The 72,089-nt window shown below is 35.1% G+C and overlaps 3 protein-coding genes across 3 annotated transcripts in view; 2 read left to right on the forward strand and 1 right to left on the reverse strand.

The window, feature by feature from the left end:
• Positions 1-19,614: 19,614 nt before the first annotated feature.
• On the forward strand, positions 19,615-21,407 carry LOC145596836 (uncharacterized). Its single transcript, XM_081653028.1, is given in 1 exon segment — positions 19,615-21,407. A coding segment is annotated over 1 exon segment (1,395 nt). The 3' UTR covers positions 21,010-21,407.
• An 11,920-nt stretch (positions 21,408-33,327) lies between these two features.
• Positions 33,328-52,052, forward strand: LOC145596662 (exocyst complex component SEC3A). Its single transcript, XM_081652880.1, has 25 exons — positions 33,328-33,697; positions 35,908-35,978; positions 36,321-36,401; positions 36,500-36,567; positions 36,685-36,787; positions 37,195-37,346; positions 40,267-40,384; positions 41,133-41,237; positions 41,690-41,791; positions 41,865-42,002; positions 42,928-43,056; positions 43,139-43,219; positions 43,295-43,369; positions 44,466-44,639; positions 44,716-44,866; positions 44,970-45,034; positions 46,111-46,281; positions 46,437-46,516; positions 47,581-47,662; positions 48,700-48,797; positions 48,882-48,990; positions 49,130-49,198; positions 51,307-51,372; positions 51,501-51,590; positions 51,717-52,052. The coding sequence occupies exons 1-25, from the start codon at positions 33,523-33,525 to the stop codon at positions 51,825-51,827; spliced, it is 2,664 nt and encodes an 887-aa protein (XP_081509006.1). The 5' UTR covers positions 33,328-33,522; the 3' UTR covers positions 51,828-52,052.
• A 9,779-nt stretch (positions 52,053-61,831) lies between these two features.
• LOC145598083 (replication factor C subunit 3-like) overlaps positions 61,832-72,089 on the reverse strand; it is a 12,175-nt gene continuing 1,917 nt past the window's right edge. The window contains exons 4-11 of the mRNA XM_081654383.1: positions 70,512-70,680; positions 68,524-68,705; positions 67,935-68,071; positions 67,726-67,824; positions 66,266-66,335; positions 66,108-66,182; positions 64,430-64,475; positions 61,832-62,236 (exon numbers count right to left, since the gene is read on the reverse strand). Coding sequence (XP_081510509.1) covers positions 62,178-62,236; positions 64,430-64,475; positions 66,108-66,182; positions 66,266-66,335; positions 67,726-67,824; positions 67,935-68,071; positions 68,524-68,705; positions 70,512-70,680 — 837 coding nt within the window. The 3' untranslated portion in view covers positions 61,832-62,177. The remainder of the gene's footprint in view (positions 62,237-64,429; positions 64,476-66,107; positions 66,183-66,265; positions 66,336-67,725; positions 67,825-67,934; positions 68,072-68,523; positions 68,706-70,511; positions 70,681-72,089) is intronic.

Below are 72,089 nucleotides of genomic sequence, written 5' to 3' on the forward strand. Positions count from 1 at the left end.
GGAATGGTGTACCTAGTCGGAAGGATTGACTTACCTATCCGGCTGAGAGACAAAGGGGAATGGCGGCACCTGGTCGTCAAGTTCTTGATCGTTAAAGAGTTGACCGCCTATAACATCATCTTAGGCTGCCCAACTTTGAACGAATCCAAGGCGGTGATTATCCCTTCCAACATGCTACTGAAGTGCGAAAAGGATGATGGCTCTATTGGCTCCCTCAACGGGGATCAGAAGATGGGTCGAGAGTGCTATATCTCAGACGTTGAGCCCACTATGGCCCCAGCCGGCCAACATGAAGAGCCGATAGACATTGACAATGTCAAGGATTCCAACCCCGCCCCACCAGCAGCTGGAAAGAAAAGAAAATCTAACCAGTTGATGGAGGTGAAGAGGGAAAAGAAATAGCAATCACTGATAGGGGAGCGGTCAGAGGAGCTCCGTTCCCAGCCAGCTGGCGAACATATTGATCGTGCTTTGGATGACAGCCGTCCAGAGCGTACTGTTAAGGTGGGGACGGCTGCCTTTGCTAAGTTAGGTGCAGAGTTGCACCTTCTACTGAAAGAATTCAAAGACATCTTTTCCTTTGAAGTGGAAGAGATCCAGGCATCAGCTCGGATCTCGCTGACCACAAGCTCGCCATGGATCCTAAAAGGAAGCCCATCCGGTAAAAGAAAAGAAATCACGGCGAGGAAAGAAGTCAGGTGGCAGCCGCTGAGGTTAAAAAGCTTTTAGACGCTGGGTTCATTCAACCATGTAACTTCCCGGATTGGTTTGCAAACGTTGTGCTTGTGAAGAAGTCGAATGGTACCTGGCGCATGTGCGTTGACTACACTGACTTGAACAAGTCATGTCCAAAGGACAGTTACCCGATTCTAAAGATCGACAGTCTGGTCGACTCTACAGCCGGGCATGCCTTGATGAGTTTCATGGACGCTTACTCAGGCTTCCATCAGATTCTTTGTGGAAAAAAGATCAAGAAAAGACGACATTCGTCACTGATCAGGGGTTATTCTGTTACATTGTGATGCCGTTTGGCTTGAAGAATGCGTTTGCTACTTTCTGAAGGATGATTAATACAGTCTTCATTAATCAAATTGGGTGGAATGTAGAGGCGTACATTGATGACATGATAGTCAAATCCAAGCTACATACGGATCACCTTCCTGATCTCCAAGAAACCTTCACCACACTCAAGTGGCATAAGGTCGTGTTAAATCCCAAGAAATGCGTCTTTGGTGTTGAGTCCGGGAAGTTTCTCGAAAACCTGGTTGATCAAAGGGGATAGAGGCTAACCCTGAGAAGATACAGGCGGTTATTGACATGAAGTTACCCCCCACTGTCAAGGAAGTTTAAAAATTAATCGGTTGCCTGGCGGCATTGGGAAGATTCCTCAGCCGGTCAGGTAACAAATGCCTTTACTTCTTCCAAGCAATTAGGAAGAAGACTAGATTTGAATAGGGGTGATGCTGAGGCGTCCTTTTAAAAATTGAAAGAACACTTGCACTCTTTGCCAAGGCTTGTTAGCCCTCTGCATAAAGAGACGTTATACATGTATGATGTATCTAGCCGTTTCATATCATGCTCTCAGTGCTGTTCTCCTTGCTGAGAGAGATGACATACAGCTCCCGGTCTATTTCTTTAGCTATGTGCTCAGAAATGCTGAACTACGGTACCCCATGGTTGAAAAATTTGGCCTTGCTCTTTATATGGCTGTCAAGAAGTTGAAACCTTACTTCTTGGCACATCCAGTTGTGATTTATACAGATCAACCCCTCAAGCGGCCAATGGCTACCTTGGAGTCATCCGGTAGGATGCTTAAATGGCTATTGAAATGCAAAGTCTTGAAATCACTTTCGAACCAAGAAAGTAGGGGTGTTCAAAAATACCCGACCCGTTTGACCCGACCTGTTGACCCGCTGACCCGCAAAGTACCCGCCGGGTAATTTTGATTTTTTTCCCAATTTTGCGGGTCAGGTCTAAAACATCAGATTTGCGGGTCGGGTAATGGGCCGACCTTTGAGTGTTGCGGGTACCCGTTAAATACCCAATTTTTTTATTTTTTATTTTTTATTTTCTTGGCTCGAACTCAAATTAGGGTTACTCATCTCTCTCCTCAGACAATCAGTAGCCGCATCTCAATTCTCAAGCTTACTCCTCTTCTCTCTCCTCTTTCCTCGCTCACTCTCAATTCTCAAACACACAATCTCAAGCGACCCTCCTTCCTTCCTCTCAGGCGACCGACGTCCTCCCTCTTAGGCGAACCTCCGTCGACTGTCAGTCCCTCACCGACCACCGTCAGCCGCGTAAGGTTGGTGTTTTTCTCGAATTGTTTTGGTTAATTTTTCTTTGCTTATGTTAAATTATAGTCAAGTTGTTTTCAATTACTTTTTTTCAGGGTTTTTTATCGAATTTTTTAGGTTAATTTCTTTGCTTATGTTTGATTATACTCAAGTTGTTTTCAATTACATTTTTTAGGGGTTTTTGTCGAATTTTCTTGAGTAAATTTCGTTTCTTATGTTTGATTATACTCAAGTTATTTTCAATTACATTTTTAGGGTATTTTTTTGAATTTTTTTGGCTTAATTTGCTGATTATGTGTGATTATACTCAAGTTATTTTCAATTACATTTTTTAGGGTTTTTATTTGAATTTGGGGTTAATTTGCTGATTAAGTGTGATTATGTTTGATAAGTTATTTTCATGTTTTCTTGCATTTTGTACCATTTCGTTGCTTATGTTTGATAAGTTATTTTCATGTTTGCTTGTTAATTCTTTGTGATATTCTACAATTGATATATGTTTTTTTTTTTTGGAATGATTTATATTGTGCAGGGGTTAAGACTTGGTTTCGGAGCAACCAACGATTATCATTAATGAGGCAATTGAAGCTTCAGATGTCACAAGCGACTGAAATGATCCTCTCTCCCATTTAGTTTGATTTGTGGCATTGAAATATTATTTGGACTTTGTAATTTATTTAGTTGTTTTGTCGTTTTAATTTGATGTAAACTCCTTAAACTCTCTGAACTCTCTTTAGCTGGACACCTTGAACTTTGAACTTTAACAGCAGGTTTACAAGTCCATATTAACAGTATGTGTGTGTGTGTGTGTGTTTTTTTTAAAAAAAAAGCATACATATTAAAATTTCGGGTACCCGAGGAGGGTACCCGGTAAAAGCGGGTACCCGTTTTTATCGGGTCGGGTAATGGGCCGTCCAAATTACTACACGCACTTCCGGGTACCCGATATCCCGGGTACCCGGTTATGAATACCCTTGCAAGAAAGGGAGTGAGGGTCAGGCGTTTGCCGACTTCATTATCGAAATGACAAGGCCGATTCCACCGGATAATCCGATCCTAATCAGGTTTAGAAAGTGTATGTAGACGGGAGCTCTACTATGAACGGCTGTGGTGCGGGCATTATCTATGAGTCTCATGAGGGGGACAAATTCGAGTATGCACTACGGTTCAAGTTCTAAGCCTCAATGAGGCAGAATATGAAGCCCTACTAACCGATATCCGCATGTGTAAAGCGGTAGGGGCATCTAAAATAGACGCCTACTTTGGGCAAATAAGGGGAAATGGAGGGAAAAAAGGGAAAAAAAATAAGAGGGAGGGTAATTTTTAAGTCACGTGAGAGTCACATGACTAGTCAACGCCGGAGTAAAAAAGTCAAACGTCGGAATCCGGCGTCAAGGTCCCTCTAGACAACAAAACAAACTTATAAGGTCCTTTTAGACCACTTTAAACATATAAGGTCCTTCCAGACAAAATAGTGAATATATAAGTCCCTCCTAGACAAATTTTCCTTATTTTATCAATTTAAGTATTGCAAATTTGTTACATATAAAACAAAAGAATTTAATATCAAAATTTTCCTTATTACAAAAATCTTGATATTTACCGTTTAAATCCTTGAATTACCTTTTATTTATTTTATTTACTTACAAATTAATCCCTTTATTTTCCTATAAATACCCCCCCTAATTTTCTCATTTTAAAACACCTAAAATCCTACTAATTCTCTCTCTAAAAAATCTCTCTAAAATTCTCCTCTAATCTCTTGCTTTAGTTAAAATCTCCCTAATTTAGCTTTATTTTTAATTTATTATCTTATAAAAAGTATCATCTAGTTTAACTATTACTTCTAATTTTATTTAAGTATTGTTAATATCTTTAATTCCTATAAAAAAACCACAAAAAAATATTTCAAGTTCAAGTATTATTTTTCTTTATTATCCTTGTTAAAAAAAATTAGTATAATTTTTTAAGCGTTCCTAATCTATATTAAAACCAAAAAGAAAGTTTATTTCTCAAGATTTAGTTTTATTTTTCAAGTTTATTTTATTTAATAAAAAATTAAAAAAAATAAGGTTCATTAGCTTTATTTTGCACCAACTTCATTTAATATCTCTATTCAAAAAAATTTCATTTAATATCTCAAAAATTCCAAAAAATATCACTAAGTCTCTCTTATTTCACATAATTAAGGAGCTATCATCTTTTAACCCTTGATAAGCAAAAGGGATTATCCAAAAAATAGCTACATCTAGCTCAAGGTATATTATCCTTATTCCTTTCATAATTTCCTTAGTTATTATTATTATGCTAACTAATGTGTTTGTTTCCATGTGATGTTACGAATAGGAGTAATGACGATATTAGGTGCTAAATTAGCCCTAAATATTTCATTACTCCACATTAGAAAGCCAAGCCTACTAGTGAGGTGATAGGTTATAAAAGAGGGGCGTTAGTTGCATGTTGCATTTCATCTTTTTCTAATGCATTAAAAATATAGAGGGTTAATACATTCATGCGTTTGTCTAAGATATAAGTTATGAATAATTTCCTTCTTAAAGTGAGCTTAAAGATCAAAGAAAGTAAGAGTTTATGTAAAGGATGTTCAATGATAAAGAGTAACTTACCACCTCCAAAGATAGCCTATGCAACAGCCCTTACTTTCAAAAACAGTTCCATTTCTTTAGCTCAAGTGATAGAATTTTTCAAGAGCTTTCCAACCGTATCTCACAATAATTTTTTGATTTTTCTATGATTTTTAATGATTTTTTTGTTCAAGCTATCAAAATGAAGAAAAAGGCACGTTTTTTTTTTCTCTTAATTGCTTTTTAAAATTGTATTAATTTATTTTTAAGAAACTAATGGTGTTATGAAATCTATATTACACCATGTTATGTAATTTTAACTTATGGAGCTTTATTTAAGATATCTTAATCTTATTCTAAAGATGACTTTCGAAATAAATTATGTAAGAAACTTAAACTGTATTTTAAGATGACTTTTGAATTAAAAATTTTATAATTTTGTAAACTTTTTAATTCAAAACCTTTTGTAACACATGAATGAATATAACTTTGCATACTTGTTTTAATAATATTTAATATAAGATTATGGCCTCATTTCCAAACAAGAGGTTAAGATTATTTATTTAGTTGTATAAGGTCGTAACAATTATCCATCTCCATAAAAATAAGCTTATATCCCATCATAATTATCCGATGGATTAATTGACAATCGGATATGATTAAATAGTTTATTGTTCCCTTTTATTTGGAAGTAAGGCCTTGACAGATGTCGTAGTGTTTTATTTGGCCAATTCCATTAAGCCTAAACACATAACCCTTAAAACCTTACAAAAACTACCCTTGAGTGATTTTAAACCTAAAGTGAGTTTACATAGAGAACTCTTACAGTTTCACTCCAAAAAATACCTTGACCCACTAAAAAGTCGTCAATAGGAACACATTTGTTGTATTGTCTTGTTCAAAAGGCATTTTTGGTGATTGCTAATCGGGGTGATTTTCCTCAGCCAAGGTGGTTCATTTTACTTTTATGAGTGAATCCGTCAAAGATCACTAAAATCCCACTTACAAAAATGACGTTTACGTCAACTACCCAAATTTTAAACCCAATAGTATTGATTACTTCAAACATGGCATTTGTCCAACCTACGAAGGTTTTGATCCGTGAGTGAATACAAATTCCCACTATGGTTGGTACATAGTGCAACTTTGGTGCTCTAACCTACCTTATATTAATTATTATATCATTTTATGTGATTAACATGCCTTAAAACTTAACTTTAAACAACGCAATATAAGAGCTCGTTCGTTAGAATGGAAGAGAAGACGAGTTCCTGACATTTGATTCTCTTAACCTAAATAATCCCGAACCCAAGACTGTGTCTTATTTTATTTTTATGGAGTAAATAGTTGATTTTTAGTTTTATTTCTTAAAATTGACTATTTTAAAATCCGTTCTTAATCGGAAAAAAATAAGGTTGCGACTCTAAGTTTTTAATTATAAGTCTTATCAGACACTTAAGTGGAACCTTTATAGACTACTTTGTCCGCTAAAAACCAGGTACCACAGTACTCAACCCAAATGATACAATTAAAGAACACGTAGAAAGTATTGTGTAATATATTTTTAATGGGTAAGTCTTGTATGTGGCTAGTCACATGGTGTGGCCATATTGGTTTCTAAGATTCATGAGTAACCCCATTTAATCATAAGAGTAACCCCCATTTTGTCCATAAAAGTAACACAAATTCATTAAATGAGTTAAATCAAGTAATTTAGAAATGAGTAGCCCATTTGTTCATTTGAGTAACCCCTATTATTTAGAAAGTGCCTGTAACACCCTAGAAATTACTTTCCTTTAAAATACCTGTTTTGCACTTTAATTTTAAAACTCAAAATAGGAAAAATCTAAGATATTACCGCCACTGTGAAAACGGCTAAGGCAATTATCAAAGACACACAGCGGAAGACTATCTTTAAAAACATTCAAGACAAGTCAACTATAAAGTCAACCAAAACGAAAGTAAAAGGTCAAACCAAAGTCAAACAAAGTCAACCTACAACTTGGAACCATTGTAGGCCCTAATTAAAACCAAAAAAACTTAAAAACCTTTGTGTTAGTCTCACAAGCATAATATAAAATAACTAAAGCGATAAATCACATCGTTATCTTATGGAAACTAAGCATGATTCGCACTTCACTCATGCCCATTATGTACATGCTTCATCACCTGAAAAGCTCCTCTCTACTTGTCCCCACTACTTGCCATTAGAAAAGCTCTTGTACCCCCAGTAGAAGTTATGGTCAAATATAAAGTCGCATAACTCCCCCCATACGTTCATACTCAAGGTATATACGATCTAAGAGTTTTGGTGCATAATCTCTTTCACTTTACATTGTTTACATATTATTAGACTTGATGATGACTCTCAAACAATAACACAAACAATCATTATAATTATTCAAATAATCAAACATACCAATTCAGTTCTTGAATAGTTAGTGACCACATAATATTTAATGTTGAACCCTTTTTAACACTACGGTGTCAAAGACACCTTAAACGCATAATGCGCCACAATTCCTATCCCTTAATGTTAGAAACACCTTAAGTGCACGAAGGCACCAAAAATATAATTTATTCCTCATGTACAAAGACACTTAAATAGCTCTTTCCTCATGCTTCAAGCATCAATAAAAATTATTATGAACCTGTAGACACCCATTTGTGTCTCCCCAAAACCAAACCCAGTGATGAATACCTGTCACGTCGAAACATAATCGAATGAGGTGAAAGTGTGAAAAGTCAAGTGTTGCGGTTAGTTTTTATTAAAAATTTTTCTTTCTGTTTTCGAAAACCCACTCTATTTTATAAAAACGTCCAATCCAGTTTATTTTGGTCCATGATAAGGGTCCGATAATGATGTAGTTGGATGGGGCTTAAAAAGACCTTTCCAACGATATATTATAAGCTCAATTCCGATGAATAATGAGGAAGTTATGGCCAAAATACTAAACTAGGCCCAAACCGGATTTTACCAACGACCCAATGATCATGTGGAGGGTCCAAAGGTTTAATGCTATTCCTAAACTAATTAGGATTGATTAGAATATTCTATAAGTTTCTAAAATATCTTAATTACCCTTTTTTGAAAAGATAAGATTAAGGAATTTGATTTAAATATAAACTTTCCTTCTTTAAAAACTTTCCTAATTCTATTCGGATTTTAAACATTTCCAAAGACAGTCAGATATTATTTTCGTGCCTTATATTTTTATCCAAATATTATATGGTTGGATAGATCTTGAAATTATCTTTCCAATGATATATTATAATATTAAATCCGAGCTATAACGAAAAGATATGAAAGGAAAACGAAACTCTATCTAAAACTGACACCCTTTCACTATTTCGGCCATATCTTTTTATCTACAAAAGATTTTAATCTGATTCTAATTGCATTGGAAATTAGACTTCAAGAGCTTTCCAACGACATATTATATGACTTATTTGGAATTCTGGATCAAAAGATATGATAAAATTATACTTTAGTGTATGATTACAGTGGGGTTCAAGCTTGGGGTTACAATGCTTGAAATATTCCCTACAGTTTTTTGGCGACTCCATTGGGGAGGATTTCTATGTTAATTCCTGAAATTTATTTTGGCAATGATTTAGAATGAGCGGATGAGACTCGAAAAATTATAAGTATTTCATGTGCGTAATTTTGATTAAAATTATTGTCAGATGCATAAAAAAGGTCCTCATTGGATAGACCATCCGAAATGAGTCAAAAACATAGGATTTTACACGTAGGAAATTTGAGAAATATCTTTCACAACTAGAATCGAAATAATACTGCGAAATCTGGAAAATTCTAAGAACACAGATACCTGCTGAGGCATGTAGGAACTAGCGTCTAGAAAATAGAGACCGTCGCCTGTAAAGAGCTTCTGTCGCCTGGCGATAGTTCTGTCGCTTGGCGACAGAGGTTCTTTTATGGCGACAGTTCTTGTAGTCTGGCGCCAAGTTCTTCCAATACCGAGCCAGAACTCTGCCTTCTTGTTTTGACCATTTCTAGTACTGTTGGCTCGATTCTACTTCCAGATTGAGTTGTTCTCACTTTTCTGAAACCCATATGTGTTCTACATATGGCCATAACCCTCTGGGGGTTCACGCTTCATCTACCCAATCGAACGCTCCTGGCAACGACGGGTACATGCAAGTTAGTGAATCCACCAAACCGTGGAAGCAAGTTTTTTTTAACTTGCGGGGTCCCATCCATACGCGCCAACCCTTCGAGGTTAGGCTTTCGCGCGATGCATCCGGACTCATAACCATGGACCCTTTTTGACTTAACCCATATCCTTGAACTTTAGAGAACTAGAGCCATGGTTAGGTTGCAAACTCATTGCATCATATTGTGACTATATGAACTACTTGTGCATCCTTGCTTGTGCATACTTTATATGTGCTAACCGTTTGGTTTGACTTGTGTTTGTAAATAAGTTTTAATAAACTAACCAATGACTAAAGGACTTTGTTTAATTAATTAATTAATTAATTTGAACTAATAAATTCCCTTAAGTCGAGTCATAGTTCCTTTAAGTCAACCCGGATTTTTATTCCCGTATACTGCACATGCGTCAACTTGTTTTGGTCATAGCCGGAGTTCTAGGAAGAACTACGAGTCGTATAACCTATGGATCTGTAGCCCCGAGTTTTATCTTTAATTTGGCGTTGGTTTCGTCCCAATCAAAGTCACAGATCACAAATTATGACTAAAATACTACAGCCTGTCCAGTTTAATGCATATACGCGAAGTCTTAATTTAGTCTTTGCTTAAGTCTAGTCACATAGTCTAGCCACATGGTCATGACACAAGTCTTAACATGTCACCTACACTCACTTATAAAGCACACACTTGACACGTTAGTCGCACCATAGCCATGTCTTAGGTTCATGCATGAGTTGTTTTTCCGTCCTTTGAGTTGGGGGTCCATTCTATTCCTAATTCTTCAATATTTCCCCATCTCCATCATCTTCCCACTCACTACATTCTTTCCCCATGCATATCATTATTATCATTCTTCCATGATCTTTTTCCCATATATTGCATGTTGAATAAAGCTTGAGTCAAAATAATTAGTATAAAACTTATCCCTAATTTCCCTTTCTACAGTACTTGGTCAAGGAGAGAAGGGCGATTAATCAAGGACAACACTTTCATTCAAGTAGCACTTTTTGACAAGCCAATTGGTAGGAAAAGGAAGGCTAAGAAGATAATGGCAAGTCGAGAAGAACTAAATGAAGTTAGGGGAGAGGTAGCTAACTTGGCTGAGATATTGAAGGGTTTAACTCTTAAAGTTAATGACCCTGCGAAACAACAACAAATGAACTTCATCCAGGAAAGGTTGAGCAAACTATCTAATGACTATAGGTTCCAGGGCATTAGTTCACAAGGGGTCTCGGTGGATAAGGATCTTCTTCCGCAGAAGTTCAATGCCAATGACATCCCTAAATTCAAGCCTATGGACAACCCTTATTTTCATTTAAGAGCTTTTGAAACCATAATGAATATTAAGGGAATAGATAAGAAGGCATTTCATTATGTATTCTCTTTATCATTAGAAACTGTGTGTCAACAATGGTACTTTTCTCTTGACAAAGAGAAGACCTCCAATTGGGAAGAAATAAAAAACGCTTTCATCGATAGATATAAATGTAACATTCAAGTTGAAACTGACCATAAACAGCTTGAGATGCTAAGACAAAAAGAAAACGAAGGTTTCACTTCCTTCTTCAACAAGTGGAGGGAAACTTCCGCTAATATGATTGAAGTCCCTACTGAGAAGGAGTCTGTGAGGTTGTTTATCAAGAATTTACAAGAGAAGTATTCGAAGCATTTGAGATATCAACACAACTTGAACACTTTTAAGGCAGTCTACGACATAGGCATAAAGATTGAAGATGACCTTGCAAAGCAAAAAGCTACTAACAATAGTAACCACAGTGGCTGGAAAGGAAAGAAGAACGACAATCCTTCTTCTTCTGAAAACACCCACTCTAGTAACAATGTTAGTACCTTTGACCTCAATGAAGTCTTAGCCATGAATAACCAAGAATCTAAGAAAGAATTAAGGAAAGAATTCACCCCTATTGGGATGAGCTATGATGTTGCCTTCGATCGACTCCATACTAAGGGGCTCATTACTCCCATTGGACCTATTCAAGATCCCGCACCTGAAAAGAGATTGCCTAGTTGGAATCCAGATGCACATTGCAAGTACCATCAAGGTAGGGGTCATACTACTGAGAGTTGTTGGAAGCTAAAGGAGGCCATCCAATATTTGATCGACAATAACAAGCTTCCTATACCTCCAGTCGGCAAGAAGACCGAGTGATGATAAGGCACAAGACGAGAGGCGAGCTTCAACGACAAGATTTCGTGACCTCTTTTTTCTATTTCTTTTTTATTCTTTTCCCTAATAAGTCTAGCATAGGCACCTTTCGTTTTCCCCTAGCTTTTACTTTGTAGGACTTTCATTTACTTTTTCCTTTTAATAAAATGAGCATTTTATTTCCTTACATATGATCATTGCATTGCAAAAAAAAAAAAAAAAAAAAAAAAAAAAAAAAAAAAAAAAAAATTAAATAAATAAATAAATAAAAATCGCCGAATTAAGCACAAGGTATACCTATGATTTGAGGCACCCTTTGTAGCCATATCATACCTCTCACCCTTCAAATATATAATCCTTTTTTGATAAAACACTTTGAGCCTCGTCGAACGATAGACCTTTCATTTTTCTTCAATCCACATCTACTTAACCTTGGGATGGGATAGTGTGTAACTTATGCAAGTTCCAAATATGAAAGCTTGAGTGATCTCAAAAGAATAAAATAAAAATAAGCAAATGAATAAAAGTGTACAAAAGGGCAAGTGTTCCAATATCTTCGATATGAAAATGTCTTTGATAAGAACACGTCTCGGATTGCGTCTCTTATCGAGTGCTCGGTACCGTGCCTGAGAAACATGAATGCCAAGTGAGTGATAGACTGCATGATCGGGATTGCCCACACCTATAAAAAAAATGCGAATATGAAAAAATGCAAAAGCAAAAGAAGAGCAAAAAATAGAGAAAATAAAAAAAAATAAAAAAAAAAGAGCTAAAAAATGAGAAACCTCAAGCATAAAAAATACAAAAGATTCAAAAGCAAGGTTGCATACCTTGGGGGCTTATCTAGGGTCTTAAGCCTTTATCCCCTTCTTCTTCAACCTTTAGCCTAACCACGTTACAACCCTTAAAAAGACCTTTTTGAGGTATACACACACTTGTGCGAGGTTCGGCTAGAGCTACATTTGGCCTGATTCCTAACGGATACGTAGGCAACCTCACATTGGGGTGCGGCCGTAATAAAATGCATTCATTTTCACATTCACACACTTACACCATGATCATATCAAGGGATCTCCAATGCTCATCCCTATTCACTTAGAGCTAGACTTGGGGGCTTGATCCTTACATCATTAGCCTACCTAGCCTAAGAGTCATCATTATTTGACTCTTATAAATAATACTTTTCCATACACTTAGCCTTTGCAGCCTAACTTTAGTGTCACTTTCACACACATCACAGATACATGACCAAATAGTCCTTCCCATTAAGAACCCTTTGTCATGAAGTCTTAACATAACGTTGAAGCATGCTTTGTCATATCACATCACTCATCACTCATAATCATTATTATATCAGGAAGTATGAAGTGCTTAGCCTCTGCGCCTAAATACTTTCATAATCGAGTCAACTAAGATAGCTTAGGAGAAATTAATCCTTGCACCTTGAGAGATAGCATCAAATGCATATACTTGATTAAGTTCATTCAACATGCACCATCAAACACTTCGATTCTTTTTTTTTTTGCGTTTTTCTTTTTCGGGAGAAAGTCGGTACCTTCCACAAAAATGACGGAAAATTTTTGCTTTTTTGCATTTTCGAGTCGCACATCACACACGAGCATGTACATTGAGTCATGTTGTGTCATATCACATCGAGTTGAGTCTAACACATGCGTCAAATGCTTTGAGTCGAGTCATGTCAAATCAATGAGTCAAGCAACACTAAGCCTTAGGTCAACCCTAAGATAATAAAAGATGAGCAAAGTCCTATAGTCCGAAATATAGACGCAGGTACATTCCAGTAAGCAAGAACATTCCCGAAAAAACCGCGAATATAGATATATGAGATTCTTCCAAGATGAGAGGAGTTTGAGCGAAAATTATATGGATCAGTAAATCATAGATGAAAAGCTTTAATTTGCAAAAAGATTTGAGCAGATTTGGTTGTAAGGAAACGACCACACTGAAAGTTCAGAGTGAAACCAGGCAATGAACAGCAGCAGCAAAATTGAAAAGGAAATCTGTCGCCAAACGACAAGGTTGTCGCCTGGCGACAGAGCGATATCGCGGCGACAAGCACTTTTGGCTTGCGCTGGTGCGGCGACAGGTCACGTGGCTTTCATATAGACCTCGTTCAGCAATTTCGGGTTCCTTGGTACGCCAGTTAGCCCCTCTAAGCAATTTGATATGATTAAGTAGTCGGCTCGATTACAATCGCAATGAGTGATCGACTTGACAAAAGATCGTCTCACTTAGCTTAAAGCGCCTAAGCATTGGCTCATCGCAAGCATCGAAGTAACGGTTCACAACGATTTCCTAGGATGGAAGAAGATTTGAAGATTCAAGAAGACGAAGCTTTCAACAGGGGGGGCTTTAAAATTTAAAGTATCTCACTTGGATTTGAGAAGGACGGTTTGAGATGAAGCGACCTTCAATAGCTTTCACTATGATTGGGGAGGTTATTATTAGATTAGAGAAGAACGGTTCAAGATGAAGCGGTCTTTGATAGCTTTCGCTAAGATTGTGAAGGTTATCACAAGATATCACAAGATTTGAGAAGATGGCACGAGATGAGCCGTCTTCGACAACGTTCGCTAAGATTGTGGAGGTTGTCATTCAGATTTGAGAAGATAGCACGAGGTGGGCGGTCTTCGACGACATTCGCTAAGATTGTGGAAGTTGTCACCTATATTTGAGAAGAGCGGTTCGTGATGAGGCGGTCTTCGACGACATTCACTAAGATTGTGGAAGTTGTCACTTATATTTGAGAAGAGCGGTTCGTGATGAGGCGGTCTTCGACGACATTCGCTATGATTGGGAAGGTTGTCAAAATGATTCAAGGAAAAGCTCGAGATGTAGCAGCAATGATAGACAGTGTTCCCTAGCTTGTGGAAAGTTGTCACAACAACAAAAAGCTACAACAAATCGGTTACCCCAGAGACGTGTGCTCGACGGTGCAAGATACGTGTTTCTTAACTATTTTATCTGTTTAACTAACATTATTTTACTGGTATCGGCGTTATAAGAATGGTTTAGGATCACAGAACGTTCTGAATCATTCTCCGTCCCTATCGATACTTTGACTTTTGTTTTCGAAACCTAAGTTACTCCAAACTCAGTCAAAGTGGGGGCTTCTGTAGACACCCATTTGTGTCTCCCCAAAACCAAACCCGGTGATGAATACCTGTCACGTCGAAACATAATCGAATGAGGTGAAAGTGTGAAAAGTCAAGTGTTGCGGTTAGTTTTTATTAAAAATCTTTCTTTCTGTTTTCGAAAACACACTCTATTTTATAAAAACGTCCAATCCAGTTTAGTTTGGTCCATGATAAGGGTCCGATAATGGTGTAGTTGGATGGGACTTAGAAAAGACCTTTCCAACGATATATTATACGCTCAATTCCGATGAATAATGAGGAAGTTATGGCCAAAATACTAAACTGGGTCCAAAACGGATTTTACCAACGACCCAATGATCATGTGGAGGGTCCAAAGGTTTAATCCTATTCCTAAACTAATTAGGATTGATTAGAATCTTCTATAAGTTTCTAAAATATCTTAATTATCCTTTTTTGAAAAGATAAGATTAAGGAATTTGATTTAAATATAAACTTTCCTTCTTTAAAAACTTTCCTAATTCTATGCGGATTTTAAACATGTCCAAAGACAGTCAGATATTATTTTCGTGCCTCATATTTTTTATCCAAATTATATATGGTTGGATGTATCTTGAAATTATCTTTCCAATGATATATTATAATATTAAATCCGAGCTATAACGAAAAAGATATGAAAGGAATACGAAACTCTATCCAAAACTGACACCCTTTCACTATTTCGGCCATATCTTTTTATATACAAAATATTTTAATCTGATTCTAATTGCATTGGAAAGTAGACTTCAAGAGCTTTCCAACGACATATTATATGACTTATTTGGACTTCTGGATCAAAAGATATGATAAAAACAAAATCCGCAAAAACTGTCTTTGTCGCCAAACGACAAGTCTGTCGCCTGGCGACATACCCTGTTGCCTGGCGACAAGATGAATTTCTGGCGACAAGGTCGGTTTGTTGGCGACAGCGTGGAGTTTTATTCCTTATCAAATTCTATGCTTTTTCGGATTGTTTTCTTATAAATAGGGTCGTAAACCTCCGTTTTTATTCATCAACTCTCATTAAGAATTACTTAATTCTTGATTTCTCTCTCTCTTTCTAAACCAACCTTTTAAACACAATTCCGCATTCACAAGATCTTGAAAGACCTAGCCAAGTTCGAAATTGCCTTCGCCCTAGACGTGAAAGGTTTATACTTTTCTGAGGGTTTGTCCCAAATCTAGTCTAAACTTTTTAACTCTTTATTTTCAATTTATTTAATTTAATTTTTATTTAATTATTCTTTATTATTTTCATTGAAGTTTACTAACATGTGTATTTTGTTATTAGAAAGAGGTACGAGGCATCAAAGTATCTAATCTTATTGCTCTATTCTTGTAGAAAGCATGTTTATTATTTATTAATTCATAGTATCATGTTAGGATATTATTTATTGCTTTCTAGTATCATGTTTAGGGTGCCTCTTATTATTTCTAACATCATGATAGCATGTTAGTGCCATGTTAGGGTTAAAGCTTTGATCTTTATTGTTTAGTGACATGCTAGGATTTGTTATTAATCTTGTTAGTATCATGCCTAGGATCTTGCTATTATTAAGCTTTATTATTAATATGATTTTGATTATTATTATGTTGCTTATTATTATGTTGCTTGAGATTATGATATTTTTATTGTTATTGCTTGATCACGCCTTTATGCATGTTTAAAGGGAATTTGTATTTGAAATCACGCTTAATAAGATAATTAATAATTTGGTTTAGGCTAATATGATTTTAATTCAAGTGATCGCCAATAATAGAATTATTTGTGCATTAATATTCAACCAACATAGATAAACAGGTTTAGGGGTAATATAATGTTTGCATGTTAATCAGAAAGCGCACATGAATACGAGCAGAACAAAGTAGAGGCCTATTTTATAGGGCGGGTCCTTTCTTTTGTAGATTGGATTCGTACCCTCATCCCCGAACCCTATTTGGTTCCTGACCTTATGGAGTTGACGATCTCCTGGATCGTTTTGGGTTTACAAGTTCCTAAAACTTGTTGGCGACTCTTTTGCTCTCTTTTCTTTCCCTTTGGAACGCCGCCATACTTTAGTGTATGATCACAGTGGGGTTCAAGCTTGGGGTTATAGTGCTTGAATTATTCCCTACAGAACCATAATAAAATTCCTTCTCAATTTAATTAGACATGCTTTCTATCATGCCATAAATAAAAGTGTGGTTCATATACAACATGTTGAACAATGATTTCCAATCATCAATCCATCACAAATAATTCATTCTTCATAATTCAATCACCAATACCAATCAAACCACAAATTTCAATCATAATCTAGCATGATACTTCTTGGAATTAATTAATCAAAGCTTAGCATGCTCCTACATAATCAATTATACGCCAAGTACTCGAACGTACCTCAATTAAGCCTTTAAAGTGGCCAAAAATACTACAACACTTCCCAAACCAAGTCTCTTACATAAAGGGACAAAAATACTATATTAATTACCCTTGTATACACAATTTTCAGCAACTTAAACTCACTTTAACAGCTTACAATAATATGAAAATTATAGTAAAACCCTTAATTAATCTCTTCTTTAATGGGTAGTTAAACCCTTTTCATAAAACCATCAAAAGTAATACTTTAGGCAAAATTCCAGCATTATAATTTAATTAAAAACCCATTAAAACTTTATTAAACATCACTTTTATGCTTAATTAATTCATAGAATCACTAGATATATAAAAGCCCCAAATCAATTTATATAAGGCCTTTAAAAATCCCATCTTTCATAAATTAAAACCCTAGGTTTATAAATTACAAAATCTGAAAACACAATTATAATCTGAAATCATAAGTTTAAACTATCAAAATCATAAATTTGATACTAATAAACATAAACTTTATACTATAAAATCAAAACCCAAAACTAATACATTAACATTTATACAAGGTAAATAAAACAAGGGGGAAAGAAGAAGAGGTAGGCCACATGGGCTAGTGGTGGGCTGGCAGATGTGTGCGCCGAAGGTGGCTGGGCGGCAGTGAGCTTTGCTCATGTAGGGAGGAGGAAAAAGGAAAAAAAAAGAAAGAAAGAAAGAAATAAAAAGAAACAAAAAGGAAAAAGAAAAGAAAAATAATGGGAAAATAAAAGAAATAAATAAAGATAAGAGAATTCACTAACCTTCTTGTGTGGGAAAATTTTGGAGATTGAATGAGTATTTATACTGTAGGGTTGTTTAGGGTATGTTTGAGCTTTATAACCCTCTCCAATGGTGAGACTCATGTGAGTATTTTTAGGAGAGAGAGGGTATTTTTTGCAAAGAATACCAATAAGTTGGTATCTAAACTTAGTAACTCTAAAAGAAAGTTGCTAAGTTTAGATACTCAACTTTGAGTCTCATTTGACAAAAAGTGTGGGCCCATGTTAATATTCTAATATATTTTGTAATTTATTTATCTTTTAGCTTTTTTGTTGTTGTTGTTGTTGTTGTTTAATCCTACAATATCTGACATCTCCAACGTCTACTACAACCAACGGCTATTTTCTATTTTTTCAGTTTAAATCTATTTAGTGAACCATTTTCTTCCAAAACAATGAACTCTCAAGCAATTCTGTGTTCCAATGTCTAATAATGAATATTTGGTTCAATCTTTTTTACAGCTCTTACGTACCAACAACCCAGAAATAATCAATTTGTTAAACAACCCAAAAATAATTAATTCACAAATTGAATCTCAGAGCCCTCAAATGGTAGAATCATCAATTCAACATCCTGAAACTCCAATTGAGCATCAAAACCCCCAATTCTCAATCAACACCCTGAAACTCCAATTGAGCATCAAAACCCCCAATTCTCAAATCAACACCCTGAAACTCCAATTGAGGATCAAAACCCCTAATTTAATACTCAATCATATGATGATGAGGAATTAACAGAGGGAAATGATGATGGATGATATCGTTGTTGGCTAACCGAGGAAGATGAAAAGCTTATTAGTGCTTGGTTATTCTCATCAAAAGACAAGGACAAAGGTGCAAATAAGAAGTCGGATGATTTTTGGACACAAATAGCAGCTGAATATAAAGAAAGCATGAAAGGAAGATGTCGTAGAGATATGGCCCAGTTGAAGCAACGATGGTTTAGGACTATGCCATATGTAAACAAGTTTGTAGGTTGCTATGCTCGAACTAAGAAACTCAACCCAAGTGGTATGACCGAGGCCAATCTCACCACTGAGGCACTTAAGCTTTATGAGAACGAAAATGGAAAAAAGAAGTTCCAATATTTACATTGGTGGAATGCATTGAAGAATCAAGCAAAGTGGATTTAATATAGTGAAGACATGGCAAAGAAAGCTCGCCCAACTAGACAAAGTGGTTTAAACAAAAGGTTAAAGGTGTCCGATTCTGGTATTGATACAACAACCTCGTCTAATGTTGAAGCCTCACCAAGTACACCAAATGAAGTTGTAGATTCAACATCACCAACTGAAGTTCATCCATTGGGAAGAAGGGCTGCAAAAGGGAAAGGTAAGTTACAAGTGTTTCAACCTAGCCCTGTAGTTAAAGAATTAGCTAATGACTTGAAGCAAATGGAGATGAAAAAATTGGATCTTTTAGAGACCATTGCAAACTCAAAGAAGATGGAGGCAGAAAATGAGCAAAGGAAGCTTGATTATGAAGTATTGTTGAAGGATACAAGTGGGTTTCCTAGTGAGCAGAAGCTCCACCATGGGTCTTTATGTGACATGATTAAGAGAAAATATGGGATTTAGAAAAATTTAAGTAGTTATGATCTTGTGTGCAAAATGATGATCAATTAAACTATGTGATATTTGATCTTTATTTTTATTTCGATTGAGATTCCAATTTTTATATAAAGGCTTGCTCAAATAAGTAGTATATGTCTAGCTAGTAGTGTTACTATAGTTAGGATAAAAATAGTGTACCTAGTAGCTTAGTTATTCTATTGCCTTTTGGGCTTTGTAGGACTTATTTTCGGACTAAGTTAATGTAGAATTTGTATTGCATTTTGGCTTCATATTAATTTGTGAGTAGTTGTGCCATCAAGTAGTAATTGTGAGTAGTTGGACCTCAGTCCTCAGTGTAATAAAATTAGCAGAGCAATGTAGTAAATTCAAGCATAGTAATGGTGATGCATTAAATTCTCCACCTACACTCACTCTATCTTTGTATTTGTATTCAGATTCACACGTTTACCCTCACTACTTTGCTGCATTCCATCTCCATTAACCCATAACTTCTCAAAATGAACAATGATACACATTTAGATTCTAGTGAAACTGATATTCCTAACACAAACCCAAACTTAGAAGATAGTCAAAATCCATATTTAGCCTGGAGTCTCGATGACATGATCATTGACTTGATGGATAATGATAATTCAACGCAAAGGCTTCAAGAAATTGTTGAGTTGGATATTGCAAAACAACAAAATGCAAGCTCATCAAGTAGGCGGCACCATAGAAAGAAAAGGGATTACGTTTTTAGAAAACGTGAAGAAGCACATAAGCTACTTGTCCAAGACTACTTTGCCGAGAATCTGGTGTATAATGAACAACATTTTCGTAGGAGATTTCGCATGAGAAAACATGTATTTCTACGCATTGTTACCGCCCTTGAAAATCATGATCCTTTCTTCCAGCTGAAACGTGATGCAACTAGTCGAGTCAGGTTATCACCACTCCAAAAATGTACATCAGCCATTCGTATGTTGGCTTATGGAGTTGTTGCTGATGAGTTAGATGAGTACTTAAAAGTTGCAGAGTCAACAACCATGGAGTGCTTAATGAGGTTCGTCACTAGAGCGAATGAGTTATTTGAGGAAGAATACTTGAGGAAACCCAACTCCAATGATATTCGCTACCTCCTACAAATCGGTGAAGCGAGAGGTTTCCTGGGAATGCTAGGAAGCATAGATTGTATGCATTGGGAGTGGAAGAATTGTCCCACTGAATGGCAGGGTCAATTTAAAAGAGGTGATAATCGCAAGCCAACTATTATGCTTAAGGCTGTGGTATCACGAGATTTATGGTTTTGGCATGCTTTCTTTGGTACACCAGGGTCTTGCAATGATGTAAATGTACTTCAACGATGACCGATACTCAATGAATGATTATCAGGTAGAGCTCCCGAGGTCCAATATAGTGTTAATGGTACCAAACACATTATGGGTTACTACTTTACTGATGGTATTTATCCCGAGTGGTCAGTGTTCGTGAAAACTATTCCTTGTCCTCAAGGGCCAAAGAGAAAATTGTTTGCAAAAGCACGAGAAGGAGCTAGAAAAGATGTAGAACGGGGGTTTGGTGTACTTCAAGCTCGATTTGAAATTGTGCGTAATCCTGCTCGTATTTGGGATAGGAACAAGATTTGGGAAATAATGAGAGCATGTGTCATACTACTACATAACATGATAGTTGAGGATGAGAGGGATACTTATACAATTAATTACAATAGCTTCCATGAAGAACTAAATGATGAAGCAGCTCCGGTAACATATTATGTGTCCGAACCTCCTGCTCATTATGAAAGCTACTATGAAAGAAACGATAGGGTTCAGGTTAGAGACACACATCAAGCATTACAAGCCGACTTAGTTGAGCATATTTGGAATAAATCCGAGGGGAAACTATTGACTTAAATACTTGATGTTTTAATCAAGAAATGTCCCACTTAATGTTTTATTTTATGAGGATTAATGTTTTATTTTATGAGGATTAATGATTTGTTATTTTATGATAGTATTGTACCTGTGTGTTTCAATTTCTAATCTTAAATGCAACGCCTTGTAAAATGACCAATTTTTTTTATTTTTTAATTTTTTTTATGTATTTTTTTAATGATACAAGTATATAATTTCCAAGCCTATGATGCTAATTTTGTTTAGGATTGATTGCTAATTTAAACAATTCCTCACAAAAGAAAAAGAAAAATAGATCTGGTTGGCCATAAATTGAAAGTGACATTTGTATACTTTAGAGAGTCTCACCATTGGGAATTTAGACATCACACGAGTTGCTAAATTGAGAAGTAGGTATAGTCTCACCATTGGAGGTAAAAAACAACTCATTTTGTATTTCAATACTCAAAGTTGAGTCTCACCAATGGAGGTCGTCTAAAAATTGTGGACTTGAATAATATAATAGGTAGCCCAAATGTACAGATAGAATGATTGGGTTTATTATGAAAATGGACTATATTCGGATTGAATACTTACTAACTCAAAAATTAAACCTTGTACTATTTAAATCCCATAATAGAAATAAATTGACCCAAAAATATAGTTTATAAATAAATAATTTATAAAATACATTAAAAATACGGGGTATTACAGTGTCGTGCCCCATAGCTGTGTTGTACTTGTCGTATAAATAGGCTAATAAAGCCTCATCAACACATTTCTTTGGAAGTGGTTTTTTCCCCTTTGGAAATGGAAAAAGATAAGTTATACATCCACAATTAGAACTCAAAAATATAATAACATGGTTAAAAGTAACTTAAATTCACCTTCTTAATTATGCTCATAATAGGTTGCTATATCTTTGCCCGCCTCCTTTACTTGTCCTCCCACACTTTTCGAATTATCCTATCACAATAAACAAAAGTTTCGAAAGAAGAGTCAACGGATGTCAGATATAAATCCAAAGCCTTTCACTATTAATATAAACCTCATGGCAGAAATTTTTACCTCAGATATTAACATACCCGGATTTAGCAAATTAATTACTTGCAAAAGAAACCTTTGCAAAAGAAAAAAAATAAAACAAACAAAAACATCCTCCTACACATATGGCATGACACATTCGTACATCCATGTACCACAACTCATGCATCCATGTACCAAATTCTACAAACCACCCTTTGCATAACTCATGCATTCATCACAATAACCCTACCAAAAGAAATAGTATTCCAAAATTCTGAAAGAAATATACAAGGAAAATAGGCTCAAACTTCTCAGCATGGAATAATGAAAATGAAAGTCAAACTACCAGGCAATGTAGGATACAGGTTAGCTTCAAGTGGGTTATTGAACCCACTGATTTTTTGAAAAAAAAAATAAAAAATAAAAAACGGGTTAAATAGAATATGGTTGTAGTGTATATTAATATGTTAGTGTATAGCCTAGTGGCAGTATTGGTGCGCGCCTTTGCTTCCTCACAGGGAAATCAGAGGTTCGAATCCTCTCAGCCCCTTTTTTAATAATTTTTTTTTAAATAAAAATAAAAAACGGGTTAGATATAATAATTTCAAATTATATAGCAACATGTTACCGTGCAGTCTAGTGGTAATTTTTTGTGAGAGTCCTTTGATTCCTTACAAGGAAGTCACAAATTCGAACCCTCTCAACCTCTTTTTTTTAATTTTTTTTTAAAAAAAAAAACGGGACTTCCACTTCAGTGAAACGAGTGTTTTCATCAACGACTTATGAAAAATAAGTTGTGGAATAGTATTGACGATCAATTGTTAAATGATAGTTTAGTCACTTTTCTTGATGATAATGATGTTGATTTATTGATACGCTTTCAAAGTATGAAAACTCGAATTATGTTTTTGTAGGGTTTTTTTAAAAACAAAATTTCTAAGTGTAATCTATTTGTACTCCGAAATATGAACTTATGTATTGAATCTTAATCAATGCATTTTGCGTTTCTTTTTTTTTTCGATTCCGAACCCACTGTTTGGAAATCCTGGATACGCCTATGCTACCAGGTATATAATTCAGTGAATCCATTATAAGGAAGACGTCCATTGTCACCTCTCTCAGTATGTTAGCTTCAGCTAATGAAACCAATTGCTGCCAAGCATACACAACATAAATCCTAATGTGGATATGCCTAGTACAAATAACACATATAAAATAGCCTCCAAACAAAAGATCCACTCACCACATATACAGCAGGATCAAGTTTCTTTTTACCACGAGTGGATTTCTCTCTAGCTATTCGACGGTTTTTTTTAATTAAGTGATCACCGATTGAATTCTGGCTCGGTTCCTACACATATCAACCATGTAATTTTGCATTATAAAGGACTTAAAGCAAATTACAACATTAAAGTACAAATAATCCATGCACTTTCATCATCTTTGTCGGTCATTTTTTCCTTCAACTTTTTCTTCCCCAATTGTTTATCCATCTCCTTTTTTTTGTCCTTCCCCTTCTGTTTTTCAATCTTCTCGTGAAGGGCAACAACTTCACAAATCATGCTTTTTGAATCTGCACTCTAGCTAGCTTTCCAATTTTGAATCTGACTTTGGACGGAAGTCAGAATCAGATTCAGACATTGAATGATCCCTGTCTTGCATCGCCTCCGGTGGCTTATGCTTTTTTTATTTTAACACTTGATTTGTTCTCCCTGCACATACATAAAAACCACATAATAATTACGGATAACAGCGTTGCATTTTTATAATAATCAAGACATATAATTCTCCTACTTTTGAAAATTTTGTTAAGAATAATCAAGACATATAATAACCAGGGGCCAGATATGATCTTTAGCAGAATATTTATATCGAGCATATGATATTACAACAAAGACTCCAATAGCAGCAAACACATAGATCCATGATAGTAGATAAAGATAAATTGAATCATGCCAGAATGTATGAGCCACATAATCAGAAGATCTGACATGCCAGAATGTATGAGCCACATAATCATCATGCAGCACACTTAGACTTACAAAATTGAATCAAAAGAGAAAACCAAAATATTATTGCTTTTATGCTTGCTTTTATCCTAAATCAGACTGCATTGAGGTAGGTTCACAATTAACAACTTATCTTGAACCAATACAAATATGCATGCCAAAAAAAAGGAATTATCAATAATCAGCAGATAGCATATTCCGTAACAGATAAGGAAAAATTTGATCTTGAACAGAAAAAGTATCATATCAAGACCTTATATGATCAAGTGTGGTAATTCAAACAATGAAAGAATAGAAAATAAATGTATCAAAGTCGTATGATTAATTTGTGTTAGTCTCAATATTGAACTACTCACAGGAAACATTTGTTTAGGTCCATGACCACAAATGTTCTATAAACCAAACTCTTAGTATAAGATTTTATTCTAATAATGCATTTATGTAATTGAGTAATGTTGGGAGGACTTAAGACCAAGGTGACTAAGGCATTTTATCCATAAAAAAGTATAAGTGTATTATAACAAGTCTCTAATAGTTGTTTCTTAGAGATATTGGAGCTCACAACAAGTGTATCATAACAAGTCTCGAATATACTCTAGCTCATTGGAGCTCAACTCACCTATTTCCATACAAAAGCTCAAGAAGATCAATCTACAATTCGATAATGTATAGAAATCACACCAATTAGAAAAAGGCCGTCAGGCATAGTTCAAAAATCATCATTTAACCAGAAAAGGTTAACCTCAACTTCCCAATACTACAAAGTACCAACACAATCTTATTAGTACTAGTAGAACATCTCTAGACTTATTCCCCTAATTAAATTTGGGGTTTCATCAGTTTACAATTAATCATAACTTTAGACTTTAGTAATGCTTCCAAGTTCCAATAGTGGTTTACCAAAGTAAAATGGAAGACAATGTGCAAAACTGAACAAATGTAGACATTGCCCAAAACAAACCAAATCAGCTGGAAGCCAAATTAGCATCCTCAACTTATCATTTAGGAGTACAAACAACTAAACAATGACATCTTACTATCCTCATATGACAGTGGAATATGTCAAAAACACAATCTTATTAGTACTGGCACCTCCATGTAATTTTCAGCAAAAGTTTAAAGCTTGCCCCTAAACTTCACCCCACAAATAATTATCCTACACCGCACCTCCCTCTTCTTCTTTCTCACTCACCAATCATCCCTGCACCCTAAAAAACAGAGCAGCCCGCAAATAAACCCCTCATTTCGCACCACCCATCACTTTCCCAAATGCCAGCCCCAAAATTCGAATACTTTATACCTAAATTTCGAGTATATTCAAATAATTCAAAGTATAATTCAACTGATTCAAACTAAAATTCATCTAATTTAAACTAAAATTTAAATTTATTAACTTGCATGCAATCTAATCGACACCGACTGAAAACCCTAAACCCCTAAATTTCTAAATCCGCAAAACTTTAACATAATTAAAAATTTAACAACCCTAATCTAGAAATTCGCAAGTCAAACACAAAGTACATTTAATCTACAGTTAAACCCTAGCAATGCACACCAAAATTCGCACAAATTTTCTCGAACAAAAGTGTTCAATTTCCGAATTCAAATAGAAGAACTAACCTTGTCAGCCCGCTCCATTATAGAAATGTTGAGAAGTTTGGCCGAAAACACGAATCAAAGAGGAGCTTAGCTTGAAGAAGGAAGAAGAACAGTGCCACGAAAATGAAAATGAAAAGGGAAGCTTATGAAAATGAATAACGGGAAACGGAGTAAACCTTTTTATATGTGTATAGGTATACGTATATTGTATTTGCATATGTATTTTCTACGTTCGTTAAATGTGAAATTCCGAATATATATGGCCCAACACTTTGCTGAGCTGAGCTAAGCTCGTTTATCAAGGAGATAAATTGGTCTTCCAACATAAAAATCGGAATAAGTATAGCCCGCTACTAGATAGGACAACAAAAGTTCATACCTACATTGAAAAAATTTAGAAAAATGTTTTCGCTAAGTGTTGGAAAACCCATTTGCTATTTTAATACTGTTATTCTAAGTCTGAGCTTGTTATAATAAAATTAATACTGTTGTATGTTTCTTTAATATTGTTTTCAAGGTGTCATTTTGCTCTTTTCAGTAGTACTTATATTTGCATACTGTTATCATTTAAGTAAAAACTGCTATTAAAGAAGACAATACTAATATTATCAATAAGAAACTGATTAGTGCGCAATTTGGTATCAGAGCCAGACGGTTAAGATTAATTAAAATAGTTAAACTGGAGAATACTAGACCTTCTACTGAGTGTAAAAAACCAGATTTTAAGCATTATTATCATATTCCTGAATAATTTTCCGGTCCTTAATTATATTGTAGATCAAGTTGGGGAGCTTAAAATAGAAGTTGGTAGTATACATTGTCATTACATAAGCGTTGAACATAAGCTATCAACAACGATATCATAAATTAGTAAAAATTTAAGTGAGTTAAAAGAACAAGTTAAACAAGTACAACTTGCTTTAACAAACGAAGTTAGACACCAGTTTAACAAAGAAATATCACCTAATAAGGACAAGATTATTCCTTATAAAGATAAATATCCTTTTCAAAATTAAGATAAAAATAAGAAGTTTACGGTATCACTCCCTAAAAGACCTACTAGTAATCAGGAAAAGAACAAAGAAACTAAAGATGAACCATCATCTTCAGGTGAAAACGATTGAAGAATTGCAAATCTTGTTTGATAAAGAAGAAGACCCTAATAAACTAGTTGATATCATGAAAATAATTTCTGAAAAAACGATTGCTGTTGATAATGTAGTTAATGAGAATAACTACGCCACTTTAGAAGAAGACTTATATCAACAAATGGGATTAATGAAACTAGATGATCTAGACTTTCTACCTATAGAAGTGGTTAAGCAAAAGATTGAAAATAAACTAGGTAAAAGGGTAATGGATAGTAATGATGTTGGGGAAAAGATTATTAATGAAAATATTAATGTAAGCAATGTTATCCAAAGACCTAGGTATCAAGGAGAAGGAAGTTGCACACGACCAAGATACATACCAGGGAAGACTACCCGATTTAGTGTCAAGGTTATGCCAAACCAAATTCCTAAACAAGAAGTAACCCTTGAACCTATAAGTCAAACTGGTTATAAGCTTAAATTAGATGGTGTAAGAGATAGACAAGATGTTTTAGACCAGTGGAAAAAGAGCATGAGTAGTGTATTCAATTTAAACACTGACCGGACTTCTGAAAATTTCTTAAATTATATCGAACATAGTTTCTATGGCTGTGTAGAAGATTGGTATGATGGAATAGACGAAGAAGTCAAAACAACATTAAGAGCTAGTGAATCTCCTACTAGAATGTTCAGATAGTTATGTCAATACATTGAGTTAGAATTCATTGGTCCTAGAGCCGATCCTAATGAAAAACGAATGGAATATCAAAGAAAGTTAAGTAATTTGTCCATCTGTAATATGAAATAAGTTGATAATTACATCATGGAATTTGAAACATATTATTATAAAATTGGTGAAAATGAAACAAATTTTGGAATGTTCTACGATAAATTAACAAGTCCCCTTAATGAAGAAATTAGTGAAAAATATCAAGAATGGTGAGATAAATTCTTAGCTAGGGATGCCCTAGGTAATAAAATTGTTTTTCTCAGAAAATGGATTGAAAAGAAATGTAGAAAGGTTGCTGGAACTCAATAAATAAAGGGACAATTCCTCATTTGTTGGGATTTCCCAAATAACTATGGATGTAAAAGGAAAAACTATAATAAGAGAAGATACTATAAGAGAAATAAATTTGATCGATCAAGAGGAGAAACCTATAAGAAAAAGTATTATAAACATAAATATAGAAAACCAAGTAGGTTTTTCAGAAAGGCAACATGTTGTCCAGAGAAAAAGAAAACATGCAAGTGTTGGTCTTGTGGAGAATTAGGACATTATGCTAATGAATGTAAGAAAGCTAATCATAAATTAATGGAAGCCTTAGGAAGTTGGGATTACATAGAAATACCAGAAGACGAAGCTTTAGAATTAGCTTTAAGTAATAATAAAGGAATAGTAGAAATAATAGAAGAAGAAAATGAGTATAATGAAGAACCTGAAGATACTGATGAGTGTGAAGTTGAAAATTATGAAGAAATAAATAATATGATGGAAGGAGAAGTATTAGAAAACTCGGAATCAGATGACGATGAGGAGATAAAAGTAAAATGACTATAGGTCAACTAAAAAGAGCTGAGTATTCTATTGATGATAAAGACCTAGACCAAATGAACAAATAAAGTTGGAATTTTTAGCATAAAGATAAAATATTTAAAACTTCTTTCTTTAAAACTAGAACTAAATATGTATGTGAAGAAATGGAAGGAAGTATAGTAATCGAGGATTATGAAAAGAAAGCAGCAGAAATCAATATCATAAACAGGAAAAGCATTAAAAAACCATACAGAAAAAGGAAATTATAATTATATTTGTATTGGTGCAGTGCAAGTATACATAACTCCTTTACAAGATTTTGGTAAAAATGTTAAATGTTTAAGCTTTGTGTGTGATGTTAGACATAAAGAGTTTTATGATCATATTATTAGTGGTATCACGTGTAACTTGAGTCAAAGAACTGTAAGCTATATATGTGAACCAAGATATTATGTGAGCTTAGAAGATTCATATGCTCCAAAGTTTCTAGCAATCAAATATTAATTCTTGGAGTAAACATGCACAAAGGGACGACTCGACCTATACAACTAAGATGGAAGGTAGTCTATAAGTTAGTAAACACTATAGAAACATCTTTCAAGAAACAAATAGTAGACGTTCAGAAATATGAGCAAGGAGGAGGTCCTAAAAAGAAAATTAGCCCTATAAAGGTAACTAATGAAATAGAAATTGAAAAAAACATGGGAAGAGTTCTTCATAGGTCAAGTAAGATGTTAATAGATGAATCAGGATTACTCCATATTGGAATAATTACGAATCCTAAAATGCAGAGAAGTATGAGTCTTAGAACACCAAGTCTAAGTAGACAAAATTCAACTATCATGAGGATGAAAAAACAAGTCAATGAGAAACCCGAAGAAGATGAAGAAGAATTATTGGCTTTAATTAAAAAGTTAAATGAAAAGTACGAAGCTAAAAAAGCCTTAAAGCAACCAACAAGACATGGTATAGATATTGGTTCATGTTCTAATTTAAAAATCCATGAAGATCCGAACAATTCTATTATTGATAAAAGAGAGGTTATATGATATAAAACCAAAACTGTGAGTGAACCAGTATATGAAGATGAAGTCAATATGCAAATAGAAGCATGTAATGAAATATCTAGTACTAATCCTAATAGCATTTATATTCCAATTGATATATGCATTAAAGATTATAATAAATATAAATTATGTGCATATATTGATAGCGGTTGTTCTACATGTTTTGGTAAAAAGTCGCTATTCCCAGAATTCTTGTGGAAAAAGGCTAAAAATCCTATGCAAGTTAGAATTGCTAATAATAGTGTCATGATGCATATGGAAATAATTGAAGAATTACCAATAGAAATCGGAGGAGTTCAATGTGTTATTCCTATTTTATGGGTTACTGATCAACCTAGTCATGATATGATAATAGGAAAAAACTTTCAAAGGTTATACTCTCCATGCACTCAAACCATTGATCAAATAATCTTACTATTAATGGTCATTCTGTTCCTATACAAAAAATAACAAAGGCCTATACTCATCAGACTATGGAATTTGCGCGCAGCCAGCGTGGTGATAGGGTTACACCTACACAACGAGAGGTTGCACTTAGAATTTCTGAGTGTGATTTATCATTAATAGATCAGATAAATAAGCAGCAAGGAAAATTATGTGAAAAACTATATTCAACAAATCCATTAGAACATTGGGAAAAGGATAAGACATTTGCTAAGATAACTCTAACAAATCCTAATAAGATTATTAGAGTAAGACAAATGGTTTATACCTACCAAGATATATTGGAATTTGATGAACAAATAAAAGAATTGCTAAATAAGAAGTTAATTAGGAATAGAAAAGTCCTCATAATAGTCCAGCGTTCATGGTTAGAAATCATGCAGAAGAAAAGAGAGGTAAAGCTAGAATGGTCATTAATTATAAACAACTAAATGACAACACTGTTTTTGATGGCTATTACATTCCTAATAAAACCGTGTTATTTAATAGAATTCAAGGAGCCACATGGTTTTCTAAGATGGATTGTAAGAGTGGCTATTGACAAATTAAAATGGAAGAAGAAAGTATTCCATTAACTGCATTTAGTGCCCCTCAAGGGCATTATGAATGTTTAGTAATGTCTTTTGGATTAAAAAATGCTCCACAAATATTTCAGAGAAGAATGGATAATATTTTTAGAGAACTTAATCATTGTTGTTTGGTTTACATAGATGATATTTTAATCTTCTCAAAAGATTTAGAACAGCATAAGAATGATCTTAAAGCGGTAACTCAAAAATGTGCTGAGCATGGTATAATCCTTGGAAAAGATAAATATGTATATGTTAAACAAGAAATTAAGTTTCTAGGATTAGAGATTAAAGCAGGGCAAATAATATTGCAAAAACATATCCTAGAAAAGATTGAAAAATTTCCAGATAAAATTGAAGATAGAAAACAACTAGAAAGATTTCTTGGATGCTAAACCTATGCTTCTGATTTCATAGAAAATCTTGCTCTGTTAAGAAAGCCATTACAACAAAAACTCAAGAAAGGAATAACTTGGAATTGGAAGGAAAGTGATTCCAAAACTGTTCAAAATTTAAAAGCTATGTGTAAAGATCTTCCTATATTAACACTACCTACCAGTGAAGATGATTTAATCCTTGAACAGATGCTAGTAATGAGCATTGGAGTGCTGTATTAAAAGTCAAAAAAGGAGAAAGACTTTGCAGATACAGTAGTGGAAGTTTTTAATAAATCTAAGTTAAATTATCCTACAATGCAAAAGAAAATCCTTGCAGTTATTAGAGGGATCGAGAAGTTCTTAATCTTCTTAGCCCCTAAACACTTCTTAATAAAAACAGATTGCAAAGGCATACTCGGTTTTGTTAAAAAGAACTTGTCTAATATGCAAGCGCAAGGGAGACTCTTGTGTTGACAATTATGGCTTAACCAATTCTCTTTTACTGTTGAACCTATACAGGGAACAAAGAATTCTTTGGCAGACAGCTTGACTAGAGAATTAGCTAATGTCGTCCAAGAAGCTCAAGACTACACAAAAACCTCCTGCATATCAACTTCAAAAGATGGATGCAGAGAGGAAAACTCTCATTGAAGAGACCGAAAAGGCAATAGAGCGGGTTTCACCCTCCAGTTGGGCCTTAATGCAAGGCTTGATCATATCAGCAAAACAACGTTCGCGAGATGGTTTAATTAAGGGTTGCCATCGGGCAGTCCAAAGGTTATTGATGTTTGAAGTAACAATTATGTTAGTTCAGCTCATTCCTGATGTACGAAATATAATATTAAACAAAATAAGAGATAAAGATTTTAGGTCATGATACGAGTTGGTGGTTACGAGGTCCAGTAAATTCTTTGATCTTTGAGATCTATGGGGAGAAAGGAAAGAGTTTCCCAAAAACTCTAAAGTTGCATCATTGCGAATCTACCCATATCTTCTTAATAAGAATGCTCCATTCATTAGTATGCATTACAAGGCTTGGGATTATGGAATGGTACACGATTTCTATGAATTCCCTACTCCTAATGACTCTTTTTTTTCCAAGACTCATGAAGTTCCAACTGTACGCATTCAACAAGGTTCAAAAATATTGTGATGACAAAAAAGACGAATTTCAGCTAGGAGTAAAGGTGCAATGTGCTAATATTGAAGTTAAGGAATGAAAAGTTAGTCCACCGCATTACTTGATAATGTTTGGGGGAGTAAGGTGTTGCAAAGATCCCATACTAATTCGTCAGAAGACTGTTAGAAATCCAACCGAAGCCAGAGCATTGGGATTTTTCTACATTTCACAATATCTTAACAATTTTATAAAAAGGAAAGAAATTCCTCATGTCATGTTTCATGTTAGTAACACTACAATTGTGGCGCCAAACGAGATGAAAGAATATTTAGTAGATGGCATAAACAACACCGAGTCAATCTACAAATATTTAGAAGATATTGAAAGTGGAAAGTTTCTGTTATTTGAAGGCCATGAGTATCTGTTTGAAGCATTCATGAGTTGGGATGAAGAATACGCAGCCAAATGTGTTGCAGACCTTTGCATAGAGAATCCTATGTATGAAGACAACAAAGATAGTGAGGGAGGCCTACAAGAAATGATGATAGATGAAATTATGAATGCTTGAGCCCACACTAGCAATAATTCAAGGCATCTTCACTGTAGCCACGTTTTACTAATTGTTTTTGTCTTAAAGTATCTTTGTAAAAAGCAATGGTGTAGAATTGCTTGCTCAGTCAGGATTAGGGTCCTATGTAACCTTGTTTCCCTATATAAAGGGCATTAGGCAAAGAAGTGAAGGCAGACTGGAAGTGAGTTGGCTAGAGCATCTCTGAAAACAAAAAACTTCTCTAGAGAAAATCCTCACCTTAAGAGACAGATTAGTTTTCCATCTCTAAGTAGAGAAAAACTCTATTTCTTGTCATGTCTGTTTAGACTTTCTGTTTTTAATTTTGTAATAAATGAGTGTTGTAATCTTTTCAAATTAAACAAAATTTTCCTTTCAAAAGGGAACGTTATCTACTCAAAACTTATGTCACAGATGAGTTAGTTTTATATACCATCACAAATACAATATAGATTGTTTGAGAAGAAAGTACGATCTAAGGTAGGAAACGAATTAGGTTTGTGCTGTGCCTGATCTAAGGAAGACGAGGTTGGGGTTAGCTACCTTGGTAAAGCTGGAAGCTCAAACGCCGGAAGTTCCATTGTCGACTAAGTTCAGGTATTGGTCAAAACTCTCTAAGTAAAACATTTTATATTGCGAAACATGGTGGACTACTAAATAAAAAAGCTAATTTGTTTAAGATATAAGTAGTAGAGTAGTGATAACTAGTACCAATAAAAGTCATATAAATTATCAAATCGAATTATAGTAATTATCCGTGTAAACTGTTATTTTAAATCAAGGTACTGCTATTAGCTTATCAAATACTGTTATTTACCTTAAGCTAATTATATATATATTGGTCTAAAGCTGACGTCACTTGGTATTGGACGAGGCGACCTATACCGGGTAGTGGTCCATCATTCCCCATAAAAATCGATCATTTTGATCAATTGATCCACATCCAACGTGAAGCCAAAAGCTGAACATCATTCCAAACTGTAAAAAAAAATTTCGTGGCAAATAATTTCAAACGTGTAAAACAAATTATAAGAAATAGAAAAATCAACCACACACCAATACAGAATACAGCATCTAAATCTGGGAGAAAGTCTATTGAGCTGGAAGGAAGCTGAAGAACATCAACAATGGCGAAATCTAGCGCCGATGATCAAGAGCTACGCCGGGCTTGTGAGTCCGCCATTGAAGGCACCAAGCAGAAGGTCATTATGTCGATCCGTGTTGCTAAAAGTCGTGGCGTTTGGGGCAAATCCGGCAAATTAGGCCGTCAAATGGCCAAACCTAGGGTTCTTGCCATTTCCAGTTACGTTCTTCTTCTTTTCTCAATTTTACATTTGAAATTTTACTGTGTTATGATTTATTCTGTTCTCAATTGTGTAATTTGGGATTAATATTCTTCGACTTAGGTTAGCAATTGAACTATTCTAATTTGTGATTTGTGAATTATTGGATTTGGTTTTTGTTTTTGTTTTTTTAATTAATATTTGTTATACCGGATGCCACTCTCGAACGTTTGCAACTACCAATTGTATGTATATTAGATAGTTAAGCAATGTCTTAATTAGGAGGAACAAGTCTAATTCAAAGTAATTTATGAGGTTCGTTGGTTGTGGATCAAAGATTATTATTTGCAAACCGTGTGCTACTTTATGTTACAATGGTGATCATAGTTCTGCTATTTAGGTTACGACTTTAAGCAGGTTTAAACTTGAGCTAAAGAGTATACCATCCATATTAAAGTTGTTGAAAATCCAATCTGGCACTTAACGTAATTGAAGAGTTTGAGTGGTATGTGTTAGGGCATTACACTTTGTTTGGATTACACACCATGTTTGGATAAAAATAGTGAAGGGAAAGGGAGGGGAAGGAGAAAGAGGGAAGAGAAAGGGAGGTGAGGGGAGTGAGATAGTGAGCTTCCGTTTTCCTTCCAAATCTGTCCGACAATGGAAGGATTTGGTTTATTAAAAGGGGAAGGAAATTAGATCCTACCAGTTCCCTCCCCTTTCCTCCTTGCATTAAGTATCCAAATAAAGGATGATGCTTCTTTTTTTTTTTTTTCCTTTCCCTCCATTTCTGTCTATCCAAACATAGTGTGAAGGAAATGGAAGGAATAGATTCAATAGAAGGGTAGGGAAATGGAGGGATGAAATATCTTTCATTTGGATAAGAATGAGCCAGGAAGGGAATTGGAGGGGAGAAATGGAGGGATTAAATTGTAAGAAATTGATCTCTCCAATAATGGAGAACAACGGAGAGATTTGGAAGGAAAACTCATCTTTCCATTCCCTCCCCTTCCCTTCCCTCCCCTTTCTCTATCCAAACACACCCTTAAGAAGGTTTTAATCCGTTTCTAAAACTAGGACTTAGGGCAATAAAACCCATGCCCTCAATGAGATTTTAGTTATATACAAATATTACATTCTAAAAAACAATTGTTAAAACTTTGACATGGGCAATTACCCTCAAAAACTCGTTGCTTTCTTCTTTACAAGTGCCCACCACAGTATCTCTCTTCCACACTTCAGCAATCAAACTATCTTCATCCTTTTTGGCCATAAGAGTATCATTTAGTAAACAAAACCGCACCCAACTCATCCAAACAAGTATGATGATATGATGTGTATTTGAATGACGCATTGTCGCACCATTGACATATTACAATTTCTATTTTGAGTATCATGGACACAATTTCTTAGACTCTTCTTTCGGTTGTTTAGCTCAACTTTTGGTTAGTAACGCATTCTTTCTTAGTTATTGTTTATTGATCCCCCTGCGAATCACTTATTGGGAACACACATTGGTACACATGTTGTGGTGCGGACTTTTGGACTCTTTAAACATATTAAGGTAACAAATTGCATTCTGTGTATTAGTTCTGGATATTAAAGTGCAACGTGGATGAGGTAATTCTAATTTTGGCTGTTGGTTGCCACCATTGTGTGAGCTGGAGGATTTTGCTCCAATTTCCTCTTGGATTCTCACCAAGTTGCTGGGGATGAATGATGATCTTAGAATGTGAATCAATAAAAAGTTTCTTAGGGTGAGAAGAATGAGACGGATGCATGTGCGTAATTTTCTATTGAATGTGATTTGTATTTCGATTTCCTGGAAAAATATAAGAATTTGCTCATTCTTTTGAAAAAATAAGTGCTTCTTGTTTTGAGTTAAAAAAAGGTTATTCATTTAGTTCAGAATTACATACGTCTAATATGAAAATTATGCACATAAAATCGTGCTCATCCTTCTCATTTTAAAATTCTTCTCATTTGATCCTAAATTTATATGCGTAGTTTATCTATCATCACATTTTCTCATAAGTTTGTGTTCTTTTGTTTGACGATGCAAAGTTCTGTCATGAAATTTCTGAGAGCTTAAAATTATGCACCAGTTGTTTCCATTGTTCTCCTTCAATTACTGTCTCCGTTCTTCTCTTCAGGTTCTGATATTTTTTTTGTAGACATCTATCTCATATGAAGATGCAACTTTAATTTTGAAATTTACACTTAATGCAGTAAAACAGAAGGGCCAGCGGACAAAAGCTTTCTTGCGTGTCTTAAAATATTCAAATGGGGGTATTCTTGAGGTAATTTTTTCATTTCAATGAAAAGTCAAGTTTTTCGTCGTGACTTGGCGCCCTAGTGTACAGTTTCTCAAAAGTCAATTTCCTCAGGCATCTTGAATTTTAAGAGTTTGGGATATACTAACTACTAAAACTGCTGAGATAAATCATGAATTAGAACATTCAAATCTGTGAGAAAAATCGTGAGTTTTTAAGAGTTTGGGATATACTAAATACTAAAACTGCTGAGAGACATTCAGTAAGAACAATAGTAATTGATGTATGATAGCTTTATGGTAGCTTAAGCTTTTCGAATTGATTATAATTTCTGTACTAATTGTTCTTTGTTATTTTTTTATCTTGAAGCCAGCAAAAATATACAAGCTAAAACATCTTTCAAAGGTGGAGGTTAACTCTAATGATCCCAGTGGATGTACTTTTACTCTGGTATTGCTTACTCTCTCTTTTAGCACATGGGATATATATTTCCTGGGTTTTGTGACCTACAATGTTCTTGACAATCTCTTGACTTTCAATTCTTGTAGGGGTTTGATAACCTGAGGAACCAAACAGTTGCTCCTCCACAGTGGACCATGCGGAATACTGATGATAGGTATTATTTGTGGAGCCCTCTAACCCCCCCCCCCCCCCCCCCCCCCTTCCCCTTTTTTCCCCAATTGAGTCAAATTTGTACTCATGTCATTCACATCTACTGCCTTTGTGTTTTTAGGAATCGTCTCTTACTATGTATATTGAATGTCTGCAAGGACATGCTTGGTCGTCTTCCAAAAGTAGTTGGAATAGATGTTGTTGAAATGGCTCTTTGGGCGAAGGTATGGAAATATTTTTTGTTGTGTGTAAAACATTTGTTTTCATCCTATAGGTTTGAGCTGCAGTATTTTTTTGAAACTTTGAAAAGCATGAGTGGGTGTAAGAAAAAGTAAGAGAGAATGTAAGACAGTAGGAGGGTGGGTTTAAGATAAAGTCAGTGAGTATGGAAAGGTATAAATTGCGGGGATAAGAAGGGTATGATGGTAAAGGAGTACGTCAAATATGGAACAAAGTAAAAAAAAAAAAAAAACCTGAGGTGCATAGGTATTCCATTCTATATTTTCAGTTGTCATTCTATGTCTAATTTTCCATTCTAAAGCTGTGCTATGTTTTCCCCTTCTGGTTTTACGGAAAGTGGTTTTGTTACTTTTTTAACATCCCTTTTTTCCATTGTCTTAATGCACAACAGGAAAACACTACCACCACCACCAGTACCAATCAGGTGAATTCTGAAGACGGGCCTGTTCCTACAACGATGGCTGAAAAAGACATGAAGGTTAATGTGGAGAAGGATCTTGTATCCCAGGCAGAAGAAGAAGACATGGAAGCTCTTCTTGGCACGTATGCATTCTTACTTTTACTGTTTTTGGCTTCCTTCTTTCACACTTATTTGAATTTTTATGTGTTTAGACACCACTGGGTTCTTAATCAATTTTACTAATTTTCTTTTTAAAATCTTTCAATGATTGTCAGTAGATACAAGAACAAGAATAACTTAGTAAATGTAACACAACCTTACTTTCTAATTGAGGCTTTTTATTTATAAACCCATTTACATGAAGATTTTGAGGTATATTGAATGATAAATCTTGTGAACAATAGAAAAAACAGTGGTTTTTTGTGATCACGGTGATGGATGCCATTTCAAGGAAGCTGGATTTTGTGGGGGGTTACAGCTGTGATCATGGTGTGAAATATATATATGGATGTACTTGCTGTAGTTGACATCCCTTTTTTTTTTTTTTTTTTTTCTTTTTTTTGAATTTTGTTTTGGGAACAGTTTTTTTGTTTAAATAATAATGCTTAAACGTATGTAACACTTTATCTTGTTGTTTTGTGAAACATGTATGGCAGTATTTGCTGTAGTGGCTAAAAAAATGATTCAAATTTCTCTCATAGGGAAATTCAATTCTAAGTTATGCACAATGGTTTATAATAGCTCAACTTCTCAAGCGGTGACATAATGGTCTACAACACATCATGGAACACAAACGTGAAAACCATCTTTAAACAGCTTTTATATGACCGAAGAGCCTTTTTTCACCATTTAGTATTATGTAAATGAAGAGCAGGCACTATTAGTTCATTTAACATGAATCTAATAATCAGAATTAACTGAATAAAGAAATTTGAGTTGAGTAGATTTGCCCTTTTTGGTTTTATGGTGTTGTATCTTATTGCTTGTCAGTCACATGCTAGCTTCAGGGCGTGTTATTTTTGGCTTTTGCCCTTCTTCTCTACGCGGAGGGCACTGCCTTGGTGTCATTTAGCATAAATTTCAAACAAATTCTGTGACTATCTCATATAGTAAGGTGGCAAAGCCACTTCTCTTTTGCCTTGAACTTTTAAATAATAATACCAAGATTCTTCGGAAGTGTCACACACATTAAGTGCTGTTTTGATTGGGATACATGTACTCAATTATCTGCACCCATATAGGGTTTTGGATCACTTGTATGCAGGCCTTTAATCGGGATGCCAATGCAAATTAAAGATTTGGGGCAGCAGAACCTTGAAGCTTTAGTAGTTTAGTCCTAGCAGGGTTATTCCTAAGATATTGTAGGACAAGTGAAGAAGCCTTTTTGGCAACAAGTGCCTTGTGTAAACATTTTAGGTTTATATTTAGAGTAAGGATCTAGCAGAAACCTATTAGATATTTAGATATGAGGCTTAGTTTTGGAAGCATGCCATATGCGCGCCTAGGTGCAAGGCACAATCATAGGTGGCGCCTTAGCTTTGCAAAGCACAATGACCTACAAAAAGCGCTCATCTATGTATTTTTTTCCTAGGCTGCTTCTTGCACTTTTCGTTGCAATTTGCAAGGCATCAATAACTAATACGTAAAATAATTTATTTGTAAATCACCACGCGACTTAGTGACGATCAGGTATACTATATTACTAGAGAAGAGAGCAGTGTTTGAAAAAGCGTGCCTAGGCGCTGAGGCGCAAGGCGATAGGGGTAAGCGCCTTTTTGGGTCTAGGCGAGGCGATTTTAATAAGGCGCACCTGAGGCGCCCGAGGCGCACTTGAGGCGCCCGAGGCGCACCTAAGGCTCACCTAAGGCGCACTTGAGGCGCCCGAGGCGCACCCAAGGCGCACTTGAGGCGCACCTGAAGCAAAATTCTGCCAACTGTTTATATAGTGCGCCTCACTTCAAGGAGGCGCGCCTTAGGCGCACCTAGGCGCTGCATAGCCCTTATCGCCTCAGCGCGCCTTGAGCTTTTTTATATATTGGGAGAGAGCAACCCCGTATTCACCAATTCCATTTGAAGAACTCTAGCTATTTTTCACATGGCCATTTCACCTTTTCTGACAATTCTTTTTTAAGACTTATTTTGTAGAAATTAATATTTGTTTTTTTTAATATAAATTGATTTCACCTCACGCCCTCACCTACAAAAGGCGCACGCCTTGCGCCTAAGCTCCAAGGACTTTAGTGCCTTGTGCATCTGGTGCCCTTTAAAACTAAGGATATACCTTGTTCCGTTGTTCGTTTGGTACTCTTGCAGGAAATGTAATATGATGGGAAGAACATTGACAGAAAATCATGAGCAATTCATCTGAGGGGTTTGGATTCATTCCTATTTTATTTTTAAATTTTGTTTATTTCCTCTGCGCCACTCTATTTCCCCTCTTTCCCTTGGATTCCCATGTTCAAAGCCTCTCTTTCTTTATGATTTTAGTACCTTCTGATGACTATATATTTATTCATGTTGCTCTTTGTCACCTCTTCTATTACCTGACTGCAAGCTGAAACCCTTTCTCAACCCCTACAGGAGGGTTGAATTTGGCTCCTGATGTTCAACCTGAAACTAGAGACTTCTTTGTGACTTCTTGAGATTCTTTAGCAAGGTATCTATGTAGGTTTATTGCTAAAGAAAAAGGAAAGAACTAGAGAAAAACTAGCCAAGGCTTGGATTATTCTTGTCTTGTGATTCCTACATTTTGACATCTCTTTAGTATCCCTTTCCAATCTTTCTGCATATAAGTTTAGGAGAGTGAATGAGATTTATTACCCCATTAGTTTTAGCTGTATAGCGATGGAAAGTAGGTGCTATGTATAGCACACTAGCAGTGTTGTAGTAAATGCTTTGGGTATCTTTTATGGGGGGTGCTTTTGAAAGAATGAAGCTCAAATGAGAGCTCAAGTGCCGTAGCATGCTGTTTAAAAGTTAAATCCAATGCAAAGGAATAACCTTGGATCAAAAGCAATAGGTAGAATTTGCACTATATGGCCCTGATTGATTTGTCACATGCAGCTATGTCATGGGTATTGGAGAAGCAGAAGCTTTTTCTGAAAGGTTGAAGCGTGAACTTCAGGCTTTGGAAGCAGCAAATGTTCATGCTATATTGGAAACAGAACCCTTGGTGGAACAGGTAAACTGCTTTTAGCATCGTTCTTACTTTTTAAATTGGTCAGCTTCGCTTTTAACCAAAAGAGTTAATTTGTCCCTGATTTATTATAGGTCTTCTGTTGATAGTTTTGTTGTTTGTATTTTTCCCCCTCTTACATGTTCAAGCAATTTAACTTCTGAATCCACTCACACTACATGCTAAAACAGCTTAAGTTGTACTCTCATTTTGGCTTGCAAATGTCTTCCATTTAAGAGAAATAATAGCAGTAAGGATGAAGACTTTGATCTGAAGGAGTAATTTTGCATTCCACAAATAATCATTCCAGAAGTTCTTTATTTGTTTGCCTTGATTGTTAGTGGAATTCTGGCTTCCATACTTTTATCATTCCTTCTGTTAAATAATTTATGGTTTCTTATAAGATAATTTTGGTTTTAAGCTCGTCCATTCACCTCCTCCCCAAGGGAAAAAAAATTTGAACTTTTTGAGCTGGAATTTAGTGCTCTAATTTCCTTAGCAAGAATTGTCGAAATAATTGCATAAAAAACTTTTCATGCTCTTTTGATGATCAAACATGATTGATGAGTAATATCAGTAGGGACGGCGAAGGTTTTAAACCCCTTGGTGACAACTATTGACTTGGACCATTGCTATTACAGTTATATTCAAAGAACTACTTGAGTGGATATGATTTATTTGGAGTACCCTAAATGTTATATTGTTAAGCTTAGTAACAGGTTTGTTTGTTTTGTTTTTAATTTTTTTAATGCAGGTATTAAGAGGGCTTGATAATGCCTTGAATTGTGTGGATGATATGGATGAGTGGCTGGGGATATTCAATGTGAAATTGAGACACATGAGAGAAGACATCGAGTCGGTAGGTGAAGTTGACTATGAGTAATAATGCCTTGTATTGTTGCTGAATACAATTCCACTTGCATAACATGTTTTTACTTAAGCTTTACTTTTTTCTGCATAAAATTGCTTCTATTGATTTCTGAGAAATTATACATGGTAACCAGTGGTTTGGCACTTTCAAATTGGTGTCCTTAAAAAAAAAAAACACTTGCGTAGACCACAAAATATGCGTCAATTATTGGATTATGATCTATAACCTTAAAATGGTAGGGGATAAAAAAAGAATATGGAAGAATGTCATTACTTTAGTTAAGAACGATATAATTGCTTTTGCAGTTCATGAGAATGCTACTGTTGTGAACTGATAAAGCATGCCGATCTTTAAGTAGTTCCAGGGTTCCAGCTTCTCAGTTCTCACTCGTTTCATTTTCTTCCCGAAAACCTTTTGCCTTTCTTGTTTATTATATTCAGATAGAAACCCGTAATAACAAACTGGAGATGCAATCCGTAAATAACAAATCGTTGATTGAGGAACTTGACAAGCTTCTTGAGCGATTACGTGTTCCTTCTGAGGTATGCTTCTTACCTTCCTATCTTTGCTTGTTTGGTCCTTCAAATCTAAATTGACAATTTCCCTGCATCTTAGTATGCAACATGTCTTACAGGAGGTTCGTTTGATGAATCAAACATGATAAAAAACATTGAAGCATGTGAATGGCTAAGTGGTGCTCTCCGTGGCTTGGAAGTCCCGAATCTGGATACCACTTTTGCAAACATGCGTGCAGTATGTTCCAAGTATCTTTTAATTATTTATTTTCTCTTCTCAAAAGCAGTATCTCAGACTTGCATTATGTGGGCATTTGTTTATTCATCTGATAATTCTATAGCAGCATGTGCTGTGTCGACAACGTTGAATGATATGTTTGAGAGCCTAAATCTTGCATTGCAAGTAAATGAAATATCAATCTGTCCTAAATTTATTGTTATTTATTTATTTTTTATACTCTTTTAGGCTTGGGTGCATATAGTGATAGTAAGTAATAGGGGGTGTAGCCTTTTGGGGTAGATAGTGTAAAAAGAAAAGAAAAAGTGATACTGTGAGAGAAGTTAGTGGGGTTCCCAGAGAGAATTGAGAAAGATAATTAGGCCAAAGTAGTACACAAGACAAGTATTTTAGGACGGAAGAAGTATTTCGTAAAAAACAAGTTCAGTTTAGTTGTTTATTCTAATTGAAAACTTTTCACCTAGCATAAAAAGTATTCTAATTGCTGAATCATAGGATTACAAAAAGTGAGGAAAAATTGACCTTTGACTCTGCATTGTAAATCAAGAAATTGTGATTCTTTCCCTTTTATGCCCCCTCCCTGTCCAACCATGAAATTATATAGATTTGCTGTTCTAATGTTTGGGTGTAATTCCGTATAAAGTTCATGTCTAGCTCTATCCGCTGGTTTGATTGAGTACAGTAATATTCTTAGGCTCCTATTTGGTATTTTTGGGGTATATTAGATAGCCCCCACCTGGGCATATGTATTCCTGCAATTTTGTGTATACTGCAACTTCATGTTTAGCTCTCTCCACTGGTTTGATTGAGTACAGTGATATTCTTAGGCTCGTTTTTGGTATCTTGCAATTTTGTGTATACTGCTTGTCCTTGTAATATATTATTTGATTACTTAAATACCTCTTTATCTGAAATTATATTACAGATTAGAGAAAAAAAAGCAGAAGTTGAAAAGCTCAAAAGTACGTTTGTTCGGAGAGCATCTGAGTTCTTGAGGAACTACTTTGCCAGCTTGGTGGACTTCATGATTAGCGACAAGAGTTACTTTTCTCAGGTAATTGGATCAACTTATTGCTGCACACATTTGGCAAAATTATTTCTTTGGTTAAGGTTAATCATTGTGTATTATTGAGCAGCGTGGACAGCTAAAACGACCAGACCATGCTGATCTGCGGTATAAATGCAGGACATATGCTCGGCTTCTGCAACATTTGAAGGTTCTAACACTGAAATCTGTTGTCATATTCGCTTGCTTCTTTTCTTGTTTAATCTCATTCCTTATGATGTTCCAGAGCCTTGACAAGAATTGCTTGGGTCCATTGAGGAAAGCGTATTGTAGCTCTCTGAACTTGCTTCTTCGTAGAGAGGTGAGTAGATTAAATAGTTCTGGATTGTTTATCATACTGGCTGCCAACTTGATATTTAATGACAAATAGGGTGCCTTTAAATTAAGGTACAGTGGGATGATTGATAACTTTCCAGAAAGGACTTTGATTATGTTTACACACTGAATCTAAAACATCAACTGCTGTGTGCATAGTTGCATACCAATATGTAATAAACTGATTTATGGAGGGGCACTTTGGGTATTCTAGAATCTTTAGGTTAAGTCTTTAGTTTTTATTATAAATAGAGAAAGGGGAAAAGGAGAAGGCATGTGGATTTTGGAGTTAGTAGTAATAGAGTAGCAGTAGTTGTAGAGTAGCAATAGAGTAGTAGTTGTAGTATTCTCCAAGACTCAATCTTTTAGCTTAGCCCTTAGCAACTTTTGTAGCCGTTATTTACAAATATCAATCAAAATACCTAAGCTTTCCTCTGTTTATGATTTTACTGTTACATTCAAGCAATCCGAATTTCTCAGTCTATAACACAATATATTTCATTTGAAAATGAAAAAGTTTCTGAGAAATATACTGCTTACTGTGAGAAACATACTGAATCTAAGACATCAACTGCTTTGTGTGCATAGTTGCATACCAATATATTTCATTTGAAAATGAAAAAGTTTCTGAGAAATATTCTGCTTACTGTGAGAATCACTGAGAAACTCAGATGATTGCTATCTAATTCTCGTAACCCATTCAGCAAAACCAATGATTCACCTGTGCCTTGCTGCGTCAATGGCGTAATGTTGAGGCACGGTGTGGCATTGTTTAATGGTGAAACATTTTGCTGATTATTATTTATTTTTTTTATTTGTTTTTGTGGTCTAAAACTGAATTATCTTCATGGCTGTGGCATTTTGTTTTCATAGTTGTTTTTTTCCCAAACGTCTTTTATTAAAAGAAAAAGGAACGCAAAGGAATTGTTGCTAGACTAGATTCCTAGGTTATTTGAACTGATGATCTATTTGCAGGATTAAAAAATAATAATAATAATAATATCTTCATCAACCTAAGTTGAAACTATAACTCTTTTCCCTTATCTCATTTCTTGTGTGTATATTCCTGTTGTGTTATGCAGGCTCGAGAGTTTGCAAATGAGCTTCGAGCCAGTACTAAGGCTTCAAGAAATCCAACTGTTTGGTTGGATGCTTCTGCTGGTGCTGGTCAAACTGTGAGCAATGCAGACACTTCAGCAGTTTCTGATGCTTATGCCAAAATGCTTACAATATTTGTTCCACTCCTTGTTGATGAGGTTAAATTCCAGCAAATTTGTGTTATAGATTTTAATTTGTAACTTGTTGTCTTACGGGAAGCCTTTTGAATCTCAGAGTTCCTTTTTTGCTCACTTCATGTGCTTTGAAGTTCCTGCTCTCAATCCACCGGGAGGAGTTCCCAATGGTAAGTCTGCATCAAATGTGGATGACGTCGATGATGATGATCTTGGAATCATGGATATTGATGACAATGATAGCAAAACAGGTATATTTCATCTTTTGGCACCAAATATTCATCTTTTTGTCTAATGCCTTTGCCCCTAGTAGGTTGATACTTGTAACTTATGAATTTTATTTATTATGCCTAGGTAAAAATTCTGTTGAGTTGGCAGCATTAAATGAATGTCTGCAAGAGTTGCTGGATGGGATCCAGGTAATTTTGTCAATTTATCTTCAGTTTATTTGTGATCTTCTCATTGAAGAACTTTTTTTACTGCTTCTTTGAAATATTAATATTTGTGCTGGTGCGGTGGAATTTACACTGGTTATGAAAGTTTGCAAGGAAAATGGAAAAATGACCCACTAATAATAATAATTAAAAAAGTGGCATTATCTGCTATTATAAAAAGAGATAAGTAAACAATCAAACTATTGGCCAGAGTGTTAGCATGCTCTGTGTGGCATGAGGCACTAGGTTCAGGGTTCACTAGAGGTCTCCTTAATGGCATATTGGCATGTTTAGTTTACAGCCTTTCAATATTTCTTGAAAACAACATATATCCTAGTCTTCTTTCTATATGGAATTGCAATTTGTTCTTCAAAAAACTAGCTATTTCAAGATATATGTTTGAAAACGTAGTATGCATATGCAAGGTGATGTGTAACATATGTTCCTTGTATAAATGAATAAATTTAATTAAAGGAATACATGCATCACTTTGTGAGGCTGTACCTTCGCCTTTTATATCATCACTAGTATCCTAGGTTTTGCATCTACTGTGGATATATTGAAACTTGTACAAACAAAGATTTTCTCATGAAGTCCCCTTTGATCCTTCTCAGCAGTGCCCTCTTTCCTCTTTTGTTTTAAAGGGAAAGGATGTGACAAGGGCATTGTTTGGTGAATGGTATTTTGCTTGGCCATAGCTGGTTTGTGGCAAATTTATTTTGTCAAACAGCCAAATATTATGTTTGGTTAATGGCTTTTTGACCAAATTAAAAACCTGCATGGAACAACATACACCCAGTGCCTTCAGACAACCAATACAAACAATGAATGCTACTAATTGTCTAACAAGCTAGGTGAAACAGCCAAAGGCAACCCCCAACAGTTGATTGCCCAACAAGACCAAAATTCAGTCTCATATGCTGTCATAGATAGGTGAAAGGTTACTTTTTGACGATAACCTTCTCAGATTGTCCATCTGCAATGTCTAAACTCTACAAATCTAACTAATCCCTACTACCTTCAACTGCCCTCAACCATTTTGTGTTGTGATTAAATCTCAGGAGGACTTCTATGCTGTTGTGGATTGGGCCTACAAGATTGACCCCTTGCGATGTATATCGATGCATGGGATTACAGAACGCTATCTTTCTGGTCAGAAAGCTGATGCAGCTGGATTTGTGCGTCTCTTGCTTGGTGATCTTGAATCTAGGATCTCCATGCAGTTTAGCAGAGTAAGCTCCAACCTTTTAACATATACCAATAGTAATTTTGATTATTGGAAGTCAGTTATGATATGCTGATTCCGTTGCAATTATGATGTTTACATGCACCAACCAATAGTAATTTTGATTGTTGGAAAGTCTATGATATTATGATATCCTTGCAGTTTGTTGATGAGGCTTGTCACCAGATTGAAAGAAATGAGAGAAACGTCCGACAGATGGGTGTCCTGTCATACATCCCAAGGTGAAAATTACTTGTAAACATTTTATATAAGAACCTCTTCTTAGTGTTTCTCCTTTTTAGAAAGTGAGATACTTCTAGAGCAGGGTCTCTGTTATAAGAGGCAGCAGTCTTCAGGATTAGTTCATTCATGATGTTTGCTTTCCTGGCTTGAAATTGGTTACGTAACGTAAATCAAGATCTTATGTTCTTCATTGTAAGTGATTATGCTCCCTTCGTCTTGCATTAATTTTCATATTAGAGCATGACCCTAAAGTCAAATGTTTGCCCTGTCAACTTAGTTGAGATTGGAGGTTTGGGTATTTTATAACAAGAGAGAAAAAGTATATGTGATTAGATATAGTGGGTAATATTATAGAGAGGCTTAGGAAAAGGTTGATGTGATAGGAGATAATAGGTAAATTTACATTGAAAAGATAGCAAGTGTGTGATTCTTAGTATATGTTAAAAATGGAGTGTGAAATCTAATGTGGGGCTTATGAAAAACTAAGGGCCTGAGCTGAGCTGAGCTGAACTGAACTTAATCTAAAGAGAACAGGCCTTAAGTGCAAAAACTAATGTAGGACGAAGGGAGTTTATGAAGCATTCTCTTTTTTACTTTTTATTTGATATAGTCATGTGGAATGTTAGACTTTCTCAAATTTAATTTTTAAAATATCAAATTATTAATACCCTTTATATATATTTTAACATATTTAAAGATATTAATGGTTAAACTTTGTGTTTGCTAAACATAACAATCAATTAGACAACTAAACAAAATGCAAGAAGTATTAAGAGCAAAATGGACTAGAAGGAACTTCTATTTGCTTATGCCTCGTGTCTTTTATGTGCTCTCTTGATAAGTTTGAGGTAGTAAGAAAAAAACACATGATTATCTAACTTGTGTTTGATTTTTTTCTTGTATTTCTGTTGAATGTACTTCATAATATTTTACTTATACTGTATTTTAAATTTTAAGAGCAGTATCGGAACTTAATATACTGGAAGCAAGAATTCAACTTGCCTTTATCTCCTGAATACGTTTGAATTTTTCGTAAAGTTGCTTAACTATTTTTGGTGCATAGATTCGCTACACTTGCAACTCGTATGGAGCAGTATATTCAAGGACAATCCAGGGATTTAGTTGACCAGGCATATACAAAATTTGTAAGTACCAATTTATTCAGCTATGGGTTGATTTAGAATTCTGGCTGCTTATAAGACCATCATCACTCATGGTATAAAAATTTATACCACCCCTCTCTCTCTACCACTTTCTCACTCCTCCACATCATCTATACCACAATACAATATACTTTCTCCAAAAATCACCCCACCCATGCTATAAAAAAAGTTTACCAACATACTTTCTCTCTCCTATATGTATGAATTATACACTTAATTAAATTATAATTATATTTTATTTTATGTTGAAAATAACTAATTACTATTTATAAAGTTAATTAAATAAAAATAAGCAATTTAGGTAGAAAAAAGTGAATTTCAAAAATATATAAAACTATATCAATATGGGTGTCTATGTGTATGTCTTGAAAAATTATGAACAATGGTAATTTTTTCATAATTTTTGACTTTATAATTTTTTCTTAAAATGCAATTGAAAAATAATAAATAAAAGATGAATGACAACCAGGCCACATTGCGTGACCTGGTTGGTTCATGTTTCACGTGGAACGAAGCAAAAGTTTACCATGGGATGGTATATACCATTTGTTGGTATAGTTTTATGCCACCAAAGTAGTAAAAATTTGCAACTTTTGGATGATTATTTACACCGTGGTATAAAATTATACCACGAGTGTTGATGCTCTAAATGTTTTGGTTTTAAAAAAGTTATATGCTCCTTATTTTAACTTTTTGGTAACCTTAACTTAAAAAAGAAAATAAATATTACCTTTGTTTAACTTTACTAACTGGTTCTAGCTTTATGTATTTATTTAAGAATGTGGTGATTGTGTGTAATCTTCTCTATACTCTATACCAATTTTTTCGAATAAGAAAATGTATTTTATAACTGCTGAAAAAGCAATACAGAGAAAGATGGACAATCAGTTCTTTAATCAATAACCCTGTTTGAAATGAAATGACAAATCCATTTAAGATCACACATTGGGTGTTTTCTTTCTTGTTTAAGAATATGTATATGAAAAAAATAAGTCACAAGAACTTAATTTTGTTGACAGGTTAGCATTATGTTTGTGACCTTGGAGAAAATTGCTCAGACTGACCCAAAATATGCAGATGTTTTTCTTTTGGAAAATTATGCTGCATTTCAGAATAGGTACTAATTTTATCTTCATAATTGCGCCAACTTTCTGTTACTAATCATATTCAACAAGCTGATTATATAGGCAATTGTTTGCAGTTTATATGAACTTGCAAATGTTGTGCCAACTCTTGCAAAGTTCTACCACCAGGCAAGCGAAGCATATGAGCAAGCATGTACGCGCCATATAAGCATGATCATATATTACGTAAGCAAATTTTTTGTGGCACTTTTTGTCTTTTTGTTTATAATTGTATCCTTCTGTAATACATGGTTCTTTTGTTGGTTGTACTAGTAAATTTTGCTAAGTTATCTCAGCCAGAATTTTTTTGGACAATTATTTACAGCAATTTGAACGGCTTTTCCAATTTGCTAGAAGGATTGAAGACCTCATGTACACCATAACCCCAGAAGAAGTAAGTATCTGATGAATGGATGTCATAAAATTTTGCAATTTTCAGCTACTTGATTTTTCTTGTAGAGGCTTTGAAACATGCAGTTTGATTTTGGATGTGAATGTAATAATACATTATTTCTAGAATGTATGTAAAAATGTATAGTTATCATTATTATTTCATTCTCTTATCTCGAGTCATCAACTTTGTGGAAAGTATGTCAAATTAGTACATAAAAGGAGATACTGTTGAATTAATCAAACTGTTCCATCTCGATGCATTTGGTGTTGTCCCTCTCACAAATCTGAAATTTGTTTTTATTCCCCAGTAGCATAATCAATTTCCCATTGCTTTGTACGAGTCTCTCATATGTGCGCTCTGGCAGGGAATTAGGCTAGGGAGAGGTGTGGTCTATTGTCTAGTATGACCTGTTGATTAGTGAGCATGTTTTATTCGTTTGTAGAAAGCTCATCGTGCTGGTGTTGATTTAAAACTGGTTGCACTCTTAAATTATTACAACACTGTAAAATGGCTGCAGGTATGTTGAGCATAAAACACAGACTTTCACAAATTGATGTCAATACTTGTAGTAGAAGCTGTAATTCCACGTAAGATCCATTGAACACCATTAGAATTTAAAAATTACAGAATCCAATTGGTGGCTCTTGCAGGCATCTTCATGCATAATTCCCAAGTAATCTGAACACGATCTTAGAAAGCATCTGTGAGGTTACACACTACTTACACTTTTCTGAATAAATACCAACACATGTTCCTCTTTAACCGTATCTGCATCCACTTGCTCCTTCATTTCCAAAGGAGTAAAGAGTAGCCTAGGTAATGAGGCCATCCAGGCCTTCCTTTATCCATCAGGCTTGAGAGGTCACATTTTTAGCATGACTGGGCCCTACTAGCCCATTCATTTGTTATTTAAGGAACATTGAGCTCAATGGATGTCCTGCAACATTTGAGCACTATCGTTAGGCTGCCCCACAATCACCCACCAAACTACTCCGTAATAGAGAATTATATGATTGTCACCATCGTCCATCTTAGATATTACATGGCGCTCAAGGAAAGTCCTTTGAAGCTGAATCTGACTTTCACCCAGGAGCTCTATCAGGCTTCCTTTTCTTCCTAAATTTTGTTTTCTTTTCCTTATTAGATCTCTGCCATTGCTTGGTAGTATTAAATAAAACCAGTTCCATACCTGGATTTTGCTGTTGTGAGTTGTGACTATGATGCATTGATGCGTGAGCAGTTCAACCCACTGATCCCAACTGCAAATGTGCAAGTGGTATAATTTTTGTCTAAGTTAATAAATCCAGGTAAATTGCATTATACCAATCTTTAACAGCGAATTAATAACACTGTGCGAGTACTTATGTAGGCCCTTTGTCCTTGATGGTGACAAAACCCTCTTGTCAAAATTCTTAATAGATAAATTGATGATATGCCTTCAATATGTATTAATGTAGTTTTAAAGGATTCCTAAGTTTGTGAAGTCTTTGAAGGAGAAGAAAAGAAGGCAGAGATATAGAGTGTGAGGAAGACTAGTGACATTTTCAGCACAAATGAAAAACAGACACTTGACCTTTGACCAATGGAAAAGGTCTCTTAAAAGTTGGGAGCCTAAACTGTTTTTTTTTTTCCTATCTGCTTGGCCAAAATTTTCTTTTTGATGTACAATTAGTACATTGATTCATCTGGCCTTCCCAGAACCCTTTTGCCCAAGAGCCTCCTGTAGCGGTTGTTGTCTATAAGGATAATTAGTGTTTTATGCTTGATTAGTTTCATTCTGCTCAGGTATTTTCTCATAGTTCTGTTGACTGTTACTTGATTTTTCCTTTGATTTTTACAGATATATGAATTACGCCCCATTTATTTTGAAAAATTCAAGTCTCTGTTAAACTTCTTGGAGATTCTGCATATGTTATGGCACATCCCTTATGATATAATGATTATATACCAGTGTCCAGAAATAAGATATTGTGTGTGGCACTTCATTGTTATAGGCCTTGTAGCACATGAACCTTTCCTACTTTTCGATTATATAGGATGATAGAGAAGAAAAGAAAATTTGATATAGTGAATCTGATGCCTGACTTTGATTTGTCTGTCATCTTCAGATTCCGTTCCAGCTTGGATTGTCTAAAATGGATCTCCGGAAAGTGTTGAAAGCTAGCTTGTCTGGGGTAAGTGTAATAACATCAAATCCTAAGTTTCATAATCTTGTTTATCTTCTATTGGTCTCTACAAACTCCTCGGTGAATCTCCTGCATGCCCATCATTTTGGCTACATTTTGGCTACATTTTGCTTCAGGTTGACAAATCCATTCAAGCAATGTCCAAAAAATTGCAGAAGAACTTGACTTCGGAGGAGTTATTACCCTCGTTATGGGATAAATGCAAGGTAAGCCGAGTGATCATCTTATAGTCATATCTTTCCATCAGCTTTGATCACCCTTATGTATGGTACTTTTATGCAACTGCTGTATATCATAAGAAAAATAAACTGATGAAAGCGTTACATTTGCAGAAAGAGTTTCTGGACAAGTATGAGAGCTTTGCACAACTTGTGGCCAAGGTTTACCCCACTGAGAACATCCCCTCTGTATCTGAAATGAGAGATCTTTTGGCCTCCCTGTAAGAAAATCTTTGTATAGAAAAATTTTTCCTCTTAGATTTTCGTGTTTAGTAAATAGTAGCTGCCATAAGATGCTTTTTCATAGGGTAATTCTTTGTAGTTTGCGGAATATACTGAGAGTTCAACTTGGTGTGTATTGAGTAATGATTATGGATAATACATAATTTTTTTTTTGAAAAAATGGATAATACATAATTGATATAATGTTAAAAGGGTTTGTAATCTTTATACCCCTCTTGTGTTATATCAATAGACTTAAAATTAAACTAAGTTTGTGAACGTTGACCGAATGATCGGTGTGTTTTTCTACCTGTAGGTTATTGTTGCTATTAAAAAAAATAAAAATAAATAGAAGTTTAACTTTATGTGTAGTATTTTATTAAGGAAAAATTAATAAGAATAATCTCAACTATTGATAATCTTTTTATTTTAATCCCAATTAAACTTTTAACATATACAATTCTCAATTATTCGGGTAGCTGTTGGGCCCGTATTACCAAGCAGCTCAATACATTTAGGGCACCACTCAATGATCAAATGATACATTAAATCAAGCAAAATTACCTGATTGGAACAAGTATGGCAAGCAAGATCAGAATATCAATCATGAAGATACTTGCTAAGAATACACCTGCTGAACAGGGAAATAGAATAAAATCAAAGAGGATCTCCTATGTTTGAATATATTCGATATCTTTGTAACCCTAGTAGCTCCTAGGTATAAATAGCAAAGCTAGACATTGTAACACTCATGTACGCACACATATACATTAATATAAACTGCTTATTTTCACTTATGCTCTCGGAATCGTGTCTTTGTTGAACAAGGAGGCCTATCTTTACTTAGTATTGTATCTCTAAACTTATTCTCCTTCAATTTAATTGTTTACTTATTGCTTTATTATTGCTCTTGGTTATGGTATTTGATATTTGTGGTTTGGTTGTTATTACCCCTAAATCCCTAAGCAAATTCCTAGATGCCCTTACTAAGATTTGCCTAAACAGTAGCTAGGTGAGGGCTGAGTTATGGGGCAACCGCCACTCCGCTAGGGCTCATAGAGGAAAGGAACCCCAATTTCTCAATACATAATCCATTATATTCTTAAATTATGCTTATTTTAACACAAAATGATAGTGGCTTTACTTAAAATGCTATGAATCACAAAGGTAAACATGATTTTGAATTTGCAATTAGTAATATTTTTGATATGAAAGGGTTGAAATATATACGATTTGTAATAGTGATCACTATTTATTAAAGTGATATTTTTATTTGATTCAATTGTTATGTATTTGATAGTCTCTTATAAAAGTTAATAACAATAACAATAATTAAATTAATTTATATAAAAAAAATTTATCAAAAAAAAAAAAAAAAAACACCACCACCAACACCCACCCCACCACCGGCTAGCCACCCCCTCCCCAGCCGGCCCAAAACTTCCCCTCTTGCTGGCAAACCACCTCCCTCGTTAGCCGACCCACCACTCCTATTTCCCCTTACTCCCGCCGTGACACTAAACTCAAAGCCCACAAGGCCACAACCCATCCCTCCCTTGAGTCCCTTCCCCCACCACAAAATAGCACCCCTCCCTTTCTCCTACCCCGAAGCGACATGAAGCGTCGACGGAAAGGGAGGGGTTGTTGTGGGAGAAGGAACAGGGTAGGGGTTTTGGGTTAGGGTTTAGGCTGGGGGGCTGGGGGTCGTTGACGGGGGTAAAGGCAGAGGCTGGGTCGTCAATGGGAGACAAGTTGGGTCGCCGGTGGTTTAGGGGTCTGGGTCGCCGTCGTTGACGGGTTAGTTGTCGTGGCGGGGTGGGGGGTTGGGGCTGGTGGAAGAGGTGGTTGGTTTTTTTTTTTTCCTAATCTTCGTAAATATTTTATATTAATTTATGTTACTCGAACATGACACTTTTATTGTCATACACAGATCCGGGTACACGTCAATGTTTGGAAAAAAAAAACACACAATTTAAGCTCCCTGGACACTTTCGACGTGGGGTGTCTGACTTCTCCATGAAAGTCGAGCAGGGTCCTTTTAAAGAGTTTTTTATTTTAAATAATGAGGTAGGTTTTTAACTTTGAATTTTGACCTCTTAACCTGACCCCACCACAATTTCTTTAATCCCTTTCTCACAATCCCATGTGACCCACACCTTTTCCCACTTATTGCCCCCCCTCCCAAAATCATTACTCGCTTGTTTGCTTTTACTTGCAAGTTCCCTTTCGCACTTAGCTAGCGTACTTGTCATCAATAGACAAGAGAGTACCGCGCGGGCGCGTGAATCCATTGTCAAAATACTTGTACATTGACAATTGTTCAAACCTTTATTTTAATACTATAACATTTATATTGATATAATAACCTTTATTTTGTCTCAAAAAAATATATATATATAATAACCTTGTTATGAAATATATAGAAATCAGAGGATTAAGAGAAGAAGGTAATAAGAGAAGTATTACTACTTGTATGTATTACTCTTGGTAATATTTTTGTGTACATCATACAAGTGAAATTGCATGGTTATTTATAGTAGTAAGAATCACTATTACATTGTGGGCTATAACCTTAGAGGGTGGCAATTAGGGTTGGCTACTACATTAAATGCAATGAAGAAATTGGAGTGTGGACATTCACACCTTGACTAAATTAATTAACTCTTAACACTCCCCCTTGAATGTCCATACAAAATAGGGTATATGTTGCCTCGTTAAAACCTTGCTAGGTAAAACCCTTTAGGATAAAAGCCATAGCTAAAGGAAAAGATTACAACAATATATTACTATATGCTTTAGTGTACTGCCTCATTAAAAACCTTGTCAGGAAAAACCCATTGGGATAAAAACCTGATCGAAGGGAAAAAGAGTGCAGTGCATATAATGCTCCCCCTGATTTTAACATAGTTTATGAAGATCACGCATTCCAATCTTGTGGACCAACCGCTCAACACTCTTCGAAGGTAGGGACTTTGTAAACAAGTCTGCAAGATTATCAGATGATTGGATCTGTAGGACATTTATCTTCCCTTCCTTTTGCAAATCGTGTGTAAAGAACAGTTTTGGGGATATATGTTTAGTCCTATCACCTTTGATATATCCTTCAGTTACTTGTGCGATACATGCAGTATTGTCTTCGTAAATGATGGTTGGACTGTTACTTCTTTCATCCCACATTCTTCTTGGATATTGCCGATCATTGACCTTAGCCATACACACTCACGTCCTGCTTCATAAAGGGCAATCAACTCAGCATGATTTGATGATGTCGCAGTCAAGGTTTGCTTTGTTGATTTCCAAGAAATTGCAGTTCCACCATAGGTGAACAGATATCCAGTTTGTGACTTGGCGTTTTGTGGGTCTGATAGATATCCAGCATCTGCATATCCGATGAGGGTGGCATCTTGCCTTGATTGATAAAACAAACCAAGATCTTTCGTTCCTCGTAGATATCGTAGTAAGTGTCTTACTCCTTTCCAGTGTCTCTTCGTTGGTGCGTTACTAAACCTGGCTAACAAATTCACAGAAAAAGCTATGTCTGGTCTAGTATTGTTAGCTAGATACATTAAAGCCCCAATTGCACTCAGATATGGTACTTCAGGACCAAGGACATCTTCGTTTTCCTCTCAAGGTCTAAATGGATCATATTTCATAGTCAAAGACCGAACAATCATCGGGGTGTTTGTTGGGGTCGCTTTGTCCATGAAAAAACGTTTTAACACTCTTTTAGTGTAGTTAGACTGATGGACAAAAATACCATTATTTAAGTGCTCAATTTGCAATCCAAGACAAAATTTAGTTTATCCAAGGTCTTTCATCTCAAATTCTTTCATCAAGTATTTTGCAGTTCTTTCAAGTTCATTTGGGGTTCCAATGATATTCAAGTCATCAACATAAACTGCAACAATTGCAAACCCTAATTGTGATCTCTTAATGAAAACACAAGGAATGATTTGATTATTCTTGAACCCTTCTTTCATAAGGTATTCACTAAGACGATTATACCATTTCCTTCCAGACTGTTTCAATCCATAAAGTGACCTTTTTAATTTTATGGAAAGTAAATGTCTAGGCTTGTGCGTGGTTTTCTGGTAATTTTAGTCCATCTGGGACTTTTATATAAATGTCTGTATCGAGTGACCCATATAGATATGCGGTCACTACATCCATCAATCGCATCTTTAGTCCTTCTGAGACTGTCAAGCTTACCAGAAATCTTAACGTAGTTGCATCAACTACGGGAGAATATGTCTCCTCATAATCAATCCCTGGAATTTGAGAAAAACCTTGAGCTACAAGTCTTGCCTTGTACCTAACAACCTCGTTTTTCTCATTTCGTTTTCTCACAAATACCCATTTGTATCCAATTGGCTTTACACCTTCTGGTGTAAGGGTTATTTTTCCAAATAATTCTCGTTTTTCGAGTGACTTTAACTCTGTCTGCATTGCCTCTTTCCATTTTGGCCAATCATGTCTGCAACGACATTCTTCCACTGTTCTTGGTTCACTATCATTTTCGTCAGATGCCATTTCAATTGCAATGGAATATGCAAATATTTCATTTACGATAACATCATTTCTATTCCAATAATTCCTGGTAGAAACAAAATTTATTGAAGTTTCATTGTTATCGATGTCATGGTCATCTTGTTCATCCCCTTTCGGATTATCATCTTTTTCTTTATTCTCATCTGTATTTTGTCTTTCTTGACCTTCCGTAAGGGGAATATTGTTGATCTCATCAGGTCTTTTTAGTTTTCTTGGTTTAGAGTCTTTTGAACCAAGTGGTCTTCCACGCTTTCGGCGTGCTAGAGATTCATTTTCAATGATCTTATCACCAGATGGAATTTCAATTCGTGCAGGGGCATTTTCAGCTGGTATATGTGATTTTGTCACTTTCTTTGCATCTATAAATGCATCAGGCAGCTGATTTGCAATGCTTTGTAAATGAACAATTTTCTGAACTTCTTGTTCACACATATTTGTTCGTGGATCGAACATTGACAATTGTGTTGCATTCCAAATGATTTCTATTTCTTTCTTTCGTGGGTCCACTTTCTCTCCCCCTAAGGCTGGGAATACTGTATCATTGAAATGACAGTCGGCAAATCTAGCCGTAAATAAATCACCGGTCATTGGTTCAAGATATTTAATTATGGAGGGTGATTCAAACCCTACATAAATTCCCAGCCTTCTTTGTGGACCCATCTTTGTTCGTTGGGGTGGAGCAATAGGAACATACACCGCACAACCAAAAAATTTTAGATGTGAGACATTAGGTTCTCGACCAAAAACTAATTGTAGTGGTGAGAACTTATGATAAGCAGTTGGTTTCAATCTAATTAGAGTTGCCGCATGTATTATGGCATGACCCCAAGCAGATGAAGGCAATTTTGATCTCATCAATAATGGCCTTGCAATCAATTGTAGTCTCTTAATTAATGACTCAGCGAGTCCATTTTATGTATGAACATGAGCTACTGGATGTTCTACAACAATTCCAATCGACATACAATAATCATTAAATGTTTGGGATGTAAATTCCCCAGCATTGTCAAGCCTTATTCTTTTTATTGTATGGTCTGGAAATTGTGCTCTTAATTTAATAATTTGAGCAAGAAGTTTTGCAAAAGCAACATTTCTACTGGACAAGAGACTTACATGTTACCATCGAGTTGAGGCATCAATTAATACCATAAAATATCGAAATGGTCCACATGCAGGATTAATTGGTCCACAAATGTCTCCTTGAATCCTCTCTAAAAATGTTGGAGATTCAGTAGCAATTTTGTTCATAGATGGCCATATTATTAATTTGCCAAGTGAACATGCAGAGCATGTTAATTCATCTGATCGAGGGATTTTAACATTCCTAATTGAATGTCCTACTGAATTTGCTATAATCTTGTGCATCATTCCTGTACCAGGATGACCCAAACGATCATGCCATAAAGTTAGCAAATTCTTATTATCTAACTTCTGGTTAGATATCGAATTTACTTCAACTGGTCGTATATCTATATGATATAACCCTGAAGAATATGCTGGCAATTTCTCATATACATGTTTCTTGCCATGTTTTTCTGCCGTGAGGCATAAATATTCCTTTTGATCCACTATCATTGTTTCTAAATGAAAACCATTTTGACGCACATCTTTAAAGCTTATAAGATTTCTTCAAGATTTACTCGAATATAAAGCGTCATTAATGATTAATTTTGTTCCATTTGCGAGTATTATGCAAGCTTTTCCAGAACCTTCTATTAGCTTGGCTGACCCAGAAATGGTATTAACATTTGCTTGAAACAATTTTAACTTTGAAAAATATTTTCTATCCTTCAGAATATTGCGTGTTGTTCCACTGTCCATAAGGCATTGAAATTTGGAACCAACTTCGGGCAGATCCATATCTTCATAAAATAATAAGTATAAGATTAGTTTAAGATAATTAAACTGGACTTACTTTATTAATGATGAAAATTAAGAGTACATAACTTGAACATGAAAAACATAAAAGAAAAGTACATAATGAAAACATAATACATATCATAGTAATTGATGAATTATCTAAACATGATAATTCTCTCCAAAGATAAATTCACCACCAGCTTCACCATTGTCTATGTGGAAATTAGACACATCAAGGCTAGTTCCAGGGACATTTTCTTCATTAACATAATTTGCTTCGGCATGTTTTTCTTTCCCTTTAATGAAAGCCTGGTAAAGTTCTACCAAATGTTTAGTCGTACGACAAGTACGTCCCCAATGTCCAGTCATGCCACATCTATAACATGTGTCTTTTCCTTTTGTGGTGGCTTGATTTTTGTTTCCTTGTTGATGCCCCCTTTGAGTGTTGTTTCTAGGGGGGAAATGACCTCTACCACGGCCATGACCACGTCCACGGCCACGTCCGCGGAAATTTCCACGACCTCTGCCACAGTTATTATATTTTCCACGTCCACCTCTCTGAGCAACATTTGTCTCGGGTGGATTTGAGCTTTCTACAACATTTGTTTCATTGAATGCTTGAGACCCAGTTGGTCTTAGGTTGTGATTCTTCAACAGAAGATCATTATTCTTTTCAGCAACCAATAATGTAGAAATAAGCTCAGAATATTTGGCAAAGCCTCTTTCACGGTATTGTTGTTGCAATACAATGTTGTTAGCATGGAATATAGAGAGTGTTTTCTCTATCATTTGCACTTCAGTGACTGGTTGATCACAATATCTCAATATTGGATACAATTTTATATAGTGATGAATTATAATCACTGACAGATTAGTCCTGAAATCTCAGGTTTGTCCACTCAAACTGTGCTGAAGGAAGGAGTACCCTTTTATGGTGGTCATATCTTCCTTTCAGGCTATCCCATAGTTCTTTGGGATTTTCCACCATTAAATACTCAGTTTTTAAACTGTTATGTAAATGATGCCTTAAGAGAACTATAGCTTTTGCTTTCTCTTGATCAGTTGGAACTTTAACTTGAGCAGGGGCATCTTTTTCGTTTCCTGGGATGGTAATTTCTTTGATTGTATGTTCCAATCCCTGAGCCTTTAAATTCATTTGGGCATCAACTGTCCATTCAAGATAATTATGTCCGGACAAGTCTAATACGTCAAATTGTCTTTTCATCAAGTCTCCCATTTTAACTGATTGAAGATCGTGCTGATAACGTGTTATGAAATATATAGAAATCAGAGGATTAAGAGAAGAGGGTAATAAGAGAACTATTACTACTTGTATGTATTACTCTTGGTAATATTTTTGTGTACATCATACAAGTGAAATTGCATGGTTATTTATAGTAGTAAGAATCACTATTACATTGTGGGCTATAACCTTAGAGGGTGGCAATTAGGGTTGACTACTACATTAAATGCAATGAAGAAATTGGAGTGTGGACATTCACACCTTGACTAAATTAATTAACTCCTAACAAACCTTTATTTTTAAATAGCAACATTTAAACATAGTGACTCTTATAGCTTAATAAAGTCCAACATAACCACAAATAACAAGTAATTACAAGAGCCAACACATGATACTTCGTATGTTGTCTATATATACACACAGAGTAAGATACGGTGTGAGCAATCGTACCCCATCACTTGGTTGTTGGGGGGGGGGGGGGATGGAGGGACTAACCATCTCATTCCTCCTTCGTATGTTGTCTTTGACAATATCCAACATGTCAACAACAACCCAATAATACACCTCTAAATTTAACATTATCCAAGTTCATCACCAAATTACCATATTAACTCTTTGAAAATCACTAATACATGTGTTAAGCAAATATAGGCCAATTGACCAAATTGGTAAATAAAAAAGACCCCTAATGACAATTTGGTAAATAAAATAGTTCCGGCGACAATTTAGTAAAACAAAAGGTAACTCCAAGCGACAATTTGGTAAAAAAAAAAAATCATTTTAGGTGACAATTGACCCAAAATATACAAAAAAATTCCGACAAACTACTTGTAAATGTTTAATTTAGTTCGTTTTTCGTGGTTTTCTTACCTAAATCTCCAACCCCTTTTTCGGATTTGAAGAAAAATTATAGTTTAAATATTAATTTTCACGTAATTTTCATACCCCACATTATCAATTTTCTTAAAAAATGAGGTTGAAAATAAATTTGATATCGAAATATAGCAAAATAAATGGAGATGGCATATTCATTAAATTTTAAAATTACAAAAATAATTTGAAAAAATATAAAAATGAATTGAATTAGGAAATTTGATGACTTTGTCAAAAAAATATTATATATTTTGGTCTAAATGTCGCCTGAGAATAATTTTTTACCAAATTATCGCTTGGAGTTAACGCTATATACCATATTGTCGTCAAGAGTTATTTTTTTTACCAAATTGTCACTAGGAGTTTTTTTTTTTTTTTTAGGCAAATTTGTCAAAAAAAAACCTTTTAAATGCACCATTTTGCGAAAAAAAACCTTTTAAAAGCTTTTTTGTTAAAAAAAACCCGAACTTAAAAATTTTTTGTTCAAAGAAACCTAGTATCACTAATTAACTCAATTAACCTCTAATCTCTTCTAATTACTCTCTAATACTCACTTAACTATTAAATAATTAAATTAATTTATAAATTAAAAAAAATAACAACCACCACCACTTTAACCACCAACCCAACCACTTTCCTTTCTCTCCCCTTCCCCTGGCAGCCACTCCCACCACCGGTGACCCAACTCCACTGCCGCCGACCCCCTTCCCTTTCCTTCTTACCACCTCAGCCACGAAACCACCTCCAAACGGCCTAACCCCCACCTATGACCGACCCCCTCTTAAAGCCTTACCCCGACAACCTTCCTACCCACCACCTCAGTCGCGAAAACCAACCCAACCACACCCACTCGATTGGAATTCCCGAAATACCACCGCCCACAAACATCAATCTCGATCGGAATTCCCGAGAGGACTGTGTTTTCTTCCTCCCTCTTCTACTTCACTTTTTCCCCCTTCTTCAACCACCGTCAACATTCAACCATTTACAATTATTCAATTTTGAAAACCCGAAAATGACGCTTGAAAACATGGCGCCGAAGATCGAAAATTTCCATTGACGGGTTGATTTGCTTAATTTGTGGAATTTGTTGTTGATTTGCTCTTTTTTTGCTTTAGGTTTCGAAAGGAGGTTTGCCGGACGTGTAGGTGGGTCACCGGAGGTGGAGGGTTTAAGGCAGCGGCTGAGTTGGGAAAAGGGGCTGCCATGGGAAGGGGGCTGCTGCCAGGGGAAGGGGAAAGGGAGGAGGGTGGCTGGTGGTTAAGACTTAGAGTGGTGGTAGTGGTTAATTGAGTTAATTAGTGATACTAAGTTTCTTTAAACAAAAAATTTTTAAGTTCGGGTTTTTTTTTTAACAAAAAAGCTTTTAAAAGGGTTTTTTTTTCGCAAAATGGTGCATTTAAAAGGTTTTTTTTTACAAATTTACCTTTTTTTTATTTACCAATCTGGTCAATTGGCCGCAAATATATGAGAATTTGCAAAATGCTTCCAATCTTCCTTTCTTCGTTTCATTTCATCCATCTACCGAACAACTGTCAATACATGCTACAAATATACACCTGAAAATTCACCCTCTTTGACCACAAAAAAGGCCAAAAACACAAGCTGCAATGCCGAAAAGCTTTAGCAGTCGCAGGTTGTTGCATTTGGAAGCACACTAGTTCTATTGCCTTTTTCCACAGAGGTGCCCAGTAAACTGAACTAAAGAAAGAAAAAGAAAAGGTGACAGTGATCATGAAAGGTAATTTGCAAATTGGCAGCTAAGAGAGGGCAATTTCAGTCCAGAGGGAGGGGCACCCAAGATAAACCAGAGAAAACCAGCTCAAGCTTCAGCCAAAAGTTGCAATAAGGAAACCCTTGTATATGCTCATAAACTTGGCTACAAATACTGCGCATTTTTCAAGAAAAATATCAGTTAGAGACTGCAATTACAAAATATCAAGTTGTATACTTGTATATGCAACATAACTTTCGCTTTCAGATTCACTGTAATAAATCTTATTTATTGAGAAGATTTTAAGCTTTGTCATATAAGTTCTTATAACATACATGACTTCCATGAAAGTTTATAGCAAGGCCTTTGGATGGTTCACATCTGGTGTCAGGAATGAGTATAAATTGACATTTTCAGGCATGCAATCATTCATACCCAGAAATGATACATAATTAAATTGGTTCAGTTTGGGACAATTGTAAGAAGAAAAAAAGCCAAATCTGCAAACCTTGCAGTCACAAATGACAATCACAGTGCTGCAGAAAAGGCATCTTTAAAATTAAGCATCACACTTAAGGGCTTAAGGCCCATTGCAATTTACTACGAAGTACTATGTCTTTTTGAAATTATGCCAGAAAGTATACTTTAGACCATTTTGTAACTCTAAAAGAAATTTGAGATTCTAAGCATTCGTATTATCTATCTTACAGCATGAGTCTAATATCTCTAACATGAGAATTCAATAGTTCATGTAATACAACAGCATGCAACAGATGTCAGAATGTCAGTTTAAGATACATTTGTGGAACAGGTATTCACATAGTGACAAGTAAAAAATTCTTAACAAAATGGAAATCATATGACAGAACAGCCTTTGTTTAAATCTATCTACACAGCCCGTTCAGTCTCAGTAATTTCCTTCCCTACTCCTCTCCTTCAACTCAGTCTTATGTATCCATATGGAGCATTGTCTTCCAGGTCCTCAACATCTCAGTCACCCCTCTCCTCCAATTCAACTACTCCACCTCAGATCACAGGAATCATCCCTATATCACCCTCCAATCATCTCCTTAGTCCTAACAATATCCATTTTCCTACTCAGTCCTTTTTAAAGCATACAGATCATCGATTTGCCAAAGGCACCAGATCTACAGAACCTTGGCAATTAAGTTGACCACTGAGTAAAATCCAATGTCTGCTGTGCGCCCGTGCGGGTGTCTATTTGGGGAATTTGGTGAGTGGAGGAATGACGATAAAGAGATTCATAGGGAGCTGAAGCTTACATGGAAGGTGACGCTGGTTGACAGTCTCAAAGCTAGGCAGAGGATCATATAATTATATGTCCATCAAGGAGGTTGAGTGCTGGTATAAATATTGGTAATTAGGGAGGACTGGAGGAGAGGGCAGCAGAGCTTATAATTGCTGGAATGTGTAATCAGAAACAGGAAGGAGTACACTAACATCCATCCAAGATCCACTTAGGGGTGTTCATTGACAGTCAACCGTACTGTTCAGAAGCAGTAAACCGCTGTCATAACCTTTTTTTTTTATTTCTTTAAACAAGATCAAAGTGCTGACTAATTATTAAACATTATAATTCAAGTTCCAATTACAAATTGATAGCAACATTAAAATCCAGGTTACTTTCTTCACTAAAAAAATTTGTTCCAAACTACAGACAGGGTATTTCATAATAATTCCCAATTTGTCATAATTTCCCTCCTTAAATCCCAAATTTAAACTCAGACTGGAAACTTCAACCCAACATGTAAATATCCCAAAGAAAAGAGAGGGGGAAAAAAAAATCTAACACTGAAATGTAAGAAATGATAGATAATTTGTAGGACCGTACCAAAAAAAAACAAATTGATGAAAATTGCAAGTATTCAAACTATTCTTACTCTTGTTGACTTATAGAATTCAAAATTTATCCATACTGTAAAACAGTTAAATACATGCATAACAAAGACTTAAAGAGTTAGGCTAGTTCTTACCTTATTTTCATTAATTTAGGTCTAACAAGTTCATATAAGATTCGACAAGGGCTAATACGTTTAGATCAAACAGAAGAGGACTAATAATATACCCAAAAATAAGAAGAAGAAAAGATAAGATAAGGTGAAGGACTAGTAAGTTCAGACTAAAATTAAATACATGAAATTAAGGTATATAGAACACTATCTTAAACTATTACTTAGTCGCAACATAGTTAGCTCATTTCAAATACAAAGTGATCAACAAGAACCCTAAAATTTTGTCACGAAAGCAGAAATCTACAGCAAGCAGCTGGCAATAAAGTCAGAGGATATATTAAAAATATACGTAGGAAAAAGGATTAAAAATGATAGTGCTATTTACACATCATACCTTCAAGATGGAATATGGCTTTCTGCCCAAGACGCATCCGATGTTCCTGTAGAAAATAAAAAGGTTTCCTCAGAAATATTACAAAAGAAAGACGGACTCTCATTTCACAAAGAAATATTGCCACATATGGAAAATCAATGGCTGTCATTAATCTTTTTAGGTTTTTGATAAGAGCATACTTTAAACCATAAAAAGACTTTGACCCTCAAAGCATCCAGAGTACTCAGAGTTCAACATCAATCTTTGCAAGTAGGGAAACTTACATCGTTACATACAATAGCTCTAGTAACATTTCAAGGTTAGTGGACTACAAACCTAGGTTCTTGTCAAAAGTGGAGAGGAATACAGAAACAGGATAAATCATAGGAAAAAAAAAAAATTGCAGTCATTAGAGATAAAATCCGAACTTCTTGGCTTTTGACAGATCAAATCACTATACACATTTAATCAATGAGATACCAGCCAATGCTACAATGTAATCTGATACAGCACAACGTCCCATCAAAAAGTTTATCTACTTTGGACACGAAATTTCAATTCACATATGATTCAGGTTCCATCAGCTTTATAAAGATACAGCACATACATACAAAATACACAATCCAAATGCCACCCCAACAATGTGCAAAATTATCAAACGAGAGTTCCACATAAGCATAAGAATTGGAAAGGAAGTCAACAATATGCCCGACGCACATGTAACATTAGGTTGCGCAAATAAAATATTCATTAGGAACCATAGAATGGGCTTCCTCAGTAAAAATTTGTTTCATGCTGATTATTTATGGCTTTTGGATTTTAACAGCATGGCATGGCCAATTTATCTATGCTTGTTTTACTACAGATAAGATAAAATTTTATCAGGATTGACTGAAGGAATATAGCAAGAGGACAAGATGCTCTCAGTCTCCTCACAGACTCACATTAGACACCAAACAAAGAAAAACCTAAACAGCACCAATCTAGAAAACCTTTCTAAAAATTATTCCCCTGATAATTATAGACTTTATAAATTCTATTTCTCCATTGAAATTAATTTACTGGAGTAACCTAAGGATGCAGGTCTTGACTTCAACTCAGATCCAGGGGTTCTACAAAGATTTTGTGAGCAACTATCAGCCTCATTCCTGCACAGTCAAAGCTGATCCCCTAAAAAAGCCAAAACTTGACCTTTTGTGAGACTGTACACTGTTCACAGTAGACATAATTTCCACTGAGAACACCTGAATTTGATCCCTACCAATCGTATATCTGGCATATAGATAGAACCTACTTTACCCTCATTGATCAATTAGACATCTAGCAATCCACAACTTGTGTTACAATAGGAGGAGGAGGAGGTGAGCTAACTTATTTCCCTATCATGGGAATGCCTCTGCAAGTGAGAATTTTAAACATTGCTAGTATAGAATGACATAGTAGGAGTGCCATGTAATGTGGTCAAACTGTCAAAGTATACAGTTGAGGGAAACAAAAAAAAACACACACACTCACTCACACACACACAAAAAAAAAAAAAAAAAAAAAAAAAAAAAAAAAAAAAAAAAAAAGAAAGAAAGATGCTACTTCTTCAGACATCTTTCCAAATTTAATTGAAACAATAGAAAAAAAGCTATAGCATACAATTAAAGGAAAAAAAATATACACTAATCAGCATAGGAACCCTTAAAAGACTTACATAATAGGCAGCCCAATGGCACACTTCGTGCTTCAATTCTGCATCTAGTTTCTTCAATAACTCAGAAAGAAGCCTCTGAAATTTTATTAAAAGGGAAAATATAAGTCATGGTCAAGGAGTGAAAGGGTGACAACAGTGACAGATTCTCAGTCACCTACCTTTAGTATAATTTCTGGGGGTATGCAATTAACTAGTAGCTCATAGAACTTCCCTCGAACCTGGAAGAGACTGTGAAAGAGAGAAATTTATAGAATCATAATTCATGCAACATAATATGTTATTACAAACAAAATGCAGTATGCATAATGATTAATCAAAGCAACAAAGCAGCAATTATATATGCTTCAAAATTTTCAAAGGTAGATCTGAGGAAAAATAAAATTAACTCCACTCTTCTCCCCTTATTTCTTTCCAACAATTGTACATATGCCATAAATAATCCAATTGTAATCAGGGAATTGAAGAGTAATTATAAATAATAAAATACATAAATAATCAAGGAAAATAATTAAAAAGAGTGGGAGGATATTTTATAGCCTAAGACATTACTTAATCATTGAAAAAAAAGAAGGTAAAATCTAATATTTTCAAGAGATCCTAGTGAAAAAATAGCCAAACAAGTCTCAACATCTGCAGAAGAGAGATGAAGGCAAGAATGTGAAAGGCGGAGAGATCTCATATCTTCTTTTTTAAGGTAATGCAACCTGCTGTTTCAAGAGAAAACAGTGTGCAGGTATACTTTAGGAGAAAAGACTAGCATATGAAACAATTGAATGGATTCAATAGGTACATCTATATGTGCTGGTCCCTAGAAGCAACCAATTCATACCTTTAAACTGCATGTCTTTGTGCAACATCCAGAAATGACTACCATCCTCATTTAGCATGCAAAATGGCACACCAACTTGCAATACCTCACACTAGAGAGTATATTACGTACTAAGTAGTCAGCATCTAAGTCTCAGTTTCCAAACCTAAACAAAGAGATATAGTATGCAAAACAAGACACCCTCTCAAAACACAAGAAATACATACACTACCAATGGAAACAACAGAAAAGATTAAAAAGGAGGATGCACACCAGCCAAAAACACTTACAGGATGTCATGAAGAAGCAAAAGGTGGTTTGGGGTGGGATCATGCAATGAGAGAAAAGAAAGTGCAGACAAAATTAGATGAGAAGAAATAAGAGAGAAAACAAGATTTAGTGAAGCATCAGCACCATGTGTGAGATCAGGGAAACATAGGGAGAAAAAATCTAACACTGATCTACTTTTGCAGTTTTGAGCATTATATGGTCGGAGAAAAGCAGCAGGAGATGCTTCTCTAGTCAAGTTTCTTTTTCACATGTAGTTCTTTCTTGCTTAAATGGGGAGTTATAGGAGAACAACACCGACACAAGCTATACCTACAAAATTGCTACAGCTACCTCCAATTATCCAGTATACATTGCATTTTACACCAAACTTTTATCCTTCAAAGTAACTACAATATTATTAAAGCCCAACTCCAGAAGGTCACACATTTTGGTACATAATTTTTGTTTAGGAACCAAAAACGGCGCTCATATGTAATCTCAACAATACTAAAACACTTGAAAGAATTTGCAGTTAATAACCTTTTAGGGCTCTGCTCCTTCATGATATCAGATGCTATCTCAGAGACGTATTCCTCCCAGTCCATAGGAGGAATTGACTGGGTATTTGTAAAAGGATACCTATGAAAATATTAAAGGTAAGTAATAGGTGTAAGAAATTACATGACAGAGAACCGATTTCTTACCAATGTAACTTGCAGCATTATACCACATATATATCAGTACTTAACTGTTGAACACGACAAGCCTCAAACAGTAGTATTGCTCTTCTTAGACTGCGATTGGATTTTGCAGCCACCCGGGCAGCAAATCCAGGAGGGAGCTCCAGGCTTTCTTTCTTACCAATAAATTCCAGTACCTTGACAATCTGCACAAATATATATAACCAAATTATTAAAAGAAACCAGAGGTGTTAAATTGCATGCAATTTTTCACATATCAACATTTGAAAAATTTCTTTTGATTATATTATGTACTCTGTAATACAGTAAAAAATCACTTGCAATAAACCTCAGAGTAAAATGACAATAGGACAAAGAACTCATCTCTCCTATTAGTATCGACGTATCGTGAAAGGACAGCAACATGACGATAAATATCAAAACAGTAAGAGCAGACCCCCCCACCCCCCGGGCCCCCACCACCCTCCACACACACACACGCACACACACACACACACACAAGTATTCAAGGTAGTATCCTGGTTATATATTTTTAGTAAATGGTTATTGTTGCTGGTCACAAGTTATTTTCAGTTTTTCACATGTTCACTAATGGAAAAGGAAAAGGAGTATAAAATAAAGCAAAAAAATATGCTACCTCTTCATTCTGGGGAGCATTAATTCGCACATTGAGACAACGAGATCGAACTGCTTCAGTAACTTTTGAAGAGCTGTTGCAGCACAGAATAAGCCGACATGATGAACTATACTTCTCCATGGTTCTTCGTAATGAGTGCTGGGCTTCTTTTGAAAGTTTATCAACTTCATTAAGTACCAACACTACAATTTAAGAAAATATGTGTTACAAAAACAGGAAGCAGTCCAAACAAGACTATAATGAATTCACACATGAAGAGATAATAATAAGGTGCTAATTCGTCTTTGTTTTGCTTTCATGACCCATGAAGAGATACTACTTCTGCGAGTCTGTGACGATATCAAACAAGACTATAGTGCAAACTTACAAAGACAATCAAATGCTTAAAGATAAAACAAGAGCAATGTACACATTTCCTCATTTCTGTGTTGAGGAAGAGGATAGAAATCAAGAGTATGGTATGTAATGGTATTAGGAAGTATCCATAGATCAACTAAAAGCCTAAATATATTCAAAACCATTTCCTAAAGAGGAAATCAAAATTTTGCAAAGGATAAAATGAGATATTAATGAACCACTTGTTGTGATCCCTGATCTATAATGAATTCACACATGCAAAACTATGTGTCACTATGTTTTATTACATTTTGATGAGTCTACCTTTCACATCAATTAGACCTATCTATACTACATATTTTAAGTGTATTTATTTCTTTATAATAACAAGTGCCAAACCCTACATGTTAACAAATATTGCACCACATCATATCTTGCATCAAATGACTTGTGTTGGAATTTGCTTTAAAGCTTCTTCTCATAATCCTACAAAAGGGTGATGGCATTAGTATATTCCCAATTTCCAAATCCATCTGCCAACCATCAAACTATATGAAAGGTTAAGCTGTATATTTAATACTTAAGTAATACTTCCTCCATTTATCTTTACTTGCAACACTCCTCATTTCATGTTTGTCAATGCATTATTTCTATCATTAATATCTTTAATTATCAACAAGTAAAAAGTACATAATTCTAGTTTTTCCTGATAATGAACTTGAGCGCTATATCCTAATTTTCAAATTCTAGAAAAAGCTTTGCCAAGGATGAAGAGCAATTAGGCAACAATAGAAAGCCTTGTCATCCTCTCCTTCTCCTATCTCCCATGTAATTCATCTCTATCAATATCTCACTCCTTACCGTTACTTTACATTATATGTAATCATACTTTATAAATAATGAACTTTTAAATGAAACTATGAAGAGAAAAGAGATGTAATGGCTGAAATTATAACAGGAGTACATAGGTTACAGAAAAATATTAAAAATTTAACTTTTAGAAAAATAATTTAGCATAATTAAATACTCCACTTATACTACCTCCGTTAATTATTATGGGCAACTTTGAAATTTTTCTTATCTTACAAATAGTATTCCAAATTTGCACATAATATTTAACGGAGGTAGTGTAAAGAATGAAAGCTAGTATATCGACAACTTTGTAAATTACTAACTTGACTAATGTAAGGAAAAATAAAATTTTGTGCACAAATTATTAGGAAAATATGTACATTTGAGTAAAGGGTAGAAAGAATTTTAATAGGGACTCTGCCATAATTATAAGAGAATACAAAGTGCGTAAGACACAATAAAGTTTATACTTGTAACTAAAAGTCAAGTTATGTAATCAATCTCCAAACACATTTTATAAGTGAATCCTTCATATATGAAACTCCAATAGTAAATAAGTAATATGGCTAGTAGGGAAATTACAGCCCCAAAAAAAAAAAAAAAAAAAAAAAAACCATGGACCTATGGTCACTCACTCAAAACATAAAAACATTCCGTAATTTAATTTTGTCCTTCTCTTTGCATGGCATAGTAGCACAAAGCACCTCTTTTTCTATCAGAACTATATAAGGCAGCTATAAGTGAATGGTGGAAACATGCATGTGGGCATAATATCAAGAGAGAGAACAGCGCTTTCTTACCTTTAAATCCACGCTTTCCTTTAGTATCAATAGGTCTATTCCTAGCCATCTCCTTAATAATCTCTTGAACAATATACCTATCTTGAAACCCAGCATCACTTGGGTTCAACTCCACATGATGAGTGCTAGATAGAGTAGTAAGTTCAATTTCAATCGTTCTAGTCCCAGCCTACACCATATAAAAAGAAAAGTTAAAGATGAAATCTAAATAGTCATGATGTCATGAAAACGATCATCTCAATTCTGGCTATTGATTATCTAGCCCAAAGTGCAAGAGAAAAAATTAAGATATACATACAGGTCAATAATAGGGTATGTTTCTACCATCCACTTAAAACTGGCTTATATATTTCTGATTGAAAAATAGATTAGATCATCAAAATGGGTGTGGATCAGTATACTGTTGGTGTTAATTTTTAATTATCTTTAACAACTTTACCTTGATTACTTAAAGACAGTATTGTTCAGGTAGTACCTCTCAAAAGACAACTCCCTATGGGCAGCTTTAGAATTTAAATAAACAAAACCTCAGAGCAAAAATATTATAACTATACTTCTATTAAAAACGAAATTGGAAAGAATCAACTAGCCTATGGATGGTAATTAAGCCAAAATTTGATGTTTCCTTGTTTATGAAATTAAACAAAAAGTACATTGCAAGACCAACTTATTTATCAAAATAACTAGTACAAGGCGAAAGCTTATTTAGAGACCTTGCTACTCCTCAAAAAGATATGTTAGTTTAAATTTAATTTTAAAAGCAATGCTTCGACCAACAAACAAAGTGCTACTTCCCAATTTGGTTTATGAAGGTCAAAATCTCCTAAATCGAAGATTAACTCTCATAATTTTACAAGCTTTCGAAATTTTGCACTGACAAAAAAATTTAAAAAATAAAACTTCATAACACAATAATTTAAAATCCATATGGATTTAGCCCATCCATCTACCCATCTTTATTTACGTGCCAATTTAAGTGATAAAGTAAAAAGAAAAAATGGGTGGTAGAGTGTGGGACCCAACTCAAAGAGAATAAGTAGAAATCCAAAAAGAAAATGGGCAAGCAACTTAAGACATGTCCGAAAGGAAAATAGAAGTAAAAATCTTATTGTACAGAATTGGCAAATAATGGCAATGAATTTAAAATGTAAGGAAAAGAAAATATAATGTAATCAGTCTACTCCCACACCCCATAGATCTCGCATGCCAAAATTCCTCGCCGAGAAGGGGATGGTATCCTGCACAGAGGATCCAAACTTCCCAAGCTTGGGGAGGATGCCTCATTCCTATTTACTTATTTTATGAAATAAAAAAGCACCAATCACTAAGCCGCGAGGCTTTCCCAGGCAACACTAAGTTGGCTGAACACAAACCCAAGAGAAGTAAAATTATCTGTTCCTTCAAACGGTAAGAGCTAACTTGCAGTTCATTTAAATGCAAAATACAATACATTGAAATCAAAAGCATATACATTTGAATTCATTCACGTACTAATATAAATACTATCAGAATGCAATGAAACATAATATCAAAGCTTTAATCCCAATGATTTGATCAGCTAAATGCACCAAATTAATC

Source organism: Chenopodium album, chromosome 20 (assembly GCF_948465745.1).
Source record: "Chenopodium album chromosome 20, dcCheAlbu1.1, whole genome shotgun sequence".
Lineage (NCBI taxonomy): Eukaryota > Viridiplantae > Streptophyta > Magnoliopsida > Caryophyllales > Amaranthaceae > Chenopodium > Chenopodium album.

Excerpts from the sequence above, each read along its gene's own strand:
- LOC145596662 (XM_081652880.1), top strand. The coding sequence starts at position 33,523 with ATGGCGAAATCTAGCGCCGATGATCAAGAGCTACGCCGGGCTTGTGAG. Across the intron at positions 37,347-40,266 it reads ATGGAAGCTCTTCTTGGCAC|CTATGTCATGGGTATTGGAG; the intron begins GTATGCATTCTT and ends TGTCACATGCAG. Across the intron at positions 43,220-43,294 it reads GGCTTCTGCAACATTTGAAG|AGCCTTGACAAGAATTGCTT; the intron begins GTTCTAACACTG and ends ATGATGTTCCAG.